The following is a 71,690-nucleotide window of genomic DNA, read 5'->3' on the forward strand; positions in this document are numbered from 1 at the left end:
TTTTTTGGATTTCTTTGGTTAGAATACTCTAACGCTGTGCAAGCGTGTATAGAGTCCCGAACTGCTATGGAGACGAAGGAATACTGAGGAGCTGCACTTCCTGCAGGGGTATATGTACTGGTGCTGATGTCAGATTGAAATCTGATCCATCTCCAACTGCTATCAGGAGCACACTATACCCATTGGTCCTGAGTCCATCTGTCTACACGCTAGGAAATAAAGCTTTAAAAGTACGAGCGGTGCAAGAGCTGTAGGAACAGGATGTAATAACACTGCGCTGCAGCACATCTCTGGCCTTTTATTCAAGCAATAAAACAAACTACAGAAAGTTCTTTTGCTCCACAATCCCCAACCCTGTTAACAAACAAAGAAAGGGGGGCAGAAAAGCAGCAGCTGATGTGCAGGGAAGAAAGAGGCACAGGAACGGCAAGAAGCAGCAGCAGCGTCCAGAGAAAGCAAAACTCTGCTGCTCACAGCTGACGTCTGCTCACAAGTTTCAAACTTGTGCTAAGGTCGATCATTTTTCTCTATGTGACCTTGTCCCACATTTTTCTTTTACATTTACAGATTTCCTCTCTAAACTTAAGTTGTTATCCTGTCCATGCACAATACAACCTAAAGGAAAAAAAAAAAAAAAAGCCAACAGAGATGAGACAAGGCAGCCCAGGATGGTTTAAAACCAAAGTCCATATGACAGAAACGAGTTGGAGGCACAGCAGAGATCAAGAATGCTGGAATTTCAGGTCGAGAATCATCTGAGTCATATGTAGTTTTCATTTTGTTTTATGTAATTCTCAGTTCCTCAATGTGTCAAATTCTAGAGTCAGATTGTTTCTGAAAAAAGAAGAGAGAATGTCACTGTTGGAGCAATCAACAGAAAAAATAGTTTTTGGTGCAGGTCTATGCAATCCCATAGGGGGTAGGGGCCAGCAGCTGCAGGAGGGTATCAGCTGCAGGAGCGTGTGGGTGAGGGGACTACCAGCTGCAGGGAGGCAGGAGACACATTCTCTTCTCAGATGGGATAAGAAAATTATTCCTTACCTGCTATTTTTCAATCCTGTAATACCAAGGATCAGTGCAGACAGTGGGTTACGTCCCCCTCCCAGCAGATGGAGTCAGAGAGAACTTTGAAGGATGCTTCCTTATAAGGTAGTGCACCCTCTAATCCTCAGTATGGAGTATATCCATGCAAAGAGGAAAACCAGGATGGATCAAGAATAATAGAATTAAGAAACAAACAACAGTGTGCAATGTGCACAAAACAGTGTCAAACAACAAACTTGCAGAATGAACCATTAACTAGCCAAAGGAAAAAAGGCACTGAAGAACAATTTGAGCAGAGAGGCAATCCCAAACCCAATAAACAGTCAGGGTGGGCATCTGGACTGATCCTTGGTACTACAGGAACAATAATTAGCAGGTAAGGAATAATTTTCTTTTTCCTGTATGTACCAGGATCAGTCCAGACAGTGGGATGTACCAAAGCTTCCCTACGTAGGGTGGGCCCCGGAAAGCCCTGCTCGAATGACCCTTGAGCCAAAGGAGCCAAAAGTAGGCACTGTATGTGTAGACGATAATGATGAGCAAAGGTATGTAACGATTTCCAAGTTGCCGCTCGACAAATCTCCTGGAACGAGACCAATTGCATCTCCGCCCAGGGAGCAGCCTGAGCTCGAAGAGAATGGGCCTTGACACCCGCCGGAGGTTGTCAACCCGCCCCAATGTAGGCCACAGAGATCGCCTCCTTCAGCCAGCGAGCAATGGTAGTTTGAGATGCCTTGGCCTCCTTCGGACCATGCCAGAGAACAAAAAGATGGTCAGACAAGCGAAAATCATTAGTGACTTTAACGAATGAGGATACGCTTGACATCTAGCTTGCGTTCGCTGAGAAGGACGGAAGCTCTACCGTCTGATTCAAGTGGAACTCTGAAACCCCCTTGGGCAGAAAAGCAGGCACAGTGCGCAAGGAAACTCCAGAATCCATAAAACGAAGGTAGGGCTCTCTGCGACAGTGCTTGAAGCTCCGAGATTCTGCAGGCAGAACAGATAGCTACCAGGAAAACCGTCTTGAGAGTGATATCCTTGAGGGTCGCGGAACGCATGGGTTCAAAGGGTGGCCTAACCAATATTTGAAGAATGAGATTGAGACTCCACGAAGGATAAAGAGCGTGGAGCGGGGGTTTCACGTGCTTCACCCCTCGTTGATGAAGTAGAGAGTCTAGGGCAAAGACTTGCATTCTCAGCGAGTTGTAGGCCAGACCTTGTCCAGTCCCTGTTGAAGAAAAGATAGGATCTGAGCCAATGAGGCGGTCCGTGTCAACACAGGTATGGAGGCACATCAGTTCTCAAAAACCTTCCATACCCTGATATAGGAGATGGAGGTAGACGTCTTTCTAGCCTTGAGGAGGGTCGAGATAACGGCCTCTGTGTATCCACGCCATCTCAGCCGGCGCCTCTCAAAAGCCAGGCCGCAAGACAGAAGTGATCGGCCTGGGCGAAAGATACCAGACCCTAACGCAGCAAGCGTGGAAGGTGACCCAGACGAAGAGGTCCGTCCACTGCGAGGTTGATCAAGTCTGCAAACCATGGGCGACAGGGCACCACCAGAATTACCGGACCCTGGTGGGACTCTATTCTCCGGAGCAACTTGCCCACCAGAGGCCAAGGGGGAAACACGTAGAGGAGAACGTGACGGGGCCAGGGGAGGACTAAGGCATCCACTCCCTCTGCGAATGATGAACCGAGCTGCCTTGGCATTCTGGGAGGTTGCCATTAGGTCCAGGTAGGGGGTCTCCCATCTGTGGAACAGGAGATTCACCGCATCCTCTGAGAGTTCCCACTCTCTGGGATCTAGATGTTGACGACTGAGAAAGTCGGCTTGAACGTTTACGCCTGCGATGTGGGAAGCCGCTAGGCGGGAGAGATGAGTCTCTGCCCACGCCATCAACCTGTCTCCCGAGAGACATGCTGGTTCCTTGTGCCCCCTTGGCGATTGATGTAGGCCAAAGTGGTCGCATTGTCAGAGTATTCGGACTGCGTGACGATGGACGAGAGGTAGGAAGCGTTTCAATGCCAGATGCACTGCTCTGGTCTCCAGCGATTGATCGGCCAAGTTGCTTGGGACGGCGTCCACTTCCCTTGCGCAGAATTCATCTAACACACCGCTCCCCAGCAAGAGAGACTGGCGTCCATCTTAACTATTACCCATTTCGGGATGTCCAAAGGAGCACCCTGGAGAAGATGAGACAGGTTGAACCACCACGAGAGACTATCCTTGGCTCCCTGCGGGAGAGGAAGGATGGCTTGGAAGTCCCGAGACACTGGCTTCCAGCGGGAGGGCAAGGCATATTGTAAGGGACACATATGTGCAAATGCCCAGGGGACCAGATCCATGGTGGAAGCCATGGATCCCAGGACCTGGAGGTAATCCCATGCTGGTGGAAGCGAGAGATCGATGAATCGCTGTATCTGAGCTATGAGTGTATGAGCCCTGTCCGGGGGCAGACACCTTGCCCAGCGCTGTGTCGAAATGCGCTCCCAGGAAGTCCAGAGACTGAGATGGAGAAAGGCTGCTCTTGGCGAAGTTGACCACCCAACCGAGGGGGTGAAGAAGCGTCAACACCTTGTCAACCTCCGGGTGGCACTGGGCTGAGGACTTTGCCCGAATGAGCCAGTCGTCCAGGTATGGGTGCACCAAGACTCCCTCCCTCCGGAGGAGCAGTGGCTACTGCTATCATCACCTTCGTGAAGGTTCAAGGAGCGGTCGCAAGACCAAAGGGTAGAGCCTGGAACTGGAAATGCTGTCCCAGAATCTTGAATCGCAGAAAACGCTGATGAGCTTGGAGGATGGGAATGTGTAGATAAGCTTCCGTCAAATCCAGGGAGGCCAAAAATTCTCAGGAGTGTACCGCCGCTATCACGAAGCACAAGGTTTCCATCCGAAAGTGGGGAATCTTGAGGGCCCTGTTGACCATCTTGAGATCCAAGATCGGGTGGAAGGAACCTTCCTTCTTGGGGACTACGAAGTATACCGAATAATGTCCTCGGCCTACTTCCAGGGGGGGACCGGATGAATCGCTCCGAGAGCCAGAAGCCTGTCAAGTGTCTGCCGGACTATGAACTGTTTCTGGACTGGGCCACATGGAGAGAAGAGGAACCTGTCTCTTAGCGGCCGAGCAAATTCTAATGCGTAGCCGTGTCTTAGAATATCCAGGACGCACTGATCTGACGTGATGTTGACCCACTCCTAGTAGAAAAGGGAGAGACGTCCCCCTATCCTGGGGATCGGGGAGTGGGCCAGCATAACTTCATTGTGAAGACTTGGAGGACGTCCCCTGGGCCAGACCAGAGCGGGGCTGTCTTCGGGCACGAAAGGACCGAGTCCAGGATTGAGATCGAGAGGACAGCTGACGAGGGGCTGCAGTCCTTGCCTGGCGGAAACTATGTTGATTCCTGAATCGGCATCTAGTGGAATTAAACAACCTAGAAGAACTACCTTATAAGGAAGCTTCCTTCAAAGTTCTCTCTGACTCCATCTGCTGGAAGGGGGAGATAACCCACTGTCTGCACTGATCCTGGTATGTACAGGGAATACTGAGGATTAGTAGAGGGTGCACTGCCTTATAAGGAAGCATCCTTCAAAGTTCTCTCTGACTCCATCTGCTGGAAGGGGGAGATAACCCACTGTCTGCACTGATCCTGGTACATACAGGGAATACTGAGGATTAGTAGAGGGTGCACTGCCTTATAAGGAAGCATCCTTCAAAGTTCTCTCTGACTCCATCTGCTGGAAGGGGGAGATAACCCACTGTCTGCGCTGATCCTGGTATTTAGAGGGAATCGATAGTTCAGACTGACTTTTGCATTTTCCTACATTACCTCTCCAAGGGGAAGGAAATGCTTCTCACACCAGTTTCAGCAGCTCCACATCGAAGATTAGAGTAGCATTAGGAGGGATAATGCCTGGTTGACCACCTGCACCATAGGCGAAATCTGGAGTACAAGTCAGCTTAGCCCGCTGACCAACACTCATCTGTGGAACGAAGAAACAGCATGTCTTAGGAGACAGCCCTTTCTCTTTTACACGTTCTCCATGACGACATTTAAACATACCTGCTCATTTGCTCTGCTCAAGTCCTGACAGACCAGTCCAGAAAAGCATCTGCTGGTGAGCAAGCGTAACCTACTTGTCTGGTCTGACAGGACGAGGAGGAAAGTAATGTTGAGCGTGAAGAAGTCTTCCGACACTAGGGTTCCTGTAGCTGGCCTTCCTGCCATCAGCATGAGTTGCAGCTATTAGAATGAATTCTTTTTAACAGATATCCAATTGATTTTAAGTTACAGCTTTTCTCTTCTATTCTGTCTAAGTGCGTTTGGGCGTTCTAGTTTTCCTTCTGACATCTGTAGCTGTCTAAGCATCTGCTAGTGCTTAACTTTTTTACATTACAGGATTTTTGCTTCAGTATTTTAATTTGGTTGGATTAAGATATTCAAAATAATTGTTGTTCATATTTGTTCCTTTGAATTGAAGATTTATGTGCACATATAGTAAATAAAATATTAGAACATATTGAATTAGTTTTACATACTTTTTTAAAATTTCAACTCTTAAAAGAGAGTATTTTTATATAGGTGTCAGTACCTTAGTCACATCTACATTTCACTTAGCATTTCATTTGTACTTGGTTCCTCGGGGCTTTGGAAAGATACCCATTTACTATTTATGCTCGTACAAGAGAGGCTCTTGTCCAACTCCTCTTGGAGTTATGGCTTAGGCTATTCAATATTACACATAGGTAAGTTGGATTTATTAGAGATGCTTTCATAAAACATTATTTGTACACACATTTGTGCTATGTGTGTTATGTTTTTGTGTTACCAGGCCTTAAATACAGCTGATCCAGTTTCTGATGCTCTGGAATAGCAGATGCTGAAGCTTTTGAGTTGTTTTGCGATATAAACTTTGTGAATACATTCCCCAAAAACACGGCAAACCAACCAATTTTTAATGTATGTTATTTGGCACAGTTTCTCTAATTTTATAGCTGTATCTTTACAATGAAAGTGGAGTGGTGACTCTACTACTACTTAACATTTCCATAGCACTACACAAACATACAAAAAGACAGTCCCTACTCAAGACAGCTTAGACTCTAATAAGACAAACCATGCAGGACAAGGGACTTGGGGATTTTCATAGAGCAAGACAATGGTTTAAAGCAAAAAAGTTAGTTAAGACTAAAAGCAGAGAATCAGGCTGTGCAATTTGAAATTTTGACAACTGTACTTTAGTTGCTTCACATCAACTCATCACACATTTACTGCAGATGGGGCCTGTGCGTGTCCTTCCAGGCAGCCATTCCCGTATACACTGCACATGGGACCTGTGTGTGTCCGTCCTTCCAGGCGGCCATTCCTGTATGTGTGTGCACACACTCCTCTGGGAAGCCATTCCTGTATATGCACATGCAGTCTCTGTTTGCAAGGAGTCCTCCTTTGCTGTCAATATATGGTACATCCTTTATCTAAGGGGCGGTAATTTCCCACTTCTGGGGATTCTGCGTCTATATACACTCATGTTTCTCTATCAGGCTTCATCTTTGCTACACTTCTCTCCCCTGTGGCTGATCTGGTGACCCGGCAGCAGTGCACTAGGCTGTTCTTCCCTTGGGGAGGGCGATTCATCACCAACAGCAAGGGAATGTGCGATGCTATATGGGAGACCCTGGTAGCCAATCCTCAAGTGTGTAGAGACAGTGTCTGTGAGCCCTGGAAGGTAGTCATTGCCATCTACAAACAGAAAGCTCTATCTGCTTAAGAAGAGACTTGTGCGGGGTGCTAGAGGGAACAGCTGCAATGAGCTCCAATGATGCCAGAGCAGGAAATGTAAATGGAGAAAAGGTCATTCCCTGTACGTACCCGGATCAGTCCAGACTCCTGGGTTTGGCCCCCCCCTCTAGCAGATGGAGACAGAAGTTTACAAACAAAACCTCCGCCTTATCTAGGCTGGTGCCACCTACAGTCCGGCAGTCTTCTTCTGTCTCCAGCAGGTGGAGGAGGTGCCAAACCTACAGTCTGTGCTGGGGCCTAGTTAGTTGGAAAAAAGAGGATAGCTTTACATGGGCTAGTTAGGTGACCGTGACCGCAGTGTTTGCCTGCAGGTCCAGTCACTTGCCTCCCAGGCGGTTGTGAGGTCCTGAGGGGACCATCCCCCTGGTGTTAGAGGCCGCTGAAGGGTGGGCTTAGTGCTCTTGCCAGTATTTATCGCCTCCCTGGGGCTGACACCGGGGAGCCCGGCTCACTCCCCCCAGGTGGTCCCGGAGCCGGCGAACGGTAAAGGTGTTTTAAAAAAAAAAAAAGGTTTTATTTTCCCTTCTCTTGTGTGCTTACTTGCACTGCAATTTTCTTTTCCGCTTGCACCCCCATCGTGCTTAGGGGCGCTGTGAATCGGCAAGTACTCGCGGCTTCTTTGCCTTTTCTCTCCTTTCTTCTTTCTCGGGGGAGGGAGGGCGGCCCGGCGCCTCTCCCGAGACAGCCTCTGTTCTAGCTGTGTCTCGGGGGGGCGAGGGGGCGTCTTCGCTCCCAGATGGAGCAAGGGGTAGAGTGCCGTCGCGAGTCGCAGCTCCGGGGAGCAAGACGGGGGCCGGCTCAGGTCAGTCTCCGCGGAGCACAGGAACGGGTGCCATTTTGGGGTCGGGTGCCCCAGCTGCGGCAGGAACGTCCGCCATTTTGTTTTCACCGGGGGCCGCAGTTCCTGCACCCCCGTCAGATCGGGGGGGGGGGGGGGGGGGGGGAGGACTCGCCGCCGTGTTTATCTCCCCAGTGCAGGGTCCCTGAGGGGGACAAACCTGCGAGGCCACACGGTACAAGTCATTCAGAGGTCCCTGAGGGGGACCCTGGGGACTGCTCATCAGATTCCTTTTCCTCAGAGTTCGTTTTGGTGATGCACAAGGCATTTAAGGTGCATAGGTTAGCAAGAAAGAGGGCACAGGGATCTCATGGCCCAGACCCTGCGTCGGAGTCTGGAAAGCGGCCGAGGTCCGTTCAGGCGTCGGATCCCACTGGGAGGCCCCGGCCGTTCAAGCTGGGGGCCCCCCGGGGGGATCCTGATACCACCACAGACACCGATGACCCAGATGAGCAGCAAATGGACCAGGATCCACCGACCCAGGTCCTGAGGGGCATTGAGGGGGACGGTGAGCAGCTAACAGGTGGCCAGAGCGGTTCCCATGGGGCAGACTGGGATGACCCCAAAGTAGTACGGCTGTTCCACCGAGATGAGTTGGGGCCCCTGATCCCAGCGATTCTAGAAGAGTTAGGCATAGAATTGCCACACTCAGAGTCCAGACTAGGGATAATGGACCCGGTAGTTTTGGGGCGGAGAGGTCCGCCTTCTGCCTTTCCATTGCATTTTTCGGCATCGGATTTGCTTTTCAAGGAATGGGATACCCCAGATTTGGGGCTTAAAGTGGCTAAAGCAATGAATAAGCTCTACCCTCTGCCTGAGGACACACTTGAGCTACTGAAGGTCCCTAAGATAGATTTCAGTGGTGGCGGCGGTCACAAAGAAGACTACCATTCCGGTGACCGGGGGAACGGCTCTCAAGGATTTGCAAGATCAAAAGCTGGAAATACAGCTTAAAAAGATATTCGAAGTCTCCGCGCTCGGAATTCGGGCAGCTATCTGTAGTAATTTCTCGTTGCGAGCGGGACTTCGGTGGGTTCAACAGTTGTTGGCTAATGAATCTCTTTCACAGGAGGAGTCGCTACAGGCGGGACGCTTGGAGATGGTGATTGCCTATAGTGCAGATGCCTTCTACGATGTGCTTCGCACATCGGCCCGTTCCAAGGTGTTGGCGGTATTGGCGCGTCGTTTGTTGTGGCTCTGTCATTGGGCGGCGGATGTGTCTTCTAAAGCTCAGTTGGGCTCTCTGCCGTTTAAGGGCAAGTTATTGTTTGGAAAAGAACCGGAAGATTTGATTGAGTCTCTAGGCGAGAACAAGATACAATCGCTTGCCGGAGGACAGACCTAGGTCTAGAGGGGGTCCATCGTTGTGTTCCCGTTTTCGGGGAGGACGGAGGCCTCGCAATTCATGGGGGTTGGCCTTTTTTCAGCACAGTGCCAACCGGCAGCAATCGTACTCGCAGTCCTTTTGTGGGTGCCATTTTGGACGGCCAGGGGCGGTACGAGTACACAGAGTGGTAAGCCTTCACAATGATGTGCAGCCAGTCCCACTCCTCAGTACTGGTGGTCGGCGGCAGGTTAACACGGTTTTACGAGGAGTGGACCAAGATCACCTCGGATCAGTGGGTCCTAGAGGTGATAAGTCAAGGTTACGCGTTAGATTTTGCACAGTGTTTCCTGGTATCGCCTTGCGGATTTTCAGAGAAACGTCAAGCGGTTCGGGAGACGCTAAGTCGCCTGCGCGACCTCGGCGCGATTGTGCCAGTTCCGCCGCATGATCTTCGCAGAGGCCGGTACTCCATTTATTTCGTGGTTCCAAAGAAGGAAGGAACTTTTCATCAGATTCTCGACCTAAAGAGCGTCAACAAGTATCTGCGAGTACCTCGTTTTCGTATGGAGACTCTACGATCCGTCATCGTGTCGGTGAGACAAGGGGAGTTTCTAGTGTCTCTGGATCTCACAGAAGTGTATCTTCATATCTGAATCCGTGCAGAGCACCAAAGATTCCTCAGGTTCGCCGTGATGGGACAACATTTCCAGTTTCAGGCGTTGCCATTCAGACTGGCCACCGCACCTCGCATGTTCACCAAGATTTTGGTGGTGGTCGCAGCACATCTTCGCAGGGAAGGTTTCCTAGTCCACCCGTATCTGGCTGATTTGTGCGAAGTCGGAACGGCTTTGTCAGGAAGCAGTTCACCGGGTGATCGACTTGTTGCAAAGGCTCCGCTGGGTAATCAATACCTGAATGGATCATGACCTGAATTTGACTATGACCTGACCTGAAATTGACTATGACCTTGGTCTTATGACATTATAGTTCACTTGTTGTTTGTTCCTATGCTTCTCTGCTCTCCTTATGGTTTTTTGTACCCCTTACCCTTCCCCTGTTACTTGTAATTTCCGTTGCTTTTGTTCCATGTAAACCGAGGTGATGTTTCGACTAACATCGGTATAGAAGACTTTTAAATAAATAAATACGGCCAAAAGTCACCTGGTTCCTTCTCAGTCTCTGGAGTTTTTGGGAGCTTTGTTCGACACTCGTCGGGGAATGGTGTTTCTCACTCAGGAACGCATGCTCAAGTTGCAGAGTCAAGCTCGTCGGTTGTTAAACAAGCCCATGCCAATAGTCTGGAACTACCTCCAGATGGTGGGGTCAATGACTTTGACGTTGGAATTGGTTCCCTGGGCTTTCGCTCATATGCGACCCTTACAGTCAGTGTTGCTTTCCTGGTGGAATCCGGTGTCGGAGCAATTTAATCTACCTTTACCGCTAAACTCAGTCGACTCAGTCCAGCATGGATTGGTGGCTATATCCAGACAACTTGAGCCGTGGTGTGCCATTGGCGGTTCCTACTTGGACAGTGATCACCACGGATGCCAGCTTGTACGATTGGGGAGCAGTTTGTCTCCGAAAGTCGGTACAGGGAATCTGGTCCCCCCAGGAAGCTACTTGGTCCATCAATCGTTTGGAGACCAGGGCAGTACGCCTGGCCCTTCAGGCCTTCCTTCCGCTGGTCCGCAGCAAGTCGGTCAGAATACTGTCAGACAATGCGACCACGGTAGCCTACATCAATCATAAGGGAGGAACCAAGAGCCAACCAATTGCATGCGAAGCCCGACAGCTGGTGGTGTGGGAAGATCATCTGGACAGTATTGCGGCGTCGCATATTGCCGGGGTAGAAAATGTTCAGGCAGACTCTCTCAGTCGCAATCGCCTGGACCCCGGAGAGTGGGAACTCGTGGACATCGCATTTCAACTCATCTGTGCAAGATGGGGGATGCCCGCACTGGATTTTATGGCGACATTCAAGAATTCCAAGGCTCCGCGCTTCTTCGCTCGTCGCAGGGAAATGGGAGCAGAGGGCGTGTATGCTCTGGTGTTGCCCTGGCCGATGGATGTGCTACTTTGTCTTCCCGCCATGGCCCCTCATCGGCCGGATGCTACAGCGCGAGTTGCACCCGACGGCTGTGTTGCTCGTAGCGCCGAATGGCCGTGTCGTCCTTGGTTTGCGGATCTCCGAAACTTAGCCCTAGAGGACCCCATTCGGTTTCAGTATGTACCGGATCTTCTCCATCAAGGACCCGTTTGTTTCGAATAGGTCGAACGCTTCTGTCTAGCTGCATGGCTTTTGAGAGGAGAAGGATGAAGTCCAGAGGTTATTCGGATGCGGTAGTAACCACCCTTTTAAGGTCCCGCAAGGCTTCTACGTCCTTGTCTTACGTGCGGGTATGGAAAGTATTCGAGACGTGGTGTCTTGATCGAGATGTGGTACCTACTCGCGCATCCGTACCCGAAGTCTTACGCTTTCTTCAAGATGGTTTGGCGAAGGGTCTATCGTGTAGTTCCCTACGGGTTCAGGTGGCGGCTCTGGCGTCGTTGCGCGGGCAGGTTCAAGGTGTGTCTTTGTCGTCGCACTCAGATGTGATTCGCTTTCTTCGGGGTGCTAAGCATTTGCGTCCACCGTTACGTAGTTCTTGTCCTTACTGGAATCTGAATCCAGTTTTGAAGGTGTTGTGCAGCACTCCCTTTGAGCCTCTTCGCAAGTCTACCTTAAAAGACTTGACGCTGAAGGTGGTGTTCTTGGTAGCCATTGTCTCGGCAAGGCAGGTTTCCGAGCTCCAAGTTCTGTCTTGTCGGGAGCCCTTCTTACGAATATCAGAGACGGGGGTGTCTCTTTGTACCGTCCCTTCCTTTCTGCCCAAGGTGGTATCTGCCTTTCATCTCAATCAAATGGTAGAACTGCCTTAGTTTTCAGATTTGGACAGGGCGGATCCCTTGTCCAAGGATTTGCGCAGGTTGGATGTCCGGACGCTGTTGCATTACCTAGAAGTTACTAACGCATTCCGGGTATCAGACCATCTGTTTGTGCTTTGGAGTGGACCCCGTCGGGGTAAGGAGGCTTCCAAGACTACTATTGCTCGCTGGTTGAAAGAGGCTATCAGTTCTGCGTATCTGTTGCAGGGTAGGTCCTTACCAGTGGGTCTCAAGGCGCATTCTACGCGTTCCCAGGCTGTGTCCTGGGCGGAATGCCACCATATCTCCCCAGAAGAGATTTGTCGGGTAGCGACATGGAAGTCCTTACATACGTTCGCCCGACATTATCACTTGGATGTTAAGGTTCCAGGCAGCGGGGATTTTGGTGCAGGGGTGCTCGGAGTGGGACTCTCCGGATCCCATCCCATTTGAGGACAGCTCTGGTACATCCCAGGAGTCTGGACTGATCCGGGTACGTACAGGGAAAAGAAAATTAGGTCTTACCTTTGATAATTTTCGTTCCTGTAGTACCACGGATCAGTCCAGAGTCCCACCCATTTATTCTGCTATGGCAAGGGAGAGTCCGTGCTGATTGTTTTTTCTCCCTCATTCTCAGCTCAATCCTGTATGGCCTGTTATAGGTGGCTCAGATTCTGTTCCCATTTGGGGGTTGTTGGGCCAGTTACGGTTGTTAGGTTACTGTATATAGTTAATTTGGTGTTATTTGGGATTCATTCTGCTTTGACATTAAGTAATACTGCCAGACTGTAGGTGGCACCAGCCTAGATAAGGCGGAGTTTTGTTTGTAAACTTCTGTCTCCATCTGTTAGAGGGGGGGCAAAACCCAGGAGTCTGGACTGATCCGTGGTACTACAGGAACGAAAATTATCAGAGGTAAGAACTAATTTTCTTATGCTGGCAGAGCCCCAGTTCTCATCCACCAGTGCCTTTTTTCTGCAGCTCACTACCTCTCATCTCCCCCCTGCTCCTCTTCATGACTTCAATTCTCTGCTTTTCTCCTCTAGTCCCTCGTTTTCCTCCTCGCTGAGCCACATGCCTGCCACAGGCAAAGCTGGCGAGTCCTGCTCCCCCCTCAGAAATGGTTTTACATCTTAAAACCTGGCTCTTCCTGACTTTAACCAGCCTGCACAGTTTATTATTTATTTATTTTTAATTTTTATATACCGAAGTTCTTGTAGGGACTACAAATCACTCCGGTTTACATAAAACGAAGAACTGCTCAACAGAGAGCGGAGCTTTACATGGAACAGTAGAACATATGGAACAGTATAACTGGTTGACAATTTAACATAGAGCTAAATAAAGAAATAATAGTTTAACTGGTAATAAATAGTAATAAGTAAAGAAATATAATATATTATATAAGCAGTATAACTATTTAACGTAGCAATAAATATAAGTAATGCCAAATATATATATGAAATAAAGTAAATTTTTGATCTCAAAGATCATTGTCCAGTTGTAGATATTTTAGAATTAGTACTGGATACAGTGACCATAATTAGGGTAATTAGGATACTTAGTAATTAGGGAGTCTGTCTGTCACTTAAGCGTCTGGGAAAGCTTGTTGGAAGAGAAAAGTCTTCAGTCTTTTTTTGAATTCTTGATGACTGGGTTCTAGTCTAAGATCTGGGGGAAGCGTGTTCCATAGGTGTGGGCCTGCTGAAGATAGCGCTCGTTTGCTCAATGATGATTTTATTTGTGGAGCAAGCAGTGTTCCTCTGTATGCGCTTCTGATTGGTCTGGAGGAAGTGTGTAGTTGTAGTTGCGAGCTTAATGTGATGGGAGCTAGTTTGTTTGTCGCTTTATGGATGATAGTGAGTACCTTATAGAGTATCCTTTGTTTAATGGGTAGCCAATGTAAGTTCCGGAGGATTGGGGTGATATGATCTTTTTTGTTAGTGCTAGTTAGAATTCTAGCCGCTGAATTCTGAACCATCTGTAATGGTTTGATGGTGTTGGCGGGTATACCAAGTAGCAGGGAATTGCAATAGTCTAGCTTAGAAAGAATGATGGATTGTAGTACTAGCCTGAAGTCGGAGAAGTGAAGGAGGGGTTTAAGTTTTTTGAGGACTTGCAGTTTGTAAAAGCAGTCCTTTGTGGTATTGTTTACGAACTTTTTTAGGTTTAGATGATTATCAAGCCATGCTCCAAGGTCTCTGACGTCAGATGAGAATGAGTTGTTTGTGTTTGGTAGAGAAAGGCTGGAAGAGATTGTGCGTGGATCCTGGGAGACAATGAGCATTTCGGTTTTATTAGCATTCACTACTAAGTTGAGGCTTGAGAGTAGGTTTTTGATGGGCTGTAGGCATTCGTTCCAGTAAGTGATGGTTTTTTGAAGGGATTCTGTAATCGGAAGGAGGATTTGTATGTCGTCTGCATATAGGTAATAGGTGAGCTTAAGGTTTGAGAGTAGATGGCAGAGAGGGAGGAGGTAAATATTGAAGAGGGTGGGTGAAAGTGATGATCCTTGTGGGACTCCTTGCTCTGTCAAGATTGGATGCGATTCTTTGTTGTTTATCCTTACTTTGTAGAATCTGTTGCTTAAGAAGGAATGGAACCAACTAAGGGCTGTGCCTTTGATCCCTATGTTGGCTAGTTGGTCTATTAGAGTGGAGTGTTTTACCGTGTCAAATGCAGCAGAAAGATCTAGAAGAATAAGCAGGTATGATTGTTTATTCTCCATATTAACGAGGATTGTGTCAGTGAGAGATAGTAAGAGAGATTCGGTGTTTAGTCGTTTTCGGAATCCATATTGAGCTGGGGATAGAATATTATGATCTTCCAAGTAATCTGACAGTTGCTTGTTGACAATTTTTTCCATCAGTTTGGCGATAAGTGGTAAGTTTGCGATCGGTCTAAAGTTAGCTGGGTCTGATGGGCAAGCGTTTGGTTTCTTTAGTAATGGTTTAAGTATTGCCAATTTTAACTGGTTAGGAACTAAACCTTGAGAAAGGGATGTGTTGATAATTTCTGCAATTGGTTTTGAGATGGTGTTTGGTATGGCGATGAGGAGATTTGTTGGTATTGGGTCTGATGGGTGGGAGGAAGGTTTGAATTTTTTGAGTGTGTTTTCAATCTCCAATGAAGAAGTGAGCTCGAATGAATCCAGGCTTGTGGTTTGTTGCGGCCAGGATGTGAGGTGGTGAGTTAGAGTAAAGTTGCTGGATGTGATTGATAGGGTAAGGTTAGTGATTTTTGATTTGAAGTAGTTGGCTAGTTCGTTTGCTTTGTTGAGGGCTTGGTGGTCTGGGATAGTAGGCGGAGATGGTTTGGTTAAAGAGGAGACGTATGAGAAGAGAGCCTTTGAGTCGAATATAAAGTGGTGTATTTTTTTTCCGTAGAATTCTTTCTTTGTTCTAAGGATTGTATTCCTGTAGTTGTTGAGGAGGGATTTGTAGATGGCATGTGTAGAGGTGGTTGGGTTTTTTCTCCAGCTTTGTTCTTTTTTTCTGAGAGATTGTTTAAGGGATTTAAGTTCGGGTGTAAACCAAGGTTTCCTATTGTCTAGAGTAGGTTGTATGGTTTTGGTTGTAGTTGGGCAGATTTGATCTGCAATTTTATTGTTAATATTGATCCAAGAAGTAGTTGCAGTTGTTGCGTCTGTGAGGTCCAGTTGCTTTAATGCTTCAGACATCTTTTCACTGAGTATGTCTGGAGAGCATGGTTTCCTGAAGTGGATGGTGATTTTGTTAGTGGTTTGAGGTGGTGGGTTGTTGATATTGAGGGTTGTGTGGATAACTTTGTGGTCTGACCATGGAACTGGTGAACAAGTGGGGTTGGTATGAATGTTAAAGGGATCATTAATAAAGATTAGATCCAGAGTGTGGCCTGCCTTGTGGGTAGAACTGTTGATAATTTGAGTAAAGCCTAAATGGTTGAGAGAGGAAAGAACTGTTTGGCAGTTGATGGATTGTGGAGAAGCATCTACGTGTAAATTAAAGTCTCCGAGGATTATAGCAGGTTTGTCGGCGTTTATGTGTTTGGCTATAAGTTCTATCAGTAGAGAGGGATCCGATTCTAAGGTTCCTGGTGGTGCGTAGACTAAAGCTATTTGGATTTGTTCCGATTTAAAGAGGGAGAATTCAAGTTTGTTGGAGGAGTTGGTAAGTTGTAAGGTAATATTAAGACCTTTTTTTGCTGCAAGGAGGAGACCTCCACCTCTTTTTTTGGGTCTTGGGACGGAGAATACGTCGTAAGATTGTATGGGCAGTTGATTTATGAGTACAGTATCTGTGTGTTTTAGCCATGTCTCTGTAATTGCACAGATATCTGGGTTGGCTTCTATGAGGTAGTCACTGAGGATGTCCATTTTTTTGGAGAGCGACTGAGCGTTGAATAGTGTTAAGGTAAATAATGAGAGTCCAAGAAATTGAGTTATCGGTGAGATCATTATTGGTAATAGTCTTTGTTGTCGTGAGATGAGATGAATTGCAGGTTTTGTGTGCTTTCTGATTTTTTGCCAGATTTTAGGAATGGTGCAGAGGTGCATTATTGTGTCTCAATTAGTTGGGAACAGTGGTGTGATATTGAAAATGTTGCGTTAGGTATTGGACACTCTGGATGAATGGTGTCGAGGCTGGTTGACTGCTGGTGTGGCTGGATGAGAGCTGTCTTAGCTGGATGATTGCTGGTGAGGCTGGATGATTGCTGGTGAGGTAGGATGATTGCTGTCGCTGTTACTTGCTTGTTACTCGCTGTTACTTGCTTGTTACTTGAGGTAGGATGATTGCTGTCGCTGTTACTTGCAAGCTGGCGAGTCTGAGTGAGTGTTGAAGAGGCAGTTATGAGTATGAGCCATGGACAATGGGATCCTTGGATGTATGCTTAGTTGACTCCTGGGATCGCTCCGTGCCTATTAAATCAAGTTCGGTTGCGTCAAAATGAAGTAAGTAGGCGGCGAGCCCTGCTGACTTGGGTTAGGCCTCTGGCGTTCCTCTCACGGTGATGTAGCTAACGGTAGGGGGGCCTTTCGATGCGGTTGTATGGGTGTCGGCGAGACGAATCGGCAAAAAGCGAGCTAAATCCCAGCGTGGTCGGCGCGGGGGCCTACGGTGGTAGGGCGAGAGCTTGAGAGTTGTTCTGTACTTACTGCAGTTGTTTGGTTGTTAAGTAAGTAGGATCGTGTTGAACCTGATGTCTGCGGTGGTCTGCACTCCGGTCTGCACTAAGGGGCGCACAAAGGGGCCAGCCCCTTTGACGCGCTCCTTCGACGCGTGGCGTTCGACGCGTGGCGTCTGGGTGGTTTTTGATTTAAGGGCTACTTGGCCTCAGCCGATTGGCTGTCTTGCAGCTGGCTTTTGGGCGTGTCACTCGGAGGCGGAGGAGGGGCCTTTGCTGCTTGTTTTTGGCCCCGATTTCGGTCGCGCTGTCGGCGCTGAGGCCGCCCGGGTGGGGAGTGAATTTTGCTGACCTTCCCCCGGCGGGGCTCGGCGCCGATTGCGCAGGCCCTCCCCAGCAGTAGCGGCAGCGGCAAGGGAAAGGAGATGGCGCCGAAGAGAGCCGCGATTTAAATCCCCGTTGGGCCGGCTCTGATTGGTTGAGCTGAGGCGTAGGCGGGACCTGAGTCTCGGCGGGATTTTTTTTACCTTTGCTGCTTGTTTTTGGCCCCGATTTCGGTCGCGCTGTCGGCGCTGAGGCCGCCCGGGTGGGGAGTGAATTTTGCTGACCTTGTCTTGCAGTTGGAACTGCAAGACAGATGCAGCATGCTAGGACTGGAATAAACAGATTTCCTGTAAGCTGAAAGGAGAAGAGACTGTCTCTTAATGTGTGCAGCACTGCGCACCTTTAGTAATCTTATAGAAATGATAGGAAGCAATGGACCTTCTAGGAATAACGATAACGGTGCAGCCTGGGCCCGTCTAGTACTGCTGAGAAAGCATGCACACACCTGAGCCAGTCCTTCTTCCCAGCCCCGGATAACTTGCTGTTGGCCAAATTTAAACATAAACGGCTTGCCTCTGTCCCGGGAAGAATCAAACTTGCTCCCATCTTCCAGCAGCCCTAAGAAAAGAATAAACAGAGAAACAGCTCAGCAGAGGCAGAGGTGTGCGACCTGCAACCTAAAACCGTCACCGAGTCAGTCCCTCCTGGAACAAAGAAAGAAAGGACAACTCAATGAACGAGCAGAGTGAACAGGAGTAAGGGGGCAGCAGCAGCAGAGGATGCAGGAGCAGCACTTACCCTCTAAAGCTGGACACCAAGTAGGCAGAACTCATAATAAAGTGGTGTTGCAAAATGTGTTGACATAACATCATGTGCACTGTGCTTATTATTCTTTTCTTTCACTTTCTCAATAAAAATGATTTCATATAAAAGTAGACAATTTTCCATCTGATTCTTCACACAGCAAGAAACCCTTAACTCAAAGGTTTTGGCAGACACCACTTCTGCACATCTTTTAAATGTAAATATCAGTAGATTATGTGCCTTAACATTTTGTATTAATTGTAGACTTGGTAATTATACCGCCACAATCTGAACATCTAATAAAGCTAAAAAAAAAAAGTTGCATTTGTTTTAAGGTGAAATTTAAACTTATCAAAGAAACAAAAGGAAACCGCCACTGTAATGGAATTGGTTGAAATTATGAAAAAGCCGCATCAGCAAGCCTGACAACGTGTTCTGCTGTGTGCAGAGCCGGCCGGTCTTTTAATCATTTGCGGCTATCAGAGTTTGTCCACAAAGTACCAGATAGAATTATTTATATACTATTTGTACTTAGAGAGAATTATATATTGCTATTATATTTGTGAAAAGTCCATCTGTACCCATTAGACAATAATTCACTATTGACCCGACAGTGGCCAGTGTTTCGAAACATAACACGTTGGTTCTTCAGGTGTCAATGAAAAATATACTGCCAGATGTATCTGTAACAAATGATATAAGGTAGTCAGACATATCAGCTTTGTTCAGATGGTGCTGTGAACCTCCTCATTCGGACACCAGATCTCAAAACAAGTATCTCAAGGTGCGGGACACAGACCACATTAGACCAGTTTGCAGAATTAAATAGCCCGCGTTTTACCGACATAGTGACGTCATGGCATTAGGGCATCCGGTTGCCTAAGCAACGAAGACATATTGCGCATAATATGGTGTTTGAAGGTTGTCATAGGAAAACAGCGAGTTCCAATGCGGCATTTAAACCGGCGGGGTGGACTGTGCCTAAACAATGAATCCAGCGTTGTTCAGCCTGTAATAATGAAATGTTAAAGTCTCCTCCGCGCCACGTCGGGTGGAGTTGTTCGGGTACACACGCCTTTAAGTCATCAAAAGAGTGAGTGTATTCTAGGCAGTGTGAGGCCAGTGGGGCAGTTAGCCAGCCTGTGCTGATGCATGAGCGATGCTCAATAAGGCGAGTTTTAAAAGCACGCTTAGTTTTGCCCACGTACCACAGGTTGCATGGACATTGGATAATATAGATTACCCCAGTAGAAAGGCAGTCTGTAGTGTGTTTCAAAATCAATGTAAAATCTAGCCTTGAAAAATGTAATGCTGATGTCTGTATCATGATATGACAGACAGTACAAGAACCGCAAGCTGTATGTGAACCTGTTACTGTTCATTGGTGTCGAATGGAGGAGTCAGAATGAACAAGTTGGTCTTGTAAATTGGCCCCACAAGTAAACGTGAATCTGGGGACATCGTGAAATTCTTTGTGTAGCTGAAGAATATGCCAATTGTCAAACAATTTTTTTCATCTTGTGTATCATTGAGGAAAATGGTAAGACACAGGTCAAAGTGTCTGTAGTGTCGGGTGGGCATGGTAAGAACAACCATTCTCGGTGGGTAAACTTAGCTCTCGTGAACGCATGTTTGATACAGTGTTGTGGATACCCTCTAGCTTGGAAACTCTTACTTAATAATGTAGCTTGCTGTTGATATTCTGTCACAGTGGTGCAAAGTAGTCTAATGCGAAAAAATTGACTAACAGGTAAGTTCTCCTTTAAAGAACGTGGATGTGCACTGGAAAAATGAAGAAAAGTATTACTAGATACGGGTTTACGGTAGAGGGTGGTCAGAAGTCTTTCTTGAGTCCTAATGATCTTGATATCTAAAAAATGAATCTGATCTTTCTGAATATCTGCAGTAAACCCAAGATGTGGATTGCACCCGTTGAGCCAAGCCAGAAATTGATTGAAAGTCTAAACTGTATCAGTCCAAAGCACGAAAACATCTATCTAGGTAGCGTTTCCAAACTGCAATAAAAAAGGTTGTTAGTGTAAATCCATGAATCCTCAAAACGTGCCACATATAAATTAGCTAGATCGGGGGCCATTGTGGCCCCCATCACTGTTCTGGATGTCTGTTGGAAAAATTGTCCTTCAAAGGCAAAAAAAATTTTTGTCAAGGCAATCTGTAGCAATGATAGGAGGAAAGTTGATGGGATTCTTTGGGGGGTCTCGGTCGTGCTTCAAAAAAATCCAACGCAATATTAATGGCTTCATCCTGAGGGATATTGGCATAGAGCGCTTCAAAATCAAAAGTTACCAAAAACAAATGAGAAGTGTCACTATGATAGTCATCGAGGAACTGAATCATTGCCTGGGAATCTCTAATGTATGATTTTTGAGAGCTCACATCGGGTGCTACAAAATGGTCCACAAATTTGGACAGGGGTTCTAGAAGAGATCCTCTACTGGAGACAATAGGTCTTCCAGGGGAATTACTGATGTTTTTGTGTATCTTCGGCAGAAGGTTGAACACCGGGACTATTGAAGCTTTCTTTAACAAGAAAGACGCCTCAGGTGTTGTGAGGAAACCGGTCTCAACACCTTCCTTGACCACAAGTTCAATTTCACTGAATAAGTTAACCGTGGGGTCTGTGGGAAGGGGCCGGTAAAATTTCTGGTCTTGAAGCTGCCGGTGAACCTCCGTTACATATTGGACGTGGTCAAGTAACACAATTTTGCCACCTTAATCCGGTTTGATAATGAGGTCTTGGTTTTGGCGAAGTTCTTTCAAAGCTAGGGCTTCATGTCGTGTCAAGTTTGAAAATGATCGTTCACTGAAAAAACTATGGCGCAAATCTTGTAATACACTCTGATGAAAGGTAGACATAACTGCATCTGCAACTTTAATCTTTCATTATTACAGGATGAACAACACTGGATTCATCGTTTAGGCACAGTCCACCCCACCGGTTTAAATGCCGCATTGGAATTCGCTGTTTTCCTATGACAACCTTCAAACACCACATTATGCACAATATTGTCTTCGTTGCTAAGGCAACCAGATGCCCTAATGCCATGATGTCACTGTCGGTAAAAACGCAGGCTATTTAATTCTGCAAACTGGTCTAATGCGGTCTCTGTCCCGCACCTTGAGATACTTGTTTTGAGACCTGGCGTCCGAAAGAGGAGGTTCGCAGCACCATCTGAACGAAGCTAAGTTCTAAAACTTTTTTTTTTTTAAATTTAAGATTTTTGAAGAGTAACCAGGATACAACATAATAATACGGTACTGGTAATAACACCAATAAAGTTACATTAAAAGCATGAATAACTAGTACAGCAGAAACATACACCTAAACTTAGTACCGCAAGTACAATGTAAATCACAAACTGAACAAGTTATATCTAGTGCGTACATGTGCAACCACATTTTTCCCCATTTTATCACCCTCCCTCCCCCCCATCACTGAACTATAGTACAGCTTAGGGTCACGGTCTGCCGCATGTGGAAGTAGGAGTAAGAAATATATATCCATTAATATAGAATAGCGTGAGAAAGAGTTGGCCAACAATCATTGCCCATAATACAACTGTCATAGGAGGGCACAATAGATAGTATCAAGGCTTCATACTATATATCTCAACGTAAATCACAATTTAACTCACAATAAGAATCTGTGTGTCCTGTTGGATACCTGAAATCCAATCTGCATAAGCTCGCCATCGGGTCTGAAACCGTGACAAGCATTTATGTCTGATAGCTGTCAAATGTTCTAGATAATGGATCAATAATCACAATAATCGCCTATCCCTACCCCTCCCTCCCTTACTTATTTATCTAGTTAATTGCCTTATTACTGTGTTTTTTGTTACACACTGTTCCTTGTAAAGGCTTTGCCTATATATTCTTTGGTTGTAAGTTCTTTGTAAACCGGCACGATGTGCAAACGGCTGCCGGTATATAAAATAAAATAAATAAATAAATAAACAAACAAACAAACAAACAAACAAGAAGCAGCTACCTCTCCGATTAAAGCATAACAGAGCTTGAGATCTATGATATTGTCATTTGATGAGACTACGGATTAGGTTATAACGTTTTGTGGAGTTATAGATTAGAGTTTGTCTCCTCTCTCCTTTGGATTTGGCTAGATAATGGATCTGCATGAGTTTTTGGGTTACTTGCTGTCGAGTTGGTGCTTCAGACTGCTTCCATCCTCTAGCAATTGCCGTCCTAGCGGTGATCAATATTTGTGTGATTAAATACAAATGTTCCAATGACTCGTCTGTGGTCTGTATGTTCAATAAAAACAGTGCAGGGTGTGGGCGTAGACTAGTATGTGTTATGATAAAAATTAAATTTGCAATGTCTTCCCAGTAAGCCACGATTTTGGGACAGGACCACCACATATGAAAGTACGTGCCTATGGTACCACATTTCCACCAGCAGTCACTATCTCATTTATTGGAAAATTTGCTTAGCTTAGAAGGAGTAATATGCCATCGGTATAAAGGTTTGTAGCCCTGTTCCAAAGTAGCAGAGATAGAACACTGCTTAATCCTTAAGAAAACTTCTCTACAAAACTGATGGGCATTCAAGGCCGGAATATCCTTCTCCCAACTTTTAATGTGAGCAGGAGGCTCTGGAAGGTCACTATTAAGCAACATATATATTTTGGAAATAACCTTGCCCATGTTCTCAGCCTTTTCACAATACCCCTCAAACAACGTTTTACTTTGTAAAAGATCCCTCTTAACTAAAGGTTGTACCATGAAATGTTTAAGTTGCAAATAAAAATAGTGATCCGTGGTAGGCAAACCATTTTGTGACATCATATCAACCGAGGTGATGTATATCTATACGTACCGCGGTATATAAAAATCTCTAAATAAATAAATAAATAAATATCGTTGAAGTCCCGAACAACGGCCCCAAGTTAGAGCAACCGCTCGCTGACCATCTCCAGGCCACCAAAGGGAGTGTCCTGGCATGAACCCCTTCTGGAAGAAGATTGGTGTACTAAAGAAAAACGTCCGGGCTCCCACCAGTTTTGCTTTCCAAACATCCCAGAGTGCTAAAGTGAGGCATATTGTAGGCGTGACATATTTAAGCTCTGGTCTGTCTGCTTTTCGCAGCCAGATTAGGGAGCCGGGTCCCCCTCCCCCTATCAAATCTCTTTCTAATTTTACCCATCGCCTCCCTTTCCCAGATGTATGCCAATGGATGGCCGAGCGTAACTGCGCAGCAACATAGTACCAGGACAAACACGGTACACCTAGGCCTCCCCTCTGCTTAGGTAGATATAACACCTGCTACTGACTCTGGGTGGTCTGTGACGCCAGATAAATCGCAATAGCTTCCTTTGCCATTAAGTAAAAGACTCTACTGAAATGGCTATAGGTAGAGTTTGAAATAAATAAATAAACCTAGACAAGATATTCATTTTTACCATCGCTATGCGGCCTAACCACGATAATCCTAATCTTTCCCATGCCTGCAAATCTTGCACAATTTTAGACCATAGTCCTCCATAGTTAAGCTGTAATAAGTTTTCTAAATTAGGGCCAATTTTAACTCCTAGATATTTCAGACTTTTATAAACCACCTTAAACGGAAACTTCTTCTGTAACCTGTCAAATTGAGCCAATGGGACAGAAACATTTAACAATTCAGATTTCTCTGCATTCAGGCGGTAGCCAGAAACAGCACTAAACCTGGTCAATGCAGACAGTAGATGTCCCAGCGACAACTCGGGATAAGAGATGGTGAATAAAACATCGTCTGCGAACATAGAAAGTTTATATTTTTGATCTCCCACTTGTAGTCCCTGTATCTCTCCCTGTGATCTGATCGCCTCCGCTAAAGGCTCAAGATAAGAGGGCAAACAGTAGGGGCGAGAGTGGGCATCCCTGCCTTGTTCCCCGTTCAATTTGAAACGTTGGGGAATAACCCCCATTTACTTTGATACAGGCATTGGGATTCTGATACAGCGCCTTAATCCAGGTAGAAAATTACCTCCCAGCCCCATTTTATCTAATACTGCTAATAGGTAATCCCAATGCACCATATCAAATGCCTTCTCAGCATCAACTGTGAGAAGGACCTTGGGCACTTGTTTTTTCTGCCCCCACCATATCAAGTCTAATACCAGTCTCACATTATCTGCTGCAAGCCTAACTGGGACGAACCCAGTCTGATCTGGATGAATTAAAGATGTCGCGACACCCCCCAGACGGTTAGCCAATACCTTAGCTAGAAGCTTCAAATCTAAGTTGATTAGTGATATAGGCCTATAAGACCCACACTGCGTCGGGTTTTTGCCTGGTTTGGCCAAAATCGTGATTTCCGCTTTATTTGCGTGAGGTGATATTGTCCCTTCATGGAGCAAATGGTTAAAAGCTCTTGTTAGGGGCCCAGAGATCACAGTACTTAATTTTTTATAAAAGCCTGCGGAGAAGCCATCCACCCCAGGTGACTTACCCATTTTTAGACCCTTAATAGCTTGCACTACCTCAAATTCCATTATTTCCTTATTTACCATCTCCCGTTGGAGAGGTGGATATCAGACAAGTAAGCCTGAATATCGCCCTGTGAAATGTCCTGTCGTCTAGAATATAATTGTTGGTAAAACTGGGTAAATAAGTCTCTGATGGCATTTCTCCCTTCTCGTTTTGAATCTTAAGTATTTGGTTAAGACTCATCCGGGCTTTGAGACGTCTAACCAACAGCCTGCCCGCTTTGTTACCTCCCTCATAGTATTCCTGTTTCGCTCTGTCCAGTTGATATGCGATAGTTCACAGATCTAATTGTTCAAGATCTTTCCATAAACATTTCAATTGAGAGCTAACTTGGGGATCTGGGCTCTGCTTATTACGTATTTCCAATTTCCCTAGTTGTTGGAGAATAGTAAATCTCTGACTCTCTCTCTCCCTCTTAACATGGGGTGGCGCGCGCAATGAGCTTGCCTCTTGCAACCGCCTTAAGACAATCCCACACCATAATAGGAGATATATCCCCAGTATCATTTTCTGCGACATATTGTTCCATTTCCTGACGGAATTGGAGTTCATACTATCGTCCAATAAACTCTCATTGAGTTTCCAAAATCTTAACCCCCCTTGATCACCCATTCCCTGTAATGAGATGCGAATCGCTGCATGATCAGTCCAGGTAAGCACATCAATGCTGGCATCCTTTACAAAATTGACCAAGCTTTTATCTATTAAAAACATGTCTATCCTAGAGTATGAACCATGTGCCGCAGAAAAGAAAGTATAATCCTTCTCGGAGGTGTGAATATGGCGCCAGATGTCTACCAGTTCCCATTCCTTCATAAAGTTCCTTAAACATTTTTTATGTATCTTAGAATAGGCAGATTTGTCCGTACTGGTATCCAAGTATGGGTAACAGGGCAAGTTGAAGTCTCCACCTACTATCACCATTCCCTCTGCCCACTGCCTCAGAACGGCAGCTATTTTATCAATAAAGGGTCCTTGACCCGTATTAGGGCCATAAATATTTACTATCGTGTAAACTTGATGGCCTATTTTAAATTTCAAAAGGAGATATCGACCTTCCATGTCCTGGATCACTGTCTGCACATAGTTATATTTTTTGAAAAAAGAATACCAACCCCGCTATATTTGCCTTTGACTGTAGACGCCGCATAATACTGAATTGGGAAATGATGAGAAGTTTCCGTAGATGCGTCTCTTGACAGAACAGAATATCTGTTTTGGCACTGAGGGCATCCTGCTGCAAGCGTTTTCGTTTGGAATAGGTATGTAGGCCCTTTACATTCCATGATAATAGTTTAATTGTACCCGCCATAGGCAGAAGCACCCCCTATTGCCCTTAATCCTATACACCAAACAGAGGATCTACCCCTCTTCCTAACCTGCCTATCTCCCCCATTACTATGTGTTACCAGTCCTCTAGATACCCTTCCCCGCTCCCCCCCCTCACCCCTCCCTCCCCCTTCTTCTTTAGAAGGAATGGCCACTCAAAGGTCTCCCTAGGAACCCGAATCCGACCTTTCAAATACTGAATGCCAAACTGGTATAGAACAGGCAGCATTAAGAAGTCAACTCACTAACTTTGTCCATAACATGCAGCTAAACACTTAAAGTGTAAAGTCTCAAATGTCCATGGACCTCCAACTATAAAAAGGACAGAACATTAAGCTTGAAAAAAGCTTGCAGATGCAGTACTTCATCTATTTGGATCCGAAGACGGAGTAGTGCAACCAGAGTTCCTGCGTAGCCTCTTGCCTCCAGATGATCTCTCCGGTCGTGCTCTGTGGTCCATGCTTCGTCTTCTCCATGCAATATCATCCCAGTAGCGGCAAGGATTTTTCTGGCATCTTCCACAGTTTGAACTCTAGTTGTGGATCCTTCGATGGTGAAGGAGAGTCCAAAAGGAAAGAGCCACTTGTAACGCACCTCTTCTTTACGTAGGACCGCCACTATGTCCTTAAACTCCCGTCTCTTCCTGATGGTATGAGCAGCCAGATCCTGGAATACCTCGATAGGGTATCCCTGCCATATAATGTCCTTCCTTTTTCTTGCTTGCGCCATTACTCTTTCTTTAACCTGATAGGAGTGGAAGCACACCACTATGTTCCGTGGCTGATTACCCCGGGGTTTAACCAGGGCTCTGTGGGCCCTATCCAAGATAATCTCCGATCTTCCTTCCGGAGGATTATCAAATAAGGGGAGCTCACATATCTTTTATCACCACGGTGCAGTCCAAATAGGCAGATTCCTCGGGGATCCCCCGAAACCTCAAATTGCCCCTCCTCGAACGATTTTCCAGGTCATCTATCCAGGTCCTCAGTTCTCTATTGGACTCTTACAAGAATTTCACTTCCTGCTGCAGGGACTCCTGCTGTTCCTCCACATCTCCAACCCGTTGCGGTCTTCCAGCTCCTCGTGGTCATGACGCAGCTCCCCAATCAACGCCTTTATTTCAGCTTTCATAGTGCCCATCTCCTCCTTGAGGTCCCCAAACCATGCTTGAAAGTCCCCGCAGTAAGAGGAAGCGAGTCCACGGCAGAGATCGGGGGCTCGGGCACTGCACTCACCGCTTCAGGCACAGTCTTGCCGCCATTTTCACGGGCTTCTCCCTCCTCCATCACAGCTCCGGGAGGCCGCGTCTTCGCTGGGTCAAAGGAGAAGTGTTTTAAATGGAGAAATTACTTACCTGATAATTTCGTTTTCCTTAGTGTAGACAGATGGACTCAGGACCAATGGGTATAGTGTACTCCTGTTAGCAGTTGGAGACGGATCAAATTTCAATCTGACGTCAGCCCCTATACATATACCCCTGCAGGAAGTGCAGCTCTTCAGTATGGACGCCATCAGCCCGAGGACTTGCAGGTAATCCCATGCTGGGGGACGAGGGATGCTCAGTAAGGTCTGAAGCCGGTTCCGCAGCTTTGTTCTCCTCGTGGGGGTCAGGCTGACCTTGTCTCCCTCGGTGTCAAATCGGACTCCTAGGTATTCCAGCGACTGTGAGGGCTGTAGGGAGCTTTTGTCTGGTTTGACCACCCATCCTAGGCTTTCCAGTAGTGTTATGACTCTGCTGGTTGCTTGGTGGCTTTCCTCCGGTGACTTTGCCCTAATCAGCCAATCGTCCAGGTAGGGATGAACGAGGATTCCTTCCTTCCTGAGTGTTGCCACCACCACTACTATCACCATGGTGAACGTCCGGGGTGCAGTGGTGCCCGGAACTGATAGTGACGATTCAGGACCTTGAAGCGTAGGAAGCGCTGGTGTTCTTGATGAATTGGGATGTGTAAGTAGGCCTCCCCCTGGTTGTATTGCCCATATGACGGATCGTAGGGTTTCCATGCGGAAGCGGGGGATCCTTAGGTGGCGGTTGACCGACTTGAGGTCCAGGATGGGCCTGAATGTACCCTCTTTCTTGGGTACGATAAAGCAAATGGAGTAATGTCCAGTATTCATTTCCCGTGTAGGTACCGGGGTTATGGCCTCGAGGGCCAGAAGCCTGTTCAGTGTAGCTTCCACTGCCGCCCTCTTGAGGGGGTCGTGGCAGGGTATTACACGAACTTGTCCAAAGTTATCTCGACCCATCTGCGGTAGAATAGGGCTAGTCTGCCCCCTATGGCTTCTTTCCTTGGATGGGTCGGCTGATTCTCATTGTGGGGTGCGGCGAGGGCCTGTACCCAAGCTGGTTCCCCTCTTGGTGTGCTTGTTCCGCAAGGGCTGGTTCTTGCCCGTAGGGCGGGACACTTGATAGTTGCTCTTGTAAGGGTTGAAGCACTGTGAACTTCTGCCCCTGGTGGACCTGGGGAAGGGATGCTGGTTTCTCTTTGTTTTGTCTTCCAGCATGCGTGGTAATGGGGAGTCGCCCCATTTGTTGGCCAGTTTCTCTAGTTCACTACCGAACAGGAGGGATCTTTTGAAGGGCATCCTCGTGAGGCTTGTCTTGTAAGAGGCGTCAGCCGACCAATTTTGAAGCCAGAGCTGTCTCCTGGCTGCCACTGTGGACGAGACTCCTCTGGCCGCCGTGCGCACTAGATCGGAAGCCGCGTCAGTGAGAAAAGATAGTGCTGATTCCATATCTTCTCCCGGGGTGTTGTTCCTGGCTTGTGATAAGCAAGTACGTGTCACCACAGTGCAGCAGGCCGCAATCTGTAAGGACAGGGCTGTAACTTTGAATGACTGCTTGAGTATAGCTTCCAGGCGCCGGTCATGTGCATCCTTGAGCGTCGCTCCTCCCTCCCCTGGGCTGGTAGTGCGCTTAGCGATCGCGCAGACTATGGCGTCCACTCTAGGGCACGCCAGGAGCTCCTTGATCGCTGGGTCCAGGGGGTACATGCCTGTCAAGGCTCGGCCCTCCTTGAATGAGGACTCCGGAGTCTTCCATTCCAGGTCAATTAGCTGTTGTGCCACCTGTAAGAGAGGAAAGTGGCGCGACATCTGACGAAAGCCCTCCAGCAGGGGGTCCATACTAGGTTCCCCCGAGGTGCCTTGGCCCGGAATAGCGAGCTCCGTTAGTTATCGGGATACCAGGTCCGGGAGCTCATCCTTTGCGAAGAAGTGTCTTATGGTTCGGTGTGGCTCTGTCCCCAAGGGGGGGGGGGGTTCCTCCTCCTCCAGGGGCTTGACGTCTTCTTCGGAGAGATCAGTGTCCCCGTAGGTGGGGCTTCTGGATAGTGTGAACCTGTGCCTAGGCCTTGATGGTCCTGGGGCATGAGGGTCCTCCGGTGTCGCATGTGGATGTTCCGCCCGGGGTTCAGGCTGCATTTTAACAAAGGCGTGAATCCCCTTGAACCACTCCACCCAAAAGCTCGATGCTGGGTCTAAGTTGAGGTGTGCCGGTTCTCTGGGGGTCCCCGACTGTGGGGCGGACTCACTGAGGCCTGCTAGGTCCGGGGTGCCCCTTTGAGGAGCTAGCGCTGGGCCCTGATTGGGACAGGCCCTGACCTGGATCTCCCAGGGCCTCCTCACAGTGTGCACACAGGGCGTCAGCCTCCTTGCTCTGTGCGGCTCTGATGTGGCATGCTGGGTAGAAGCCTTGAGCTTTATTCCTGGGTCTGGAGGTGCCATGTCTGTGGGCGCGTAAGTTCTTGTGCGCTCCAGTGCGCCTGAGATGTGCGCGCAGATGTGCGCCTAGTCGTAGATATGCGCTTTGTTCTGTGCGCACAACTTATGCGCATAAGGGTTTATGTGCGCCTAAGTTTATGCGCGCAAGGATTTTGTGCGTTTAGCTCAATTTGTGCACTCGGATCGAACGGCGGGCAGCGCGGCGAATAGGGCCAAGATGGTGGCGGCGAGCATGCGGGCAATATGGCGACCTCCACGGCGGGTCTCCACATGGGTAGACCCTTGGAAACAACCGGGGCCTGGCCCTCCTAGGGCGGATCAACCCGGTGGCACTGGTCTCGATCGGTAACCTGTGCTCCTCCTCGATCCTCGGAGACCTGATGAAGAGAAGATTTCTACCTTACCTTGTCTTCGGTGCTCCGAGGTTTCGTTCCGGACGGTCTCCGGCTGCGGGGGAGAAAGCCAATACCTTCACCGCCGTGCTCAGGGGTGCACCTGCTGCCTCTACGCCGCGTCCGAGACTTCGGGGGCTAGGTCCCTGCCGCGAATCGGCTGCTGGACCAAGGCTCACCTCCAAGGAACCATGGAAATCACCTCTGGAAACTCAACTGGGGGAGGGACCCGAGGGTATCACAGCAGGAGAGCGGGGCTCGTCTTCAGGTAGGTTTCTTCTTTAAATTTCGGGTTTTGTTCTTTAATTTTGGTCTAACGCTTTGAGAGCGTGCAGATAGTCCCTAACTGCTATGGAGACAGAAAATACTGAAGAGCTGCACTTCCTGCAGGGGTAATATGTACTAGGGGCTGACGTCAGATTGAAATCTGATCCGTCTCCAACTGCTATCAGGAGCACACTATACCCATTGGTCCTGAGTCCATCTGCTACACACTAGGAAATCGCCTATTTTCTTCCTTACAGACATCCTGGGTAAGTTACACAGTCTGTCCACTCGTTTTGTTGCGAAATTGGAGGTCCTGTTCTCTATATGCTGCTAGTTTGAAGATCGGGTTCGGGAGCTCGTTCCCTAGGCTGCCATTCGGTGGAGTGACATCACTTCCTCTAAGTTCTAAAACTTTTTAATTCATAATATGTCTGACTACCTTATATCATTTGTTACAGATACATCTGGCAGTATATTTTTCATTGACACCTGAAGAACCAACGTGTTATATTTCAAAACACTGGCCACTGTCGGGTCAATAGTGAATTGTCTAATGGGTACAGATGGACATTTCACAAATATAATAGCAATATATAATTCCCTCTAAGTACAAACACGTATATAAATAATTCTATCTTTAAATTGATGTAAGCACCTGCTGGCGCTTTTTTGACAAACTCTAATAGCCGCAAATGATTAAAAGACCGGACGGCTCTGCACAAAGCAGAACACGTTGTCAGGCTTACTGATGCGGCTTTTTCATAATTTCAACTAAATCCATTTGTTTGGTGGTGAGCGCGGTTTAATCACACAGTGGCTGTTTCCTTTTGTTTCTTTGATATTGTATACACAGGACCGAGTTTGGCTCTTTTTTGTTACTTGAAATTTAAACCTACCCATTAATTTTCTTTCTCTGAGTCCTGACAGACCGGTCTGGACAAGTGGGAATATGCTCCAGGTTGTCTGGGTCGTCACCCCCAATGTCCGTGTCCGCCCTCCCCGAACCATCAGGGTTGTCCTGTGGCGTCTCCGTGCGAACATGCAGCCCTCGAGCGGGCGTAGCTCCTGCCTGCGAGGACCCCTGCATGACCTGAGCGGGGGCCGCCCCAGGCAGGGATCCTCCCCGGGATAAACCAGGCTCCGGGAGTAAAGGGGAAGGTAGCTGACCTCCTACGCCAGTCCCACCCCACCCTCATATTGCGCCAAAAAAGCACAAACTCTGGCGAAAAGGGAGCCGGAGTCCGCCCATTGTCAGGCACAGGCAAAAGGGCCCCTTCTCCGGGCCCTATTGGGCCTCCCTGTCCCTCTACAGGACCTGGGAGTACCGGTAAAAGTACTGGGGGAATCCCCTGGCGTCTGAGGTGCCGTAGATTCGAGTCCCGAGGGACTCAAAATGGTTGCCGTTCCCGCGGTTTCCCCAGCGGGATGCCTCGTGGTCGCTGTTGGGCCCGACGCAATCGGGGAAGGCCGAGACAGACACCTCTTACGTTTAGCTGGCCTGGGGAGTTCGGAGGGACCCTCCCACCCAGAAACGCAGGCCGCGCAAAGGCCGGGCGACTTAAGGCGCGCCGGGGTGGACCCGCACGTGCGACAAGCCACCCCCCTTATCATCATGGCGCCGATTTGAACCAAAACTGGCAGAAAACAAAAAATAAATTAAGAAAAAACACAGAGAAGAAAAAACGCCGAATCCATGCCGGGAAGGGGGGAGGGGGCGGAGAAGAGAGTAGACACAGCTCCTACCTGTTCCTGTCTACCGGATCCTTACCCTTTTTTTTTTAGTTTAAACTTTACTGCTCTAACAGCTGTCTCACTGAAAGCTTCCTCTCTTGCTGAAGAGAGCTGTCCAGCTCAATTCAGCAATTAAAGGGAGAGAAAAAGCAAGAAAACTAATTTGTGAGCCAAAACGTGGCAGGGAGGGATCTGGACCACCAGATGTGCACCTCACGGTCACGGGATGGGGGCGTACAAAAGGGTCACCGACCCCCAGCCCCCCCACCTCAACCAGATAGAGTAGGGGTTCCATACCAGCAACCCCGACCCCCTGGGAGGAAGGCTCTCAAAATTTAAAAGAAAAAACCACCAAAAAATCCTAAACCAAAACTGCAGGGTTCAAGTATCCGTCCTGTCCTGTTGGGAGACAGGGAAATATTGAGAAACTGCCGGGGGCATCAGCATAGTTAAAGCAGTGGCAGTTTTACTTTCTCTATCTCCATCTGCTGGCACGGATGTATGAACCCAGGAGTCTGGACTGATGCGGTACGTACAGGAAAGAGAAGTTTCCCAGCCTTACATCATATCCGTATGAGGTTTTCCCTCCTACTTCCCATCTCATCAGTGGATTCCCCCTGAAGGCGCAGGGGATTCTTTGTAAGATGAAGTTTTATTATGAGGCACCTTGGGGGGAGTAAAGAATCCAGCGCTTTCAGTCTATAGGCGGAGTTTTGCTGCCAGGACCTGTACTTGGTATTTTTATTTCAAATCTATTTTATTGTTTAACAATTAGCAAGATGCACATAACACACTTACTCACAGAGACGCAGGTCACGTCATATCTCCACATACAAAAAGCAAATACCCTTGAATCTGGCAACTACAGACACTATTAGAATAAATATAAACCTCCCAACACACCCTTAACAAAGGTAGAGCAGGGTATCAGGCAGAAGGATCATGAACTCACAAAGAGCATCTGGCAAGTGCTTAGGTTTGCTATTTTATGTGCAGAAAACATGCTCTGTGCACATAAACCACGTTTTCTACACATAAAATATGAGTTATGGACATACATCATGTTTTGCTGTGCGCAAAACCTTTTCTTCGTGCACATTTTCCAGTTTGTGCACATTTTTTAACTCTTGATGCATTAGTATACTATCTTACAGACAGGCCGATACAGTACAGTGCGCTCTGGCAGAGCGCAGTTAACCTGCGCTTGGACGTGCGTTTTCGACGCGCTAGATTTACCCCTTATTTATTATTTTTAATTATTTTTTACTTTGGGACCTCTGACAGTATCGCCAAGATATTAAGTCAGAGGGTGTACAGAAAAGCATTTTCGACGAGCGTCCAACCCCCCCGAAACTAATAGCGCCCGCAGCATGCAAATGCATGTTGATGGCCCTAGTAGGTATTCCCATGCAATTCACTAAGTAAAATGTGCAGCCAAGCCGCACATTTTACTTTCAGAAATTAGCGCCTACCCAAAGGTAAGCGTTAATTTCTCTGGGCACCGGGAAAGTGCACAGAAAAGCAGTAAAAACTGCTTTTCTGTTCACCCTCTGACTTAATATCATGGCGATATTAAGTCAGAGGTCCCAAAGTAAAAAATAATTAAAAATAATAATAATAAAAAATTTTAAATCGCCCACGGCTCGAAAACCGGACGCTCAATTTTGCCGGCGTCCGGTTTCCGAACCCGAGGCTGTCAGCGAGTTTGAGAACAGACGCCGGCAAAATTGAGCATCAGCTGTCAAACTCACTGACAGCCACCGCTCCTGTCAAGAAAGAGGCGCTAGGGACCTCATTTAAATACTGAATCGTGCGCGCCCGCTCTCCCGCGACTTTTACTGAATCGGCCTGTGTATCAGGAATCCCCCCCCCCCAAAAGATTAGCTTGTGCATTAATAACTTGTGCACTGAATTTCAGCACGCAGTTTTAATGCCCAGCATGTTGCTATGGCCCCTTAGATTGTAAGCCCTCTGGGGACAGGGAAATACCTACTGTACAAGACTGTAATTCATCATGATTCTAAGCCCCAAACAGCCCAAACCATGGCAGTTGTTGGCAGTTCTCATCTATGCAGTTTGCTTCTTTCTTACTGGGCAGACTGGATGGCTCATTTGGTCCTTTTCTACTGCGGTTTCTATAGTAATAGAAGATTTCACCTGAACTAGGTTCTGACTGCAAACTCCAGAATGCACAATTCAAAGACAATATCACTGAGTTGCAAACTTCCAGACCCAAACCCTATGGTGTCAGTCCCAGCACCAGCTCCCTCCCAGCATTCTGGGCCCACACTCACCCACATAATGCACCACCACGGTCTGACCTTTCTTTGGGAATGTGCTACCTGTACAGAGAAGAGAGGAAGGGACAGGGTGAGAATCAAAGAAACAGCACCATGGGAATATTCCCAAGAGAGGGCATGAGATAGGGGAGTGTTCCTCTGGGTGGGGAGGTGGTGTGGAAGGTCCGCCCAAGGAGTGTTCCTATGGGGAGGAATCCCTGGGCAAGGAGAAGTACTGTCAGAGAACACAGAATGTGTTATACTGGGTCAGACCAAGGGTCCATCAAGCCCAGTATCCTGTTTCCAACAGTGGCCAATCCAGCTCACAAGTGGATCCCAAGCTGCTTATCCTAAGAATTAAGCAGGAGATTTCTGCAACTCCTCCAGGAGATTGACCAAATCTTTTTTTTTAATTCAGTTATACTAATAGCTTTCACCACATCCTCTAGCAATGAATTCCAGAGCTTAATTATGCTTTGAGGAAAAACATTTTCTCTTATTAGTTTTAAATGTATTACCTAGTAACTTCATTCTCCCCTCCCCGGGTCTTTGTACTTTTAGAAAGTGTAAATAACCGATTCACATCTACTCGTTCCAGACCTCTCATGATTTTAAACACCTCTATCATATCCCCCCTCAGCCGTCTCTTCTCCAAGCTGAAAAGTCCTAACCTCTTCAGCCTTCTCTCCTAGTGGAATCGTTCCAGGGAGCAGTGCCATGGGGGATGGGTGTTGGAAGAGGCCTTAGGGGCCCCGAGAAGGCTCCCGGGGAAGGGAGGGGGGGGGGGGGTGTTGGTGGGTCCGGGGGTGTTGGAAGAGGCCTTAGGAGCCCCGGGGAAAGGGGTTGGTGGGTCCGAGGAATGATCAGGGAGGGGAGGGGCTCCCAGGGGAAGGTAATCGGAGGACACGCGGGGCCCAGCTGTTAAAGGACCCAAACGGTGCCCACGCGGAGTGGTCAGGGTCCCCGGGGACCGCTCCTCACCGTCTCCGGGACAGATGGTCTCCAAAGACACCCCCATGCTGCTGGGCCACGGCGGGCGCTACCACGGGCGGGTCTCGGCGCGCGGCCCCACTTCCGCTCCTGCGCAGTGGCGGCTCTGCGGCTGCCGGCGCCATTTTAGCTGTGTCGGGGGCGGGGGGAGAGGTAGCCGCAGGCGCCTGGCCTCAGCGCTCGCGTTAACAGCCTGCGAGGCGCTAAAAACGAGCGCTGCCTGTAAACTGTGCGTTCAGCAGCGGCCGAACGCGTTTCAGGCGGGGAAGGGGAGCGACGGCGCTCGCTTAGCTGGGCAGGGCCCGCGCCTGACACTCCTCACCCTGGCTGGGCCCGGGCCTGGGCCTGGGCCTGTCACCCCTCACCCTGGCTGGGCCCGGGCCTGTCACCCCTCACCCTGGCTGGGCCTGGACCCGGGCCCGCGCCTGTCACCCCTCACCCTGGCTGGGCCTGGACCCGGGCCCGCGCCTGTCACCCCTCACCCTGGCTGGGCCCGGGCCCGCGCCTGTCACCCCTCACCCTGGCTGGGCCCGGGCCCGCGCCTGTCACCCCTCACCCTGGCTGGGCCCGGGCCTGTCACCCCTCACCCTGGCTGGGCCCAGGCCCCGGCCCCCTCTCCGCATTGGGGAGTTGTGCTTAGTGCGGGTTCCGTGCCAGGGAGCTGAGCGCTGCTCACATTGGACGGCGCGCATTTTCCGTGCTGCTCCCAAACCGAGCGTTCAGACGCGGGCAAAGCTCTGAGCTGGGCAGAATGCGCCTTTCCACAGCGGTCTCAGGCGGCCGGTCCAGGGGGAAGCCACCTTGACGCTATAGAATAGATGTTGGGTGTACTTCTTCCTTTGGAGGGAACTCCATTTATCACTCGACCACGTCCTTATCCGGTCCACCACCCGCACACTTCTCATCTTAAATGCCAGCCTCCCAAAAACTTTGCTAAAATCCAAGTATGCCACATCTACTAGGTGCCCTTGATCTGATTCTCTGCTTATTCAGCGATCAGATTTGTTTCACTCAGTCTCCTAGGAAATCCATGCTACCCCGATATTACAAACTAGCAACACTAAAAAAAAAAAGAATTACACTATACAAACTCAGACATATCTCACATTTTCATAGCTTGATATTTCCCTCCTATTTTAAAAATCATTGCTGATCTTTCCTAATGAAAACAAACTATTCATAAATCCCAATCCAGATTGCAACAGCTGAAACCAAGTTTTCAATTGCTGCAAAGAGTTCCAGGAGGAGGGATTGACTTTTTAAAGGGCCCAGTTTCTGGTCCTGACTTTAGCAATAGTATTGATAGGAGGTACATCTAATTGCACTAAACATACTAAGATGCTTCACTACTTTCCCTTTAATTAAACTGAAGGAAAATAAATATTTGTATTTATTACATACTTTATGTACTAAACATCCCCGAGTGAGATACAACATTCAGTTTTACTGTTACATGTTTATTGTAATATGAGTTTTCTGTAAATCACTCAGCAATTTTTTAAAATCTGAAAAGGGCAGTTCATAAATAAATTTAAATAAAATGTTATAAATATTCAAGAAAAGGCTTTCTTTAAAAAACAAGCTTATGCAAATAAGAGCAATTAAAGAACTTCCTGAAATGTTTGTAAATAACTTGCTAAATTCAACAGAATACTGAAATGTTTCTTTAAAAAGTTAATATAAAATTAGGAAGTTTCACTGTGATAAATATGACTTTGAACAGGGGTCAAGTTATCTGATCAATGCATGACGTTTGATCTTCCCAGAGGGGAATCCTCAAGTAAAGATGTTCTGCCGTCTGATAATGGGAGTGAAAGAATCCAAAATATTTCATCCATGCCTTCTTTTTTAGAGAGAGGACAGCTTCAATGTTCACATTCCTGTTTTCAGAATCAAAGTTGGATTCATTTGTATAATCTGGCTTTGAATCATAAGAACATAAGAAATTGCCATGCTGGGTCAGACCAAGGGTCCATCAAGCCCAGCATCCTGTTTCCAACAGAGGCCAAACCAGGCCACAAGAACTTGGCAATTACCCAGACCCCAAGAAGATCCCATGCTACTGCCAGTAACAGCAGAGGCCATTCCCTAAGTCAACTTGATTAATAGCAGTTAATGGACGTCTCCAAGAACTTATCCAAATCTTTTTTAAACACAGCTATACTAACTGCACTAACCACATCCTCTGGCAACAAATTCCAGAGCTTAATTGTGCAAAAAAGAAAAGAACTTTCTCTGATTAGTCTTAAATGTGCTACTTGCTAATTTCATGGAGTGTCCCGTAGACCTATTATCCGAAAGTCGGGCCGATACAGTAAAGTGCGCTCTGGTGGAGCGCACTGTTAGCCCGCGTTTGGCCGTGTGTTTGACACGCTATTTTTACCCCTTATACAGTAAGGGATAATAGCACGTTGAAAATGCGCGGCCAACCCCCCCCCAAAAATTTAAAATTACCCGCAGCCCGCGGGTTGGAAGACGGATGCTCAATTTTGCTGGCGTCCGTTTTCCGAACCCGTGGCTGACAGCACCTTTTATCGTGGGCCCTCATTTACATATTTTTTTTTACTGAATCTCGCGCCCAGGAGAGTGGCCTGGGCGCTTGTCGGGAGAGCGGGCGCTTGCCGGCTCTCTCGCGGGTTTTTCTGTATCGGCCTGAGTGTAAATAACCGTTCCCTGTACGTACCCGGATCAGTGCAGACAGTGGGTTATGTCCCCCTTCCAGCAGGTGGAGTCGGAGGAAAACTCGAAGGCTGGCCTCTTATAAGCTGAAGCACCCTCTCTGTCCCTTCAGGATTTCTCTGACTCCAGCAGGTGAAAGGGAGCAGTCCCTTCGGTCCTCCATCTAGCTTACAAAGGGGAACTTTTCTTTTTCCTTCTTATTTCTCTTGTAGTATTTCTTTCTTAGATGGATCTCTTTAGTAAAAAAAAAAAAAGAGAACTTTATAACAAATTTTCCTCTCAGCAAATTTTCAGGGATTCACTCCCTCAGCTCTAGGCTCCAACTTGCAAGCAGAGCCAGTGGTTCTTTTCCTTTCTTTTCTTTCTGGGGGTAAGTGCTGTTCCTTTTTTTATTACTTTCAGGTCCAGCTTTTTTCTTCTGGAGGGAGTTCAAGGGCTCAGGGGTGCACGCTGGTAGTCCAGTCTCTCCCCCCCAGCGACATAGTGCCCTGCCCTGAGAGGTCATTGCCTCGGGGCAGTGTTACCAGAGAAGCGTTATTCCTCTGTTTTTTTTCAGGCTTCTAAGCCTTGTCGTTGCTCTGCTAGCGGATGCCTGCTTCCCGCTCCAGTCAGCCTGCAGTCGGTGGCTCTGCCGAGCAGCCATGCCGCGCCCATCTTGTTGCTGTGCCTGTGGCAAGCCGGGTTCTCGGCTCTCCAGGGAGGGTATTTGCGTGAGATGTCTCTCCGGCGGGGAGAGTTCCTCACGAGCGGCTGTATGGCTTCATTCGCACTTGCAGGCTCATCTCGCAGCGAGGCCGGCCCCGTTCCCGCCCAGCGTGAGAATGGTGGCCATTTTGGATTCCCTGCCGCCAGCTCCCGCGCAGCCAAGCCCTGACTCAGACCTCGATTTTCCACCGGACCTCTCTCCAGTGACTCCCCCGGACCCGGAGTCACAGCCTCCTTCAGCTCAGCCCGTGGGAAACTCCACCCCGGCGTTTGCTCTGTCGGGCCCTCCCCCTGGTCCTTTTTCCACTGATTTTATTTTATTGTTGCACAGTGCATATTTGGCCAGCATGAGCCACCAGCAGGGCTCTGCTGCGGGACCTCTCCCAAAGTAATTCATTGGTCAGATCCAGGCTGTAGTAGGCCTTCTGGATCCCAGGATAACATGGGGATCTTCCAACCGGGGAGTATGCTAGGAGCCAGTCAGCCCCCGGCCCCCCCCCGGAGCAGGGGGACAGCAGCCAGTTCCCAGGATATGGGTTGTACCACCTGTATCCGTTCCGGATGATCCAGACACAGATGACCCGCTCCTTGCCAGTCTGCGCCCACCTTCTCGAACTTTCCCTTTCCATCCGATGCTACTGCAACTGTTGACTAGAGAATGGGATTCGCCAGAGTCTTCTCTTAAGGTAGGCAGAGTTATGGATAAGCTCTACCCTCTACCTGAAGAGTACGTGGAGCTCCTGAGGGTCCCTAAAGTGGACGCGTCTGTGTCAGCGGTTACGAAACGCACCACAATTCCGGTTATGGATGGAACGGCCCTAAACGATCTGCAGGACCGTAAGTTGGAAGTCTACCTCAAGCGGATTTTTGAGGTATCTGCTCTGGGGGTCCAGGCTGCCGTCTGCAGCTCTGTCATGCAGCGAGCAGGGCTTCAATGGGTACAGCAACTGCTCAGCACCCAGGATTTACCACCCAAAGAAGCTCAGCAGGCTGAGCGCCTGGAAGCAGTCATGGCATATGGGGCGGATGCTCTTTATGACCTCCGGTTCCTTGCCAGGTCCATGGTTTCAGTGGTCTCAGCCATGCGGCGTCTTTGGCTTAGCAACTGGTCGATGGATTCATCTTCCAAGGCACAATTGGGTTCGCTTCCTTTTAAAGGAAAACTGCTTTTCAATGAGGACTTGGAACAGCTCATCAAGTCACTCGGGGAGAACAAAGTCCATAAGTTGCCAGAAGATAGGCCAAGGGCCTTTCGGACCTTCAGCTCTTCCAGATCTCGCTTCCGTGGGCAACGATTGTTTCGTCAGACCAGGCCTCCAGCACAAAAGCCACCTTCCTCACGCTCTCAGTCCTGGGTCTTATCCTTTTCGTGGTCGAAGAACAGTTCGAGACAACCTCCCTCACGGGGCTCCTGCCAAGTCTTTCCAATGAAGGCTTGCTGACCCACTCTTCCATTCCCAGGATAGGCGGCAGCCTGTCTTTCTTCTACGAGGAGTGGGTCAAGATCACCTCAGATCAATGGGTCTTGGACATTCTATGACACGGCTAAGCTTTGGAGTTTGCTCGACCCCTCAGGGACAGGTTCCTTTTCTCCCCCTGCAGAAGCCTTCAGAAGCAGACCATGGTCCAACAGGTGCTCGACCACCTCTTGGCCCTTAGGGCCATTCTCCTAGTGCCACTGAGGGAACAAGGATTAGGCCATTATTCCGTCTACTTCGTGGTTCCCAAGAAAGAAGGCTCCTTTCGTCCCATCCTGGACCTCAAACTGGTCAACAAGACTCTCAAGGTGCCTCATTTTCCTATGGAAACCTTACGGTCAGTCATGGCGGTGGTGCACCGCGAGGAGTTCCTGGCCTCCTTGGACCTGACGGAGGCGTATCTCCACATCCCCATCTTCAAAGCACATCAACGCTTCCTGCGTTTCAAGGTTCTCGGCCAGCATTTCCAGTTCCAGGCCCTACCGTTCGGATTGGCGATGGCTCCCCGCACCTTCACCAAGATCATGGTAGTGGTGTCAGCTGCTCTACATCAGGAAGGAATTTTAGTCCATCCCTACCTGGACAACTGGCTCATTCGGGCGAAGTCAAAGGAACCATGACTTCAAGCGGTGGAACGAGCTTGCACCTTCTCTGCTCCCTCGGCTGGATTATCAATTTCCCCAAAAGCAACCTTACTCCTTCTCAGACCCTAGACATTTTAGGAGCACATTTCGATACCAACGCCGGGAAAATCTTCCTGCACCAAGATTGGGCTCAATCTCTTCTAATGCAGGTCCAGCGCTTCCGGAGCCTCCAACTTCCCACCACGTGGGATTACCTCCAAGTCCTAGGCACTATGGCTTCTACTATAGATTTAGTGCCGTGGGCTTTTGCGCATATGCTCCCACTACAGAGGGCGTTACTCTCCCGCTGGAAGCCGGTATCTCAGTATTTTCAAGCCCTACTTCTGCTGCCCGACATAGCCAGCCGCAGCCTGGGCTGGTGGCTCATCCTCGACCACTTGCTGAAGGGAGTGGATCTGGAGGTCCCACAGTAGGTGATCATCACAACGGATGCAAGCCTCTCCGGTTGGGGAGCAGTGTGCCAGCGGCAGTCAGCTCAGGGACTTTGGACATTACTCCAGGTCTCATGGCCGATCAACCGACTAGAGACCAGAGCGGTCCGTCTCGCCCTGCAGCGATTCCTCCCTTTGGTTCATCGTCAAGCGATGTGGATCCTCTCCAACAATGCAACCACGGTGGCTTACATCAATCGTCAAGGAGGGACTAGGAGCCAACATGTGCAGGAAGTGGACAAGCTCATGGCGAGGGCGGAGCTGCTCCTTTCTTGCCTCTCCGCGTCCCACATGGCCGGGGTCAACAACTTTCAGGCGGACTTCCTAAGCCAACGCATAGATCCAGGGGAGTGGGAGCTCTCTGAGGAAGCGGTGTCGCTCCTCTTCAGCAGATGAGGAGCCCCACACCTGGACTTGATGGCGACGCTCCAGAACACGAAGGCTCCCTGCTTCTTCAGCCGCCGACGAGAACACGGCGCAGAGGGCATGGATGCTCTCGTCCTTTCCTGGTCGCAAACTCTCCTCTCTGTATTCCTGCCATGGCCCCTGGTTTAGTTTAGTTTAGTTTATTATCATTTATATACCGTTACATCAGACATGCCTTCACAACGGTTTACAAAGTCAAAACACATTCAGAAAATACAATGTTTTGTTAATATAGTAACAGCTAAAAATTACAAAAGATGAAGGTAAATAAATTAGCTGTTAAAAGAAAAGATAAAAGCAAATAAAATCACCTAAGAAATAAGTCTAAACAGGATATCATATATTAGATATAAGTAGCACTAAAGAGAAATAGACCTAAATATTAAAATGGATAAAATAAGGATAAAACAGAAATTCATAAAAGTTAAGCACATAATGTAATCCGGTGTTTTGTAGCTCATATCTACAGATTCATGCCCTGTACAGAAGTTTCATACTCTGCAAATGCACATTTGAATAACCAGGGTTTTCATTCAGATTTAAATTGCTTTTTTTCTGGTGACAATCTCAAATGCGTTGGTAAGGAGTTCCAGATTTTTGTTCCTGCTATAGGTAAAACATGATCTCTAACCTGGCTGAGTCTTGCTGATTTTATAGTAGGTACTGATAAAAGACCCTTATTGGCGGATCTCAAGTCTCTCTGTGGTACATGAAGGCGCATGGATGTATTGAGCCATTCAGTTTGTTCTCCATATATGACATTATGAATTAAACAAGCAGCTTTATATTGAATGCGGTAATGAATCAGAAGCCAATGTAATTTGATTAAGGTAGGGGTAATGTATTTAAAATTAATTGTAAATGCAAAAGTAATTTTTTTAGTGACAAAATATAATCTTTAACAATTTCTAATGTATCCTCTACTGATTTATCTATAGGGACCAAAAATTGGATATCATCCGCATAAAGATAAAATTTTAACCCTAAACCATTTAAAAAATGACAAATTGGTAAAACATAGATGTTAAAAAGTGCAGAATAGAGCTTCATCAGGGGCCTGGCATTCTGGTGGCCCCGGAATGGCCTCGAAGACCGTGGTTTGCAGACCTAGTCAACCTAGCGGTTGACGGTCCTCTCCGCCTCGGACACCTACCGAACCTTCTGCGCCAAGGGCCGGTATATTTAGACCGGGCAGATCGCTTCTGTCTTGGCATGGCTTTTGAACGGCGGAGGTTGAGGAGACGTGGCTATCCAGAAGCAGTCATCTCCACGCTCCTCAAGGCGCGAAAGACATCCACCTTCATTTTCTATGTCTGCATCTGGAAAGTGAGGCTTGGTGCGCTTCCATGGACATCTCTCTGCGCCAGGCTTCCATTGCACATGTTTTGTCTTTCCTACAGCGTGGCCTGGACAAAGGCTTGGCATACAATTCCCTGCGGGTTCAGGTCGCAGCACTTGGGGCTCTAGTTCGTCATCAGGAGACAGCTCCTCTTTCTGCACATCCGGATATAGACCGATTTTTGAAAGGAGTAGAGCATGTCAGGCCATTGATTCACCCCCTTTGTCCTTCGTGGAGTCTCAACTTGGACCTTCGGGTGCTCACCGGCCTGCCATTTGAGCATTTGAGGAGCGCATCTCTCAAGGATCTCACCCTCAAAGCAGCCTTCCTTGTGTCCATTTGTTCTGCACGCTGGATCTCGGAGTTACAGGCTCTATCCTGCAGAGAACCTTTTCTCCGTTTTACAGACTCTGGGGTGTCCCTGTCCACAGTGCCCTCCTTGCCTAAGGTGGTTTCGCCTTTTCATCTGAATCAGTTGGTGGAACTTCCTTCGCCACCTAGGATCGGCTGGATCTTCGGAGACTGGATGTCAAATGGGTTCTTATTCGTTATCTGGAGGTCACCAATGAGTTTCGCTTATCGGACCACCTGTTTGTTCTCTGGAGCGGTCCCAGGCGCGGCCAACAGGCGTCCAAAACCACGATCGCACGCTGGTTGAAGAATGCTATTGCCTCCGCGTATATTGGTGTCGGCCGTCACCCTCCGGAAGGCATCAAGGCTCATTCGCTCCATGCTCAATCAACTTCCTGGGCTGAGAGTCGATCTGTCTCACCGCAGGAGATATGTAGAGCTGCTACATGGAAATTGTTGCATACCTTTGCACGGCACTATTGCTTGAATCTGCAACCTCCTGGGTTTGGCTCCTTTGGAGCCCAGGTACTTCGAGCCGGGCTATCCGGGCCCACCCTACATAGGGAAGCTTTGGTACATCCCACTGTCTGGACTGATCCGGGTACGTACAGGGAAAAGAAAATTATTCCTTACCTTCTAATTTTCGTTCTTGTAGTACCATGGATCAGTACAGACTCCCACCCTCAGATTCATGGGTTTGGGACAGCGGCTCTCCTTACTAGCATCTATTTTCCTATATGCTCTCTGCTGTTATTACTGTTCTTACCAGTTGGTTCACGTTGCAAGTTTTTTTGCCTGTTGGCATGTTTCTTCCAAAATTTTGTTGCGGTTCATAAGTTGAGTATTTTATACCGATTCCTTGATCCATCCAAACGTTTTCTCTTGCTTTGATATTCTTAATATTGAAGGGACAGAGAGGGCGCTCCAGCTTATAAGAGGCTAGCCTTTGAGTTTTCCTCTGACTCCACCTGCTGGAAGGGGGAACATAACCCACTGTCTGGACTGATCCGTGATACTACAGGAACGAAAATTAGCAGGTAAGGAATAATTTTCTTATTCACACCTACTCGTTCAAGATTTTAAAGACCTCTATCATATCCCCCCTCAGCCGTCTCCTCTCCCAGCTGAACAACCCTAATCTCTTCAGCCTTTCCTCATGGGAGAGCTGTTCCATCCCCTTTATCATTCTGTTCGCCCTTCTCTGTACCTTTTCCATCACAACTATATCTTTTTTAAGATGTGGCAACCAGAATTGTACACAGTATTCAAGGTGCAGTCTCACCATGGAGCGATACAGAGGCATTATGACATTTTCCGTTCTATTAACCATTCCCTTCCTAATAATTCCTAACATTCTGTTTGCTTTTTTGACTGCTGCAGCACACTAAGCCGACGATTTCAAAGTATTATCCACTATGATGCCTAGATCTTTTTCCTGGGTGGTAGCTCCTAATATGGAACCTAACATTGTGTAAATACAAACATGGGTTCCCTGTACGTACCAGGATCAGTCCAGGACACCTGGGTTGTGACTCCGCACCAGTAGATGGAGACAGACTAAAACTTGTGGGCGGAGCCATATATGCCCCTGTGCCAGTCACAGCCCCTCAGTCTTACTCTGTCTCCAGTAGATGGTGCAGGTCCGGTCACAGCCCTGCCTGCCCTGGTTCTGGTATTCCGTCAGGGTCGGTTCTTTTTGTTTTGATTTGTTAGGCCAGTTTAGGCTACGGGTTTCTATTTGGCAATAATTTTCTAAATTGTCCCTAGGTCCCTTTCGCCCTGCCTCCCAGGGGGGTTGTGAGGTTCTGAGGGGACCACCCCCCCCTGGTTGAGGCCGCTGCTAGGGTCGAGGACCCAGCTGGCCTAGTAGCAGCGTCAGGGGTGACACCGGGGAGCCCGGTTCACTCACCCCTGCTGGATTAGGGCTCCAGGACCGTGGACAGCGACAGGCGTCTTTGTTTAAAAAAAAAAAAAAAAAAAAAAGGTTTGTGTTTATTTCTGTGCCGGCTCTCTCTTGCTTCGCGTCGCCACTCGTGGGGGGGGGCGCCCGACGGGGGGAGGCCGTTCGTTTGAATTTTTTAATTTTTCGTCGCTCCTGTTGCCCCGTTTTCGCGCCTCTTCGCCGGCATGCCTCGCGGCTCGTTCTGCCGGGCCTGTGGCTCGGCGCACGCGCGCCTTTCGCGTGAGGGCCTGTGCGCGGCTTGTCTTCCGGGCGGAGAGGGGTCGTCTGGGGCGCCTCGGGGGGCTCGTTCGCGGCCCGCGCGATCGTCTCCGTGCGAGGGGGGCGCCGTAGACAAGCCCCAAGAGCTTTTCCCGCTTAGCGCGGGAGTGGAGGCCATTTTGGCCACGGGCCGCGAAATGGCGCGGGAAATGGCAGGGCCTTTGGCCTTGCCTCCCGCACTTTCCCCGCAGCGGATCGCGGTCGGAGGGGGTCCCTCGGGGGACACAGGGTCCCCGGGGAGTCCCGCTGATTTTTCTTCAGATTCGAGCTCGCTTTCGGAGGACCTTGCGCTTTTGTTGCGCAAGGTCCTGAAATACAAAAAAAGCAAGCACGGCCGGAGTGAAGCTCGCAGGGCTCCACCGCAGAAGAGGCCCAGGAAGCCTTCCGGGGTCGCGGAGGGGCCCCAGGGCGCCTTGCGGGGGAAGCGGCCTCCACGTGGCGTCCCACAGGAGGCGGACACCGATTCCTCCCCCGAGGCGGACGCTGATTCCCCTGAGGAGACCCAGAAGGGACCCGACGATGTGGGAGCGGACGGCTCCGCTACGTCCGGCGTAGGAAAAGGCTCACAGGCAGTGGAGGGAGACGATCCCAAAGTGGTCCGGCTATTCCGTAGGGATGAATTGCCTCCTCTAATTCCAGCCATTCTCCAGGAACTGGGAATAGACCCCCCTCCGGCGGTGGTTCATCAGGAAGCGAACATGGATCCGGTCCTGTTAGGCCTCACGGGTCCGGCAGTTGCTTTTCCGTTCCATTTTTCTTCAACGGACATCATGTTCTGGGAATGGGACACTCCGGAGTTAGGTTTGAAGGTCAGCAAGGCCATGGACAAGCTTTACCCCCTCCCGGAGGATGCGCTGGACCTTCTCAAGTTTCCCAAGGTGGATTCGGCGGTTTCGGCGGTAACGAAGAGATCTACTATCCCGGTTACGGGTGCGACAGCTCTTCGGGACCTTCAGGACAGGAAGCTGGAGGTACAGCTCAAGAAGATTTTTGAGGTTTCAGCGCTAGGAATTCGGGCCTCCATGTGTACGAATTTCGCTTTGAGAGCTGGCTTACGCTGGGCTCAGGTCCTCCAAGCCAATGCGGATCTTTCGGCAGACGAGGCAGCGCAAGCGGATAAGTTGGAAGCGGTAATAGCATATGGCGCAGATGCACTCCACGATCTGATGCGCACTTCGTCTAGATCCATGGTGGCGGCTGTCTCGGCGCGCCGCCTCCTGTGGCTACGCAACTGGGCGGCGGATGGCTCTTCTAAGGCTTACCTCGGGGCGCTGCCATTCAAGGGTAAGTTGCTGTTTGGCAAGGAGTTAGATGATTTGATGGCTTCCCTGGGGGAAAATAGGGCTTTCAGGTTGCCCGAAGATAGATCCAGGTCGCGGCCTTCCTTTGCAGCCAGGTCCCGCTTTCGTGGGCCCAGGAAGGCGCGACCTCAAAGGTCGTCGGGGCACTCGTACAGGTCTTCCTCCTCCCGTAACCCACAGTGGCAGCAGCAGCAGTCCTTTCGTGGGAGGCGCTTTGGTAGACCAGGGGGTGCCCTGGCCATCACGGCTCCCAAATCTTCACAATGAAAGGGGGTCGGCCCTTCTCCCGCCGCAGCCTCAGCACGCCGTTCCCAACGTCGGGGCGCAGTTGCTGTCGTTTTACGAGAGATGGGCCGGAATAACGTCGGACCAGTGGGTCCTCACCGTGATAAGACACGGCTACGCGTTAGATTTTGCTCGCATTCCAGTGGACAAGTTCCTTGTGTCACCCTGCAAGGCTCCCGAGAAGAAGGCGGCGGTGCTAGACACCATCCGCCGCTTAGAGGACTTGGGAGCTATCTCCCCCGTGCCTGTCAGCCAACACGGCAAAGGCCGTTACTCCATTTACTTCATCGTACCAAAGAAGGACGGCACGTCCCGACCAATTCTGGATCTCAAAGGGGTGAACCGATGCCTTCGCGTGCCTCGCTTCAAAATGGAGACGATCCGGTCAGTCATCGCCGCGGTCCGGCCAGGCGAGTTCCTGGCCTCCCTGGACCTCACGGAGGCGTATCTTCACATAGGCATTCAGCCGTCGTTCCAACGCTTCCTCAGATTCTGCATTCTGGGTCGGCATTACCAGTTTCGGGCGCTCCCGTTTGGGCTCGCAACGGCCCCTCGTACATTCACGAAGGTGATGGTCGTGGTGGCGGCGCAACTGCGCCGAGAAGGTCTCCTGGTCCATCCTTACCTGGACGATTGGTTGATTCGGGCGAAGTCCGAGGATCAGTGTCGGATGGCGGTGGCCAGGGTCCTCCATCTGTTGCAGTCCCTGGGATGGGTGGTCAACTTCAGCAAGAGTCATCTGACACCCACGCAGACCTTGGAATATCTGGGAGCTCTTTTCGACACGAAGCAGGGCAAGGTGTTTCTGTCGCTCGAACGGATGGGCAAACTTCAAACTCAGGTGCAGCGCTTGTTGTCTCTTCGCCAGCCACGGGTCTGCGACTACCTTACGGTCCTAGGGTCTATGGCTTCCACGCTGGCGCTGGTGCCATGGGCGTTCGCTCATCTGCGACCCTTACAGTCATCCTTGCTTTCCCGCTGGAAGCCGGTCTCGGAGGACTTCCATTTACCGCTTCCTCTAGCGGGACACGCGAGGTCCAGCCTGCGGTGGTGGCTGGACCCCAGTCATCTTTCCGCCGGAGTCTCTCTCCTGGTGCCCAGTTGGACAGTGGTGACCACGGATGCCAGCCTCTCCGGTTGGGGAGCGGTCTGCCTAGGGAGCTCAGTTCAAGGCCTATGGTCAGTGTCGCAAGCCCAGTGGTCTATCAATTGCCTAGAGACCAGGGCGGTCCGTCTGGCCCTGCAGGCTTTTCTACCATTGCTGCGGGGAAAGGCAGTCCGAGTGTTGTCGGACAATGCGACCACCGTGGCATACATCAACCGGCAGGGGGGGACACGGAGCCCCCAGGTGGCAGAAGAAGCTCAGCGCTTGATGGCCTGGTCAGAGCTACATCTCAGCAACCTCGCAGCGTCTCACATTGCGGGAGTCGACAACGTGCAGGCGGACTATCTCAGCCGTCATCGTCTGGATCCCGGAGAGTGGGAGCTGGGGGACGAAGCGTTTCTTCTCATTTGCGAAACGTGGGGGGTGCCCCACATGGATCTGATGGCCACGTGGCACAACGCGAAGGCCCCCGCGATTTTACAGTCGACGTCGAGGGCGGGGGGCAGAAGGCGTCGATGCGTTGGTGCTTCCCTGGCCGACGGATGTGCTGCTCTACGTGTTTCCCCCGTGGCCGATGATCGGCAAGATTCTACGGCGCATAGAGTTGCATCCGGCCAACGTGATCTTGGTGGCACCGGAGTGGCCTCGCCGGCCGTGGTTCGCAGACCTCGTACAACTGGCAGTAGCGGCACCCCTTCGGTTCCAGGGAATGGCGGCCCTACTCCATCAGGGCCCCGTCTGTTTGGAGGATGCGGATCACTTCTGTCTCGCGGCATGGCTTTTGAGAGGAATCGACTGAAGAGAAAAGGTTATTCAGATGCGGTGGTGGCCACGCTACTGCGTTCCAGGAAGCAGTCGACGTCTTTGGCTTACGTCCGTGTCTGGGTGGTCTTTGAGGACTGGTGCGTGCAGCGCGGGGTGGACCCCACTTCGGCTTCCGTCTCTGATGTTCTGGCGTTCCTCCAGGCGGGTCTGGCCAAAGGTCTGGCGTGCAGTTCCCTACGGGTCCAAGTGGCGGCGCTTGGGTGTTTGCGAGGTAAGTCTCTGGCGCTTCACCCGGATATTGCTCGTTTCCTTCGGGGTGCTAAGCACCTTCGCCCCCCGTTACGTCTTCCTTGTCCGGCTTGGAACCTCAATTGGGTTCTCTCCGCTCTATGCACGGCGCCGTTTGAGCCCTTGAAACGCGCAACTCTTAAGGATCTCACTTTAAAAACGGCATTCTTGGTGGCGATTGCCTCGGCACGGCGTGTTTCCGAGTTACAGGCCCTGTCCTGTAGGGAACCTTTCTTGCGTATCTCCGATTCGGGGGTTTCCTTACGGACGGTTCCTTCCTTTCTTCCGAAAGTGGTCTCGTCGTTTCACGTGAATCAATCGGTGGAGTTGCCCGCTTTTGCGTGCGGAGACTCCTCTGTTACAGAAGAGAGGGAGTTACGGAAGCTTGACGTGCGGAGATCCCTTCTCCGATATCTGGAGGTCACTAATCCGTTTCGGGTCACAGATCATCTGTTTGTCCTGTTCTCTGGACCAAAGGAGCTGCAGCGTCCCGCACCACGATCGCTCGTTGGCTCAAGGAGGCCATTGGTTCGGCGTACTTGGTGCGGGGAAAACCTCTTCCCGTGGGGCTGCGGGCTCACTCGACTCGATCTCAAGCAGCGTCTTGGGCGGAAGCTTCTCAGGTGTCGCCTCAAGAGATTTGTAGGGCGGCCACCTGGAAGTCGTTGCATACTTTTATCCGGCATTACCGGCTGGATGTCCGGGCTACCGACTCCGGGGGTTTTGGAGAGAGGGTTCTCCGAGCGGGACTCTCTGCTTCCCACCCTCAGTAGGTTGCTCTGGTACATCCCAGGTGTCCTGGACTGATCCTGGTACGTACAGGGAAAGGAAAATTAGTTTCTTACCTGATAATTTTCGTTCCTGTAGTACCAAGGATCAGTCCAGGATCCCGCCCGCAGTGCTGCGCTGAAGTAATGGAGAGTCCGCTCTGTGTTTTGATTTGCTCTGTTCCGCTTGTTCGCTCTCTCGGTTGGAGAGTCCGGTTCCAGAGGGGGTGTTTCTTCCCCGTTAGTTAGCGGTATCTAGTTTTGTTTACTTCTCTGGTTGTGTTCTACTTTGACATTCCGTAAGACTGAGGGGCTGTGACTGGCACAGGGGCATATAGGGCTCCGCCCACAAGTTTTAGTCTGTCTCCATCTACTGGTGCGGAGTCACAACCCAGGTGTCCTGGACTGATCCTTGGTACTACAGGAACGAAAATTATCAGGTAAGAAACTAATTTTCCTTTATTTTTCCCTATATGCAACACTTTGCACTTGTCCACATTAAATTTCATCTGCCATTTGGATGCCCAGTCTTCCAGTCTCACAAGTTCCTCCTGTAATGTATGACAATCCACTTGTGATTTAACTATTCTTAATAATTTTGTATCATCTGCAAATCTGATGACCTCACTCGTCGTATTCCTTTCCAGATCATTTATAAATATATTGAAAAGGATCGGTCCTAGTACAGATCCCTGAGGCACTCCACTGTTTACCCTTTTCCACTGAGAAAATGAATCATTTAATCCTACTCTCTGTTTTCTATCTTTTAACCAGTTTGTAATCCATGAAAGGACATTGCCTCCTATCCCATGACATTTTAGCTTTCTTAGAAGCCTCTCATGAGGGACTTTGTCAAACGCCTTCTGAAAATCCAAATACACTATGGGCCAGATTTTCAAAGGGATACGCGCGTACCCCCCGAAAACCTGGCCCAAACACCCCCTGCGCGCGCCGAGCCTATGTTGTATAGGCTTCCGGCGCGCGTAAAGCCCTGGGACGCGCGTAAGTCCCGGGCTTTCCTGGGGGGCGGGGCGTTTCAGGGAGCGTGTCGCGAGCGTGTCGCAATCTGCGCATCATCGGGGGGGTGTCGAGGGGGCGTGACGCGTTCAGCGCGTCATCCGGAGCGGCGCCGCGGCCTTCGGACCAGCCCCCGGACCGGAACATGGAGCACGGCAGCCGGCCTGGCACGCGCAAAGTTATGCGTGCTTCAAGCAGGCGTAACTTTCGTGATAGAGGTGGGGGGGGTTAGATAGGGCCGGGGGGGTGGGTTAGGTAGGGGAGGGTGAAGGAAAGTTCCCTCCGAGGCCGCTCCGATTTCGGAGCGGCCTCGGAGGGAACGGAGGCAGGCTGCGCGGCTCAGCACATGCAGGCTGCCGATTTTTGGCAGCCTTGCGCGCGCCGACCCCAGATTTTAGCGGCTACGCACGTAACTATTGAAATCCCCCGTACGCTTGTTCGCACCTGGTGCGCAAACAAAGGTACGCGTGTGCGCAGATTTATAAAATCTGCTCCTATATCTACTGGTTCACCTTTATCCACATATTTATTAATCCCTTCAAAAAAATGAAGCAGATTTGTGAGGCAAGACTTCCTTTGGGTAAATCTATGTTGGCTGTGTTCCATTAAAAATTGTCTTTCTACATGCTCTGTGATTTTGATCTTTAGAATAGTTTCCACTATTTTCTCTGGCACTGAAGTCAAGCTCACTGGTTTATAGTTTCCCGGATCACTCCTGGAGCCCTTTTTAAATATTAGTGTTACATTGGCCACCCTCCAGTCTTCAGGTACAATGGATGATTGTAATGATAGGTTACAAATTTCAACTAATAGATCTTAAATTTTATTCTTGATTTCATTCAGAACCCTAGGATGCATACCATCCAGTCCAGGTGATTTACTACGCTTTAGTTTGTCAATCTGGCCTACTACATCTTCCAGGTTCACAGTGATTTGGTTCAGATTCATCACCCTTGAAAACCATCTCTGGAACCAGTATCTCTTTAACATCCTCATTAGTAAACACAGAAGCAAAGAATTAATTTAGTCTTTCTGCAATGGCCTTATCTTCCCTAAGAGCCCCTTTAACCCCTTGGTCATCTAATGGTCCAACCGACTCCCTCACAGGTTTCTTGTTTCCTATATATTTTTTAAAGTTTTTATTATGAGTTTTTGCCTCTACAGCCAACTTCATTTCAAATTCTCTCTTCGCCTGGCTTATTAATATTTTACACTTAACTTGACAATGCTTATGCTTTTTCCTATTTTCTTCAGATGGATCCTTCCAATTTTTGAAGAATTTTTTTTGGCTAAAATAGCCTCTTTCACCTCACCTTTTAACCATACCGGTAATCAATTTGCCTCCCTCTATTTGATGACAAGGATCAAGGGATCCTCTATTATGAACTTATCTTCCTAAGATCTGTCTCTAGCTTTTGTAAGCATTGCTAACAAAGGGTTGTCGTTTATTCCATCTTTGCGGTATGATGTTTTTACCACTCACGTGGATCTTCTTAAAAATTTAGGGGTCGGGGGGGCGTGGCTAGCAGCCGATGTAAGAGGACGCGGGATCGCTCGGCTCCGCTCTCCCCGGACTCAAAAGCACCCCGAAACCTGCAAAAATAGCGTTTTGGCTCGCCCTAAGTTTTGGTAAGCCTGCGGGACTTTGTTTCTGCACCCACTCAGGATGACCAGCAAGCGTAAACCGACTGACCTCCGCAAATTTTCATACGACAAGCTCCCTCCCGAGCCGGAACAAGATGGCGCCTCGAGCCGGGAAGCCGAACTCTCTGATGTGGAGGAGCAGGCGGGTGATACGCTGCATACTCGGGAGACTGGGGTGGGAGCCACCATTACACCCTTAGATAGGGAAGAGGCACGCCGCTGGTTCCTGGAGCTTAGATCGGATCTGAAAACCTACAAGGCTGATATCATGGCCTCTGTTGCGGATCTGAAAGCAGATATGGCGGCTCTAGGCTGCTGCGTGGAGGACGCCGAAACACGCTTGGAAGCACATGGCGAATTATTGAGTGGGCTGGCGACGCAGCGTGCGGCGTCCGATGCCGAATTTAAGGAGATTCAAGATAAATTAGAAGATTTGGATAATCGGGGCCGCCGTAATAACCTGAGGATCAGGGGGGTGCCTGAAACCCCTGACTTCCTGGACATACAGCAAACAGCGGCCAGTATTTGCCTCTTTATTCTTTCTCATGCAGAGAGTGCTTCGGGGGATCCTGCTGCTTTGCCAACCACTGTTAGCTTTGAAAGGGCGCACCGCGCCCTGGGCCCGCGCAGGGACCAGCAGCCTCGGGACATTGTACTCTGTTTAACCAGTTTTCCCTTGAAGGAAAGAATCCTGGCGGCAGCCAGACAACAGAAAACTATCACATGGCAAAATCATAAAATTGCAGTGTATCAGGACTTGGCCCCTATTACTCTTAAAAAAAGATACGAGCTTCGGGAGGTCACCACTGCGCTTCGGGACAAGAACATTAGGTACAGGTGGACCTATCCTTTTGGCCTTCTATTTCAACATCAAGGCGTATCCTATAAACTGGCATCTTTGAAGGAGGCACACGCAGTCTTTTTACAGGCTCAACTGCCAGTTTCATTCTCGCTTCCGCAGGAAGCAATGTCAGTTTCAGATAGCGTAGCTGCCCCTCGCTGGCAAAGAGCTGGGAAAGGTGGAAAGAGACTGCGTCGTCATGTCGACGGCTCTCAGCAAGCGCAATCTGAGCAGGGTTGAGGATGCCTGCGTTTGCCTCACTGTGAGTTCTTTGCCTTCTCCTGGCCCGGAGGCTGGGGGGGTTGTTGTAGCCCTAATACGGGCAATGACCAGACAATGCACCTGTTAAGCGCAGAGTCTCTATTTATTTCTTTGTAATAATACGTTGGGTGACTTAGTGTTTGCATGGGGTTTGTTCTCCTATCAGGAGGTTTACAGTTTTCCCTCTTATTTACAGTTTTGCCATGTTCAGGCCTCTTGGGAGTTAGTTTCATGAGTCCGGGGGGGGAGGGGGGGGGTTGTGGAAGGAGCTGTACACTTGCGGTTGCCTCTGCTCGGCGGCCCACGGGTCCCTGGGAGTCAGGTATCCTATGGCTGGCACTGGGATGCCGACGGATGTGTTGGGCTCGGGACAGACCACTACCAAAATTTTTTCAGGAGGTTTGGGGGGACATTTTTGGGTCGGGATGGTTTTCGAGAGACCCATAGAGGGAGGATTGCTGACTATCTGTTTGGAGGGGGGGAGACTGAGTTACTGGATTAACCATGGATACTAAACTGCTCTCTTTTAATGTAAAGGGTCTTAATTCGCCCCAAAAAAGGCAGCTTCTGAAAAGGGAGCTACAAAGGCAGGCCGCTGATATAGTTTTTCTACAAGAAACACATGTGCGACAACACCATGAGCGTCTATTGCAATTCCACCCATACCCCACAGCACTCTGGGCTGCCAGCACGAGGGAACTCAGGTATGCGGGGGTGGGGATTCTGCTCGCTGCTTCTTTTGTCCATGAACAGATTTCGGTTATACAGGACCCCAATGGACGGTATATCCTAAATAAAATTAAAGTTGCCAATCGGGTTGTCACGCTACTTAATGTATATTTTCCCAATCGGCGACAGAGAACGTTCATTAAACATCTATCTAGTTTGCTGCTCCAACACGCAGAAGGGGAGCTTATCATAGGCGGGGATTTTAATTTTGTAATGGACCCTTGTCTTGACTCTAGTTCGGGTGCTCTTTCGCACGTAGATATCCGAAAAGCCTGGCACGAGGTATTGGCCAAGTGGGGATTGGTGGATAGTTGGAGGTCACGACATGAGCACTCACGATCTTACACATTTTACTCCTGCCCACATCTCACCTACTCCCATATTGACTATTTTTTCACATCCGCTACCATTCAACCCCGGGTGCGTAACATAGATATAGATCCCATAACCTGGTCTGATCATGCCCCAGTGTGGCTGGTTTGTAGGTTAAGTGATTCAGGGGGCGGCCATCGGACCTGGAGGCTTAATGATAGCCTACTCGCAGATCCATCTTTTGCCACCTCTCTGACATCGCGGCTTAGGGATTTTTTCCAGGATAATCAAACTGAGGGTATGTCTCCTTTGACGGTGTGGGAGTGCTCCAAAGCTGTGATTCGGGGGGTTTGCATAGCACGCTCTGCGCATTGCAATAGGGAACGCAATGCGCGCCGGCAACAATTGATAGCGGACCTAGTTGACTTGACGAAACAGCATAGTCGGTCCCAATCGACTAGGTTATACCAGAAAATCCTTGCCGTGAGGTCCCAACTTCAGATGATAGAGGATGCTGCTATTAGTCACTCCCTCATGCTTTTAAAACAGCAGTACTTTGAGGGGGGAAACAAAGCTGGTAAATTTCTGGCTCGGCAGTTGAGAGCAGCACGAGCGCACACAGTTATCGCTAAGATCTCTAAAGTGGGAGGGATTACAGTGACTGCTTCCGAGGAAATCCGTCAGGCGTTCACTGACTTCTACTCTCAATTGTACACCAGGGATGATACCATTCGGGCTGGAGATGTGCAGGATTATTTGCGGGCAATTCCTTTGCCTCATATCACTCCTGCCCAACAAACTTCTCTTGACAAACCTATAACTACTCAAGAGGTGTTGGCGGCCATTAAAAGGTTGAAGCCGGGTAAGGCTCCCGGATTGGATGGCTTTACTGGTAGCTACTATCGCAAAATGGCTGATGTAGTAGCGGAGCCCATGGCGCAAGCATTTAATTCTCTACTGCATGGCTCGACCTTCACGGTGGACGCCAACACTGCCGGTATCACCGTGCTCGCTAAGCCGGGGAGGGATCCCACCCTTTGCGGGTCCTATCGACCAATTTCCCTGATTAATATAGATTTGAAGATTCTGGCACGAGTCTTGGCAGCTCGATTAAATGGGGTTTTGCCCGGACTTATCCATAATGACCAGGTGGGTTTTGTACCGGGTCGCTTGGCTGCGGACAATGTGCGCAGGATCGTGGATATTATTGACCTGGTTCACAGGGAAGGTCATTCCGCCATCCTCCTCGCACTAGACGCAGAAAAGGCGTTCGACCTTGTTCATTGGGACTTCTTGTTTCAAACCTTGCAGGAGATGGGTTTTGGACCTAGCTTTGTCGCCTGGTTACGCCAATTATATCACACTCCGGTAGCCAGGGTGAAGGTTAATGGGAGTTACGGCCAGCAGTTCCCTATCCAGCGGGGAACTCGGCAAGGGTGCCCCTTATCCCCCTTATTATTTGCCTTATTCTTAGAACCCTTTGCGATACGTATCCGGAACAACGAGGCCATTAGAGGGATCCAGAAAGGGGATGATCAGTTTAAAATATCCCTGTTCGCGGATGATGTTATGTTTACCATCAAAGACCCGGATGGCTCTCTTCCTATGGTCATGGGGGAGTTGGGTGAGTTCACGGCAAGGTCAGGTATGAAAATTAATTATGACAAATCAGAAATATTGAATTTAACTCTTTCGGCTTCGGAAGTCATGTTGTTGCAGAGGCGTTTCCCATTTAAATGGGCGGATACATCTCTTAAGTATTTAGGAGTCCGTTTGGGTCCTCGTAATGACTCTCTGTTTGATTTGAATTATAAACCACTCTTGGCCAAGATACAGGCAAACCTGGATAAATGGTTGGAGCACTCACACTCATGGCTGGGAAGATTGGCCATTATTAAAATGAATATCCTGCCGCGTTTTTTATATTTTTTTACTACTATCCCCATTTATCTTCCTAATAAATTGCTCCAGAATTGGCAACAAGTGCTGGGTCAATTTATCTGGCGAAGACGCCCACCGCGGGTAGCTCGGGTTACATTGTTTCAGTCCAAACTGAGGGGAGGGCTACAGGTTCCTAATCTTCTCTGGTATTACGGGGCGGCTCAACTCCGAGCTTTGGTTGCTTTTCACAGTACTACTGATACCCCACAGTGGGTTAAACTGGAACAGGCTTGTTTGGGTCGTTTTCCTATTGATGCTACCCCTTGGCAACCTTCCCTCCCTAAAGCTCCGGATTTAGTGGTGACGTATGCGTTGAGCACTACGTTACAGGTCTGGAAGCAATGGCGACAGGTTTTGGTGGGGCCAGGGCAGTTTTCCTTACTGTCTCATTTATTTACTGATGTGGTAACCCCGTGGAGGGAGGGCTCTGGGGGTCAACGGGCATGGCGTCAAGCTGGTATATGGAAATTGGGACATGTGTTTCAACAAGGGTCACTATTAACTAAAGAACAATTAAGTACTGTTTATAATATTGACAGGCTTGACTTTTTCCTCTACGCCAAGCTATATCATTTTGCCAGTAGGGGGCTCCGTACAGGCTCACTCCGGATTACAGGAACACTGTTTGAGTCTCTTTGTAAGCATGCCTCTGTTATTCGTGGAGTTATTTCAAAGATTTATGCCATTTTCAACGGAAGGCACATGGGCATGCCGCGGCACCAGAGGCAATGGGAGAATGACTTTCCTACTGTCTTGCAGGATAAGGACTGGGAGCAAATCTATATGGTGGCTCGTAAATGTTCCATGTCAGCGGGTCTTCAAGAAAACTGTTATAAATTAATCTACAGATGGCACTATACCCCAATCTCTCTTCATAAAATTGCACCGGACGTTCCTGCTACCTGCTGGAGAGGTTGTGAGGATAGAGGTACTTATTTGCATATGTGGTGGCACTGCCCTAAAGTTTATCATTGTTGGGTGACAGTTTTCGACTGGATCACTCAAGCTCTACGCATTACAATTTCAGTGGAACCGTGGCATGCTTTGTTGGGACTACCAATTTCCGGTGTTACTCGGGCGGAACAGAAATTGGTGTTACAGATCTTCATAGCGACGAGAGCGGAAATCGCCCTTCATTGGAAACAAGACCGGGCCCCGACTTTGGCAGCTGTTCAACATCGGTTGCATTCGTATTACCGGTTATACCAACTAACGGCACTGCATCAGGATAGGACTGTGGACTTTCAAAAGGTCTGGTGCCCATATATTGACTGGTTACGGGCTCAGGACTCTTGCACGTATATACCACAATAGGCCTCATGGCGTTTCCACAAACTCCAATATCCTTTATTTGGTCTTTCACTTTGTTGTGTACGGTTGGGGCCTTGCTGCATGGGTGATTACTCTCTGATCCAATACCTATTTATTGTCTGAAATCCGAACCTAACCTGGCAATGTGTCTGATTGGTCTGGTCCTGGAGGGGGAGAGGGAGGGGAGGGGAGGGGGGGGGGGTGGGGGGGGGGAGGGGAGGGGGCTGTTCTCATTGGTTATTGAAAAGGTATCAGTGACCGGATGTACTTCATAGGTGCTATTTGTGTCTTGTTCACATCATTATGTGGGAGTTCTGTTACACTCATTTGTCATATAACATTGTCTGTGATGTGACTTATTGTTTGGTGCACTGATTTCCAATAAAAACCGTTTACAACAAAAAAAAATTTAGGGGTCGATTTTCAAAGATCCATGCGGGCGAGTGCGCACACAGCAGCAGGGTGGAATTTAAAAAAAACAACTTGCAGCAATGCGAGTAGGCCTACCTCAAATTAAGGAGCGGACTGGGAGGGAGCTTTCCTATCACCCTACCTAACCTTACCTTTTCCCCTTCTCCTCCCTGATCCCTAATCCCTACCGAACTAGGCAAATGTTTTTTGTTTTGTAACTTTGGTGCGCTGGCCAGCTGCTGGCATGTACTTCCCTGAGACAGGGCCTAATGGCCGCTGTCCCAGTTGGCCGCCTTCCATACCCCGGCCCGCCCCTTTTTGCTGGCCTGGCATGTCTGCACATACCAGGGAATACGCGTGTGGCCTGGCCGTTTCTAAAATGCGCTCGGCGCACACATAGCCTTGGTCACATGAGTATCCCCCGGATTTTACGCGCGCCAGGCATCAAAAATTCGGGCGTTAATTTGAAACAGTTCTCTCTCAACAGCTTGGTAAGACATTTGATGATTCTGTGTTTCATGGTGGTCTCTCTCTGGTCCTGAGAATCTAATCATTCTCACATTTAGCATTAGTTCTGTTTGAACTAGATAGAATAGAGAAAAAACATCCAGGAGGAATACTTGTACCTGAGAGTAGAATGAGGCTGTGAATAGGATTGTAAACGTGATTCTTGTGTTCTAAAACCCACTGATTAAGAGGGTGCTACCAAAGTTTCCTCTAATTTTTTTTGTGAGCTGTGTATGAAAAAAAGTTGTTATGTGCAACATAGTACCATTGAAAGCAATTCTATTTATTTTATGTAAACCGATGTGATATACTAGGTCGAATATAAAAATAAAAAAATAAGTAATAGTGTAAATATTTGTGCACAGTGTTCTTTTAAAACCATTCTATTTTCCTTTTTTGTGATATTCTGCTTTTCCATCAATAAGCAAGGCTGAATTAGACATGATCTATGGGTGACGTTATCCATTGCAGTGAACGGACTCATCTCTCCAACCTAGTAGAGCTTTGATCTCTACTGAGCATGTGCAGGAGTTCCCACGAGATCCTCCTCAGTCTGTTTTTGTCCAAACACACGGGGCGATACAGTAAAGTCTGCGGGAGAGCGGGCAAATGCCTCACAAATGCCCGCTCTCCCGGCGCGCGCACCGGCCACTTGCCGGTGCGCGCGATACAGTATTTAAATTAGGTCCGGCGGTAGATCCAGGCAAAAGGAGGCGCTGGGATATTAGTGATTCAAAACAAATAATGTAGTCCTTGAATGCATTTAAATTGGTCATTTGTTTTTAAGAAACCTTAAATGGTTTCATTTAACACATTTTGGAGCTTTTAAATGCTCTACAGCAAGTAGAATGGAATTTATCTAATCTGTGACCCCAATGAGGATGACTGCCCTAATGGAGGTTTTTTTTGCAACTTGGGCTGCCTAAGAAAATCCTGACATATCAGAGGACCCTGTCCATGTTCAAGTTAAAAACTCTGTACTTTGGTGTATCACCCGCAAACCAGTGGCCTCATTAAGCACTTCAATCAGATGCTCAAACTTTGAGGAAATTTGTGGATGAAGATGGCAAGAATTGGGACTTACTGCTACCCTAAGTGCTGTTCACAATCTGTGAAGTATCCCAGAGCTCGATGGGGTTTTCCCCTTTTATTTATGGAGGAGGCCAGGAGGAATCTTGGACATAGCTCGCAAAACTTGAGAATACAAAGGGAACCCCAAACAGAACCTTGTTGACTATGTTTTCCCAAGTGCAGGATTGCCTAAAAAAAAAGCTGGGGAGGTGGTCCGCCTAAGCATAGAGAAGGCTCGGGCGACCCAATCTTGAGGTTACATTTGCCTCATTGTCCAAAGAGTAATCCAGCTGAGGAACCACCTCCTTGTCCTCCTATCTTCAGAAAGCAAATTGTTAGCCTGTGGGAAGGCCACTATAAAGTTTTTGGAGAAAACAGCCTGTGGATTACAAATTAGCCCAGCTAGATAAATGAAAGAAAATGCAAATCTACCATGTAAACCTTCTGAAGATGTGGGTTGCATGGGTATGTGGAGTGGTGCAAGAGAAGAAGAGTTTGGTCCAGAGGTTGGACTTGAACTGCACCCAGATTCCTTTCGGAGAGCAATTATCCACTGCACAGACAGCTAACCTAAATCATCTGGTGGAGCAAAAGAAGATCTTCTCAAGCTTACTAGGTTGTGCCCACCTGGTGCAGTATGACATCATTATGCCTTCTGAAATTGTGTGGTGATCAAATTTGCAGACAACAAAATTATTCTGAGTTGTTAAATCACAAGCAGATTGTGAGAAATTTCAAGAGGACCTTGTGAGACTGGAAGATTAGGCATCCAGATGGCAGATGAAGTTTAATGTGGACAAGTGCAAAGTGATTCACATGGGGAAAAGTAACCCACATTGTAGTTAAAGGAAGTTAGGTTTCATATTAGGAATTAGCATCCAGTGAAAGGACTTGGGCGTCATAGTGAACAATACTTTCAACCTCTCTATTCAGAGTGCAGTGGAGGTAAAAAAAGCAAACAATGTTAGGGATTATTAGGAAAGGAATGAAGAATAAAACAGAGGATGTCATAAGGTCTCTTTATTGTTCCATGGTGCAACATTGTCTTAAATACTTTGGGCAGTTCTGATTGCCACATCTCAAGAAAGATATAGATGCATTGGAAAAGTACAGAGAAGGGTGACCAAAATGATAGAGAATGGAACAGCTTCCCTATGAGGAAAGGCTAAAGAGGTCAGGGCTGTTCAGCTTGGAGAAGAGACAACTAGGTGGGATATGAAAGAGATTTATAAAATAATGAGTGGTGTGGAATTGGTAAACCCAAATTGGTGGTTTACTCTTTCAAAAGTACAAAGTCTAGGAGACATTCAATGAAGTTACTAGGTGATACAATCCACTGCTTATTACTGTGATAAGCAGCATAGAATCTGTCCGACTTTTGGGATCTTGCCAGATACTTGTGTCCTGGATTGGCCTGTTGTAAACAGAATATTGGGCTTGATGGACCTCGGTCTGACCCAGTACAGCAAATTCTTGTGTTCTTATAAGCACTGGATATCCCCAAGTCCACCTTAATTATAGTTTATGGATTTTTCTTCCATTAATTTGTCTAAAATTGTTTAAACCCAGCTACACTAAAAGCTTTTTTCACATAGATAAGCAGCTGAATTAGCCATGCTGTCTGGGTACGTCTTCCATGCTACTAGGTGGCGGAGCTCTTTCTAAGTCTGGTAAAGTCTTTCAGCTAGGTGCTCCCTCCTGCATCCTGTCAGGATTGCCTCAGGCTCCTCAGTCAGTTTTTTTCCTCACGCCAGTTAGCCACACAGAGCTCTTCTCTCCAGAGAGAAAATTACATTCTGTGAGGAAAATGTTTCCAGAAGTTTAAAAAAACAAAACAGGATTTAAGATCTACTAGGGTCTGAGTGAATATGCCTCGACCAGGTTTTAAATTTTGCTCCTGTGGCAAAATTATGTCTGTCACAGATGGCCACATCTCCTGTTATATATGCCTCGGACCCCAACACGACCAAAGAAATTGTGTGGACTGCAGACGCATGTCCCCATGGGCCCAAAGACAACGGGCTGCGAAGATTCAGGACCTGCAATCCAGGGCTTCGGGCTCTTATGCCCCTTCAGAAGCCTCTGTCCTCTCTTCTCCAGGTCCTAAACGGAGAAAGAAGGCTCCTGTGTCGAGGAGGGCCTCTTCTGTCGATCCCCCCAGGTCAGGACACCGACCATTAAATGCCAGCCGGGATTTGCCGCACGGCGCGGGGGATGCGTCGGTGGCATCACGGCCGCATGTTTCACCGACGCACTCTACAAAATCGATGCGACACTCCGAAGACAGATGCACCGGAATGATATTGAAGCGCCGAAGTACCGAAGCATCAACGCATTGACGCAAAGATGGTGCTGCGTCGAAGAGTCATCAACCCAGCGCACCCGACATCGCGACACAGTCTACTTCGGACAACGCTCCTGCGACACATTCGGCCCCGGTCGTCGCACCTGTTCCTCCCTCGACGCTGCCAACGCATAAACAGCCAAAGAAGCACCATTCTGGACACAAGAGACGCAGAGAGGATCCACCACCCTTCTTGGTAGAATCTGAGCGTGAAGTATCACCACTACATCTCTCAGACATATCTCCTTTGTCACCAGGAACATCGTCATCTCTTTCCTTATCATCGACTGGTGCGCATGTTCCAGGCAAAACACAGGCAGATATTTTGCGTTCCATTCTACAGCCAATGCCTGATCCATCGCCTGCCCCATCTACATCTGAGTTAGTGACACAGGCTATATCTCAGATTACAACTATTCTCACATAGTTTTTACAGTCAGTGGAAAAATCTTCCTTACCACTCACAGTGCCCTCCACCACTACCACAATCAATTCCAGAGGATCCAGTCTTACCCGGTCCAGCACTGAAGGACCTCCTGACTTTACCTTCACCTATCATAGAGGACATTTCTGATTCTGAAACTTCCTCAAATTCTTCAACCGGCTACCCTTCTGACCCAGCAGAAGTGCCTCACAGCCTTCTTCACCTCCTGAAGACCTGTCCTATTCACAATTTATAGAGAAAGTAGGACAAATGCTAAATGTACAAACCAGGAGGATTCCAGACCCCCGACAAGAAATGTTGGGCATACTAAAATATTTTACACACCCAATGAACCGGTAGCCTGTGTTAACATCATTACTTGAAAAGTCGTGGGACACTACCTTGTCCACCCCTCCAAAATCTAGAAAGGTGGATCTTAAATATAGGATGAAAGATTCCTCTTTTCATGCTGTAGTTCAGCTTCCGCATCAATCGTAGTGGAGTCCGTAATGCAAAAAGCTCACAAGTCAAGAATTCTTTCTAACATGCCACCAAGTAAGGATAACAAATCACTTGATGACTTCGCTAAGAAGTTTTTTCAATCAGCAATGCTCAATACTAGAATTCAGAATCACCAATTCTACATAGCCCAATATCTGTTTGAGAATCTGCAAGCATTAAAACCGCACCTTCAGCAGGGATCTCCAGATACGGCGATACCTCCTCAGTATCATAACATAAAGGAAGGACTGAGACACCTTTTAGCTCAATCTAAGTGGGTTTTGATGTCTCCTCTAAATCCTCTGCAAATGCCTTGGCGGCCAGACGTCTCGCATGGCTGCATTCCAGCACCATACGAGATGACGTCCGCGACAAGCTTGCGAATTTACCTTGTCAGCCGGATAATTTGTTTGGAGACCAATTCACTAATACCATTACAAAATTAAAAGAACAAAAAACAGCAGTTCTTTCCTTAACAACCCCTCAGCATTCATCCTCAACACGTCGTCACTACACCGCTTCTGCCCCATATAGGTCAACCTTTAAAACCTTCAAGCCATACACCTATTACAAGCCTCAAACATATTACCCAGCGAGGCAACAACCCTATCAATAGCCATTACCATGCCAGCATGCAAGGACCCCATATCAGCTAAGACAAACAGCTGACTCTCAACAACCAAAGCCCCAATCAGGTTTTTAAAAATAATTATGCCACCGTCACCACCCGTGGGAGGACGATCATCCAACTATCTCCCAGCTTGGAGTCAAATCACATCGGATCAATGAGTATTGTCCATAATAAAACAGGGTTATTCTCTTCACTTTTCATCCCTTCCCACCCTTCCACATTGGATTCCTCAAAAATCTTTCACACCTCACAAGGCACATCTTCTGCAAGAAATCAAACTTCTCTTACAGAACAACTGTATTCAGTTGCCTGGAGAAACATCAATGGTTTTACTCCCAATATTTCCTAATTCCCAAGAAATCAGGAGGACTACGACCGATCTTAGATCTCCATTCACTCAAACACCTTTAAAAAGAGAAATTCAAGATGACTTCTCTCAAATCCATTCTTCCATTTCTCCAGCCCAAGGATTGGATGTGCTCACTGGACTTGAAGGATGCATATGCACACTTTCCAATGCATCCCAGTTCCTGGTGTTACCTTTGCTTCCAAGTGGACAACCAGCACTTCCAATACAGAGTTCTTCCATTTGGCCTTTCTTATGCTCCAAGAGTATTCACCAAATGCCTAGCAGTGGCGGTGGCGCACCTTCGACATCAGGGGTGCAAATATTTCCCTATCTGGACGACTGGCTCATTGTAGCATCCAATCAGACACTGCTACGAGACAATCTTCTTCGAACAATCTCTTGCCTGGACAATCTAGGCCTTCTCATCAATTACGAAAAATCAAATCTGGAACCCACTCAAACCTTACAATTCATAGGAGCCTACATCGACAATTCAAGACAAGGCGTTCCTTCCATGCCCGAGAGCATTAGCCCTCTCCACACTGTCTACATGTCTCCTACACGAGTCAGCAGTTCTAGCTCGCCAAGTCCTCACTGTTTTAGGGCACATGGAGGCATCAATTTATGTAGTTCCACATATGCGTCTGCATATGCACTGCCTGCAGTGGTGTCTGAAACATCAACGGGACCAATTCCTCCACCCGTTGTCGACTCCAATTTCCATGACCATCAGCATGAAAAAGGCTACAGTGGGGGCTACTCCCAGGAACAATGCTAGTGGGCTCGCCTCTACGCTCATTACGGCATCAAATCATACTAACCACAGACACATTCCCCAAGGGATGTGGGGCACACCTGGACCATTTTCAGACACAGGGTCAGTGGACCACATATGAGCAAACGCTACACATCTACCTCCTCGAACTAAAAGCAGTCCGTTACGCCCTTCGAGCTTTCGAGGATTCCCTATGAGGGAAAATAGTCATGATTCACACGGACAATCAAGTTACAATGTTTTACATAAACAAGGAAGGAGGGTCCAATTCATGGAATCTTTGCAAAGAAGCAGTTCAAATTCTGGAATGGGCCCACCACAGATCCATCTCACTCCAGGCAACTGACCTACCCGGCATTCACAATTCCAGAGCAGACAAACTCAGCAGAATATTTCATCCCCACGAATGGGAACTGAATCCAGAGGTGACCCAGCACATATTCTGTACTTGGGGTCTACCTTCCATCGACCTATTTGCAACGGAGAACAACAGAAAACTAAAGACCTTTTGTTCGGTTTACCTGAGTCTACACAGACTTGCTCCAGACGCATTTCTAATAAGTTGGTCGCATGGTCTGTTATACGTGTTCCCCCCAATACCACTCATCACTCGCACGATACAGAGATGCATCGAAGACCAAGCGGATCTGATACTAATTGCAGCAGCATGGCCAAGACAGCCATGGTACAGCTATCTTTTACACCTCTCAATTTGCAACCCAGTGCCCCTGGGAAACAGCGATCACTTCTTACGCCAGCAAAATTGAGCATTGACTGTCAAATCCGCTGACAGCCGCCTCTTTTTACCGCCGGACCTAATTTTAATAAATTAAAATACTGAATCACGCACACAGGAGAGTGGCCTGTGCGCGCACCGGCGCTCTCCCGCGTTTTTACTGTATCGGCCTGAATGTGAAGAAGACTCATATTTCCAATTCAAATCAAACTGCATGTAATAATCCCAAATAACTTTTTCTGTATGCATTTTTTTTTAGCTCCTGATGCATTAGCATAGCATTAGCTTACTGCATTGGGGAAAAATTGTAATGTGAGACAACCAGAAGGAGAAACACAGAATGTAGACATTAACCAGAGACACACTCTGATGGTAAAACGACAAAGCAGTGAATCATAGTGAAATTATGAAAGGCAGGAATCCCCTCAGATATGTTTGTCTCATCTGAAAAAAAAAGAGAACTAGAAAAGGTGCAGAGGAGGTGACAAAAATAATAAAAGGGATGTAACATCTCTCCTATGACTAGAGGCTACACAGGCTAGGGCTGTTCAACTTGGAAAAGAGCAGAGAGCGGACATGATAGAGCAATGTTTTCCAACCCTCTCTTGGAGGTAATCCTAATGGATATTCATGAGATAGATTTTCATACAGTGGAGACCAGTGTATGCAAATCTATCTCATGCATGTTCATTGTGGCAATGCTAAAAACACAATTGGCTAAGTGTGCCTCTAGGAGAGGGTTAGAAATAATGTATTAGAGGTTTATAAAATCATGAGCGGGGTGGAATGGATAAATAAGAAACTTTTATTTACCCTTTTAAACAACATTAGGACTAAGATGCACTCCATGAAACTAGCAACCAGCAAATTTAAATCAGAAGTATTTTTTCACTGGGCACACAATCAAACTATGGAATTTGTTGCTGTAGAATATGGTCAAGGCTTCCAACATAATGGGGTTCAAAAGAGGATTGGACAAGTTCCCAAAGGAAAAGTCCAAAAACAGTTATTAGCCAGGTAGACTTGGGAAAGCCAGCACTTATCCCTGAGCGTGAGATACAAGAAACAGATCAAATATTGGTGATCTGACAGGAACTTGTAACCCAGGCTGGCTACTTGGGAGACACGATGCTGTGCTTGATGGACCTTGGTATGACACAGTCTGATACTTATGTTCCTATGTTCTTATTCCCTACTGCACCTTTTACTGGGAGAGGCTAGGATTGCAGAAGCTGTGAGCTTCCTCATACCAGTGTTCCTGCTCCATTCCCTACAGTACCTGTAGTTGGGATTATTTTTCCCTATGTGCATTTCTTTGCCCTGTCATCTGTCATTCAGTTGCCCAGATTCCTAGTCTCACAAAGTGCCTCTCCAGTACCTCTCAGTCTGCTGCAGATCATGTATGAATAGTTAAACAGCACAGGTCCCAGTACACATCCCTTTGGTACTCCACTGATGACGTTTGCCTTTTGGAAAACTGATCATGTAATCCTACCCTCTGTTGTGTGTCTTTTAACCACTTACCAATCCACAATAGGACATTGCCTCCTATTTTATAACTTTCAAATTTCATGAGGAGTCTTTCATGAAGGGGTTTGTCAAATTCTTTCTGAAAATTTAAATACAATATATCAACCGAAATGACAAGAGGTAGGTGGCACCATAACTTACCCTTCATGCATCTGATGAAGTGGGCTTTGTCCTTGAAAGCTCAGGCCTCAATGAATTAGTTAGCCTTGTCATTTTTGCTACACCAGACTAACACAGCTATCCTTCTGAAGATCTATATTAACTGACTCACCTTTATCTACACGTTTATTCACACCTTCAAAAACATCTAAAAGATTGGTAAGGCAAGGCTCCTTTTGCTAAAGCCATGTCTGCTATATGGCAAGTGATTTTGTTTTTAAGAATAACGTGTACCATTTTGCTAGCACCAACATCAGGATGTTGTCTAGTTTCTTGGACCATCCCTGGATCCCTTTTTAAAAATCTGCAGCACATTGGCAACCTTCCAATATGGTGGCTGTTTTGAATGATAGGTTAAAGATATCTAGTACCAGGTTTGTAATTTCATGTTTGAGTTCTTTTAGCATGCTGCGGTGGATGCCTTTAAGTCCTGATGATTTATAGTTAGAGTAAATGACAGCAGAAAAAGACCCAATGGTCTATCCAGTCTGCCCAGCAAGCTTTTTTTATGGTAGTAACTGCTGCTCCTTGCAGGTTCCTCTTGTGCCTTCTGTTAAGAATAATAACCCCAGTTAAGAGCGATCACTCCTTGTCTTCATTCCTATCTTTTAGCTATTAGGGATCCTCTGTGTTTATCCCACACCCTTTTGAATTCCATGACTGTTCATGTATTCACTACTTCTTCCAGGAGGGCATCGCATGCATCCAACACTCTTCCCATGAAGACGTATTTCCTGATGTTCTTCCTGAGAACTTTATATTATGTCCCTTAATTCTACAACTTTATTTCCACTGAAAAAGGCTTGATTCTTGTACAGTGTGCTGTGGCAGTCAAAAAAGCAAACAGAATGTTAGGAATTATTAGGAAGGGAATGGTTAATAAAACGGAAAATGTCATAATGCGTCTGTATCACTCCATGGTGAGACCGCACCTTGAATACTGTGTACAATTCTGGTCACCGCATCTCAAAAAAGATATAGTTGTGATGGAGAAGGTTCAGAGAAGGGCAACCAAAATGATAAAGGGGATGGAACAGCTCCCCTATGAGGAAAGGCTGAAGAGGTTAGGGCTGTTCAGCTTGGAGAAGAGATGGCTGAGGGGTGATATGATAGAGGTCTTTAATATCATGAGAGGTCTAGAACGGGTAGATGTGAATCGGTTATTTACTGTTTCAGATAATAGAAGGACTAGGGGGCACTCCATGAAGTTTGCAAGTAATACATTTAAAACTAATCTGAGAAAATTATTTTTCACTCAACGTAATTAAGCTCTGGAATTTGTTGCCAGAGGATGTGGTTAGTACAGTTAGTGTAGCTGGGTTTAAAAAAGGTTTGGATAAGTTTTTGGAGAAGTCCATTAACTGCTATTAATCAAGTTGACTTAGAGAACAGCCACTACTATTTTATTTGTATACCGCTTTTATAATTATTACTGGCATCAGTAGCACGGGATCTACTTATTGTTTAGGTATTTGCTAGTTGCGCCTGGATTGGCCTCTGTTGGAAACAGGTTGATGGGCTTGATGGACCCTTGGTCTGATTCAGTATGGCAATTTCTTATGTTCTTACCTTTCAGGTGTTTAAAAGTCTGTACCATATCTCCACTATCCCTCCTCATCCAGGGTATACAAATTTAGGCCTTTCAGTTTCATAATTCTTTTGGTTGCCTTTTTCTGGACTGCTTCCATGCTGACTCTAACCTTTTTTTTAATTCTTTATTTATTAGTTTTAAACTTACAAAACCATAAATTTTGCAAATAAGAAAAATGACAAATAGAATGTAATAAAAAAAATACATGAGTTATACAACTCTAATATAAAGGAAATAATATTAAAATTCCATGAGTCTTAAAGTATAAATCAATATACAATGGGGCGGATTTTCAGAGCCCTGCGCGCCGGGAAGCCTATTTTACATAGGCCTACCGGCGCGTGCAGAGCCCCGGGACTCGCGTAAGTCCCGGGGTTTTCGGAGGGGGCGTGTCGGGGGGCGTGTCGGGGGCGGGCCTGAACCGCGCGGCGTTTTCGGGGCGTGTCGGGAGCGTTCCGGGGGCATGGCTACGGCCCGGGGTGGCCCGGGGGCGTGGCCGCGCCCTCCGGACCCGCCCCCAGGTCACGTCCCGGCGCGCAGGAGGCCCGCTGACGCGCGGGGATTTACGCCTCCCTCTGGGAGGCGTAAATCCCCCGACAAAGGTAAGGGGGGGCTTTAGACAGGGCCGGGCGGGTGGGTTAGGTAGGGGAAGGGAGGGGAAGGTGAGGGGAGGGCAAAGGAAAGTTCCCTCCGAGGCCGCTTCGATTTCGGAGCGGCCTTGGAGGGAACGGGGGTAGGCTGCGCGGCTCGGCGCGCGCCGGCTATACGAAATCGATAGCCTTGCGCGCGCCGATCCAGGATTTTAACGGATACGCGCGGCTCCGCGCGTATCTACTAAAATCCAGCGTACTTTTGTTTGCGCCTGGAGCGCAAACAAAAGTAGGCTATTCGCGCTCGTTTTAAAATCCGCCCCAATGTGTACCACACACTAATAGGATCCGATATTACAGAGAGTGCATTAGTAAATAAATTTCCCTTAAAGAAAAAAAAAGGCGACATCTATCCACCACTATTTTTACATATCAATTGGGGAAGATGTAAGGGGGATTTTAGACATAAGAAAATCATTTAACTGCTGGAAAGTGAAGAATATGTTAACTTCTACACCTTTCTTTAAAATACATTTACAAGGAAATTTTAGTTTAAAGGAATAACCCAAAGCAATTGCCTGTTGGCGAAGGGTTAGAAATTCCCTTCGCCTTCCCTGAGTAATAGGAGACAAATTGGGAAAGATCTTTACATTTTCCCCAAGAAAAAGAGTAGGAAATTTCATGAAATAGTTTTTCATAATTAGTTGAACATCTGATAATGATATCAATGAAACTAATACCATAGATCTATCTATTACTTCTGCTGCAGTGTTTTCCAAAAAGTCAGTTAAGTTTTCTTGTATATTTACTCTGTTTGGTGTAGAGGATACATTTGGTAGAAAGAAGCATTTATTTACATTTGGTAAATTTTCTTCTTGAAAACCCAGAACTTCCTTCAGAAACCTCTTGAGAGATATATAAGGGTTTTCTCCTAAGACACGAGGAAAATTTAATATCCTTATATTTAAGTGTCTGGAGGCATTTTCTAATGCTTCTATCCTTCTTGCAGTAAATTGATTATCCTTAACAACTGCAGCCTTGAACCTGAGATTATCCTGCTCCTTTTCTTCTAATTTATCAATTCTCTTTGAGACCAAATCAAACTTCTGTTGAATTTCCAGCGATTTTTGGGTCCCTTGAGAAGCCAGCAATTCCACTTTCTCATTAACTTGGTTTATTACAGTCGCTACCCTCACCATCAAATCCCACAACGCAGCATTTGTCACAGTCTCTGGACGTTCTGGGATTTTTAGGGGTATAACAGCTGGGGAAGTTACCCGTGGTAATGGCAGGAAGATATCCGCGGGACTTACCCCAGCTGCCCCTTCTCCCTGGCCGATTTCTGCTGTTCCAAAGGCAAGGTTCCCTTCTCCCGGGACGACTGGGCTGGTTACCGGTGCTGTAGGCACTGCAGTCGATGTTGACGATGGTGTCTCTACTTGTAACCCGGAAGAAGATTCTCCTTTCGGCGCATCAAGTTGAAACAGACTCTATCCTTTTTAAGATATGATCTTCAGAACTAAACACAGTATCCAGGAGAGGCCTCACCAGGGACCTGTACAGGGGCATCATCACTTCCTTTCTCCAACTGGTCATGCCTCTGTCTTTGCAGCCCAGCCATCCCTCTGGCCTTAGCCACTGTCTTGACACATTGTTTCGCCATCTTCAGATCATCTGACACCCTGAGGTCTCTTTCCTGATTTATCAATTTGATCAATTACTTTCTCCATTATCACAGAGATTTAATTGCTCAGAATCATCCCCATCAAAGGTGTGGGTGTGTTCCCAAAAGCCTCCTCAGTAAAGTCTGAGGCAAAGGATTCATTCAATTTTTCTGCTGTTTCCTCGTACTCCCTAAGCA

The 71,690-nt window shown here is 48.1% G+C and overlaps 1 protein-coding gene across 1 annotated transcript; it reads right to left on the minus strand.

Annotated features, from left to right (window-relative positions):
- Positions 1–278: 278 nt before the first annotated feature.
- FKBP1A (FKBP prolyl isomerase 1A) lies at positions 279–35,507 on the minus strand. Its single transcript, XM_029612685.1, has 5 exons — positions 35,361–35,507; positions 34,395–34,442; positions 17,851–17,963; positions 4,879–5,032; positions 279–834 (listed from the first exon to the last, which is right to left on the minus strand). Exons 1-4 carry the CDS (start codon positions 35,395–35,397, stop codon positions 4,904–4,906), a joined length of 327 nt encoding a protein of 108 aa, XP_029468545.1. The 5' UTR covers positions 35,398–35,507; the 3' UTR covers positions 279–834; positions 4,879–4,903.
- Positions 35,508–71,690: the final 36,183 nt, after the last annotated feature.

This window comes from Rhinatrema bivittatum, chromosome 8 (assembly GCF_901001135.1).
Source record: "Rhinatrema bivittatum chromosome 8, aRhiBiv1.1, whole genome shotgun sequence".
In the NCBI taxonomy this organism is placed as follows: domain Eukaryota; kingdom Metazoa; phylum Chordata; class Amphibia; order Gymnophiona; family Rhinatrematidae; genus Rhinatrema; species Rhinatrema bivittatum.

Excerpts from the sequence above, each read along its gene's own strand:
- FKBP1A (XM_029612685.1), bottom strand. The coding sequence starts at position 35,397 with ATGGGGGTGTCTTTGGAGACCATCTGTCCCGGAGACG. Across the intron at positions 17,964-34,394 it reads CGTGGTGGTGCATTATGTGG|GGCTGCTGGAAGATGGGAGC; the intron begins GTGAGTGTGGGC and ends TTCTTTTCTTAG. Across the intron at positions 5,033-17,850 it reads GGGAAGAAGGACTGGCTCAG|ATGAGTGTTGGTCAGCGGGC; the intron begins GTGTGTGCATGC and ends TTCGTTCCACAG.